At 39.4% G+C, this 72,089-nt stretch overlaps 2 protein-coding genes and 1 long non-coding RNA gene across 3 annotated transcripts; 1 reads left to right on the top strand and 2 right to left on the bottom strand.

Moving 5' to 3' along the window:
* Positions 1-16,933: 16,933 nt before the first annotated feature.
* Positions 16,934-34,221, top strand: LOC114314322 (2-alkenal reductase (NADP(+)-dependent)-like). Its single transcript, XM_082874830.1, has 5 exons — positions 16,934-17,449; positions 30,179-30,356; positions 32,493-32,659; positions 33,076-33,155; positions 33,755-34,221. The coding sequence occupies exons 1-5, from the start codon at positions 17,213-17,215 to the stop codon at positions 34,131-34,133; spliced, it is 1,041 nt and encodes a 346-aa protein (XP_082730956.1). The 5' UTR covers positions 16,934-17,212; the 3' UTR covers positions 34,134-34,221.
* A 3,820-nt stretch (positions 34,222-38,041) lies between these two features.
* On the bottom strand, positions 38,042-38,873 carry LOC145793618 (uncharacterized). The gene is made up of 2 exons (XM_082876481.1): positions 38,504-38,873; positions 38,042-38,283 (listed from the first exon to the last, which is right to left on the bottom strand). Exons 1-2 carry the CDS (start codon positions 38,871-38,873, stop codon positions 38,042-38,044), a joined length of 612 nt encoding a protein of 203 aa, XP_082732607.1.
* A 4,743-nt stretch (positions 38,874-43,616) lies between these two features.
* On the bottom strand, positions 43,617-48,756 carry LOC114314290 (uncharacterized). Its single transcript, XR_003647427.2, has 3 exons — positions 48,328-48,756; positions 46,042-46,113; positions 43,617-43,913 (listed from the first exon to the last, which is right to left on the bottom strand). It is a non-coding gene; the product is annotated as an uncharacterized LOC114314290 (long non-coding RNA).
* Positions 48,757-72,089: the final 23,333 nt, after the last annotated feature.

Below are 72,089 nucleotides of genomic sequence, written 5' to 3'. Positions count from 1 at the left end.
TGACGATGAACCTCCGTAGAGATTAAGCCATTGAGCATAGGTTTCTTTCTCATGCTTTGAAGAACCGTCGATCGGTTGAAGTGACTCTCAAACAAAAGAAGAAAAGAAAATAGGGAGGTTGCATAAAAGATTGCGGGATCAATTATTAGAATGAGACTCTTCAACATGAAAATTAACCAAAGAAAAGTTATCGAAGCATGAGTAACACAGCACAACAAACTAGATATGAGGATTTACGACACAATAAGCTAGATATTCAAATCATACACTAATTAAATAAATTAGGACAGCCCTAAAACAGCCCCTAATATGCTAAAATAGTGGCCAAAAATCATGTTAAAGGGCATAAAAAAAAATAGAAAAGAACAAGGAAATGCAAGGCTAGTGAACAAGAGCAAGAAGAGGTGGCTAACCTCTCCATTTTTTAGACCTCAAACCATGTTTTTTAAGCCTTTTTCAAACTCTGAAAATCAATTTAAAAGGCGAAGAAAATAGTGTAAAACAAGGGTGTGAACTATAAAGTAGAGTGCAAGAAAGTGGGTTAACCCTTTCTACCCTTTGGTAGCTATTCAAACCCAAGTTTCAACACTTAAAATAAGATCAAAACAATACAAAAACACAAGAAATAGCCAGAGGAAGACAAAAATGAAAGCAATACAAAGGTGGTAAGCTTATACCTCTTGAAGAAGGTAAACTCCTGTTTGTGAACCAAACTTGGTCCAAGCATACTCTCAAGCTTGAATTGTGATTCACAAAGCTCAACCAAGGTTGTAAGTTATGGCTCCAAGGTTGTGTATGGTATATAGATATAGTATAAGGATGATCAAATATCTCAAAGTTAGCTTGCACAAGAAGAAGGAGCTCTCAAGGGTTATTTTACTTCTTTGAAATTTTTCCAACCTCTAACACTGAGATATTTGCTCATATTTATAGAATTTGAGCAAAATATGTTGAAAATATCTTCGAAAATGGACAACTAGCTGATTCCTATTCAGAACAGTGTTTCTCGCTAAAGAGAGCCGACCAGCTCCCAATATGCACCCCTGTTCCACTGTTTTAAACTCAGTGTAGGGTGGTAGAATGTTCAAAAATGAATTTCTAGGGTAAAAATAGTATGAATATGAAAGGTTTGGGATTGGTTTTGGAGCGTGAACTTACGTTCCTTTGTTGAGACTTCGAATCACACTCAATGCAACTTTCATCATCGAGTGCGCAAGACAAAGCATCCAAGTCTTGCAGGCAGTCAAAAATGGGGTGTCTACACAGACTCAAGTCATTGAGTTCTTAAAAAAGAATGTGATCCATAGGTTTGGTTTACCCTAATCCATTACTATCGATAAAGGCACAGTGTTCAATAGGAATGAGATTAAGGGGTTTGCCATAGAATATGGCATTCAGATATTGAATTCCTCCCCCTATTATGCCCAAGAAAAAGGGCAAGCTGAGGCAACAAACAAGATTGTCAAGAACACTTTAGAAAAGATAATTGAGAATAATCCTAGGGATTGGCATAATCTCTCGTAAGAAGTGCTTTGGGCTTATAGAAATTCCAAGAGAGATAACACAGGTACAACCCCATATGAATTAGTATATAGGCATGATGTTGTGTTGCCCTTGGAAGTGACAGTTAGGTCTAGTCGATTGGCTAGACATTTAGATATCCCTATGGATGAATATACTAAAGCTATGTTGCTTGAGTGGCAAGACCTTTAGGAAAAAAAGATTATGGCCTTTAATCACTTGATAGCTCAGAAAAGGAAAGTTGAGAGAAGCTATAACAAGAAAGTCAAAAGTAAAGTGTTTTCTGAAGGAGAGTTGGTGTGGAAAACCATTTTACCAATTGGCTCAAAAAGCCCAGAATATGGCAAGTGGTCCCCTAATTGGGAAGGTCCATTTAACATACACAAAGTCCTTAGATGGGGAGCTTATCGTCTTGCCTTTTTGGAAGGTAAGCCACACAGAAGAGTCATTAATGCCAAGTACATAAAGAAATACTATCCAACCATATGGGAGTGCATGAATAACCCTTAAAAGCATGAAGATGAACATAAATGACAAGTCAGGAAAAGCCAGAGTAAATATGATAAATCTTTCATTAATGATTATGTCAAAAATACAATCAAGATAATTACATTTAGCCTAATCTCTTTGAAAGTACATTGAAAGCCTACTCCAGGCTTGAAGGGCAGTTTGGTGCCTTATTTTATTCTGCCTAAGCCTGGTTTGAGCTTGTCTAATGGTATAAGGACCACCCCCTGCTTGAGCAAGAAGGCTTGGAATTTGTTGGATGAGGTTGGCTTGTTCTTGTTCAACAGCAGCTTTTTGAGCTCTCACATGTGCCAATTGAGCCTCCAGTTAAGTCTCTTCTACTGTGAGGTTGGCAAGTTGAGTAGTGAGGGCCTATGATCTGGTAGAGGCCTCAGTTAGAGCATTGACTTCTTTTCTTACTTGATCCACTTGGGTTTCAATGTTTTTTTGGCTTAGCATGGAATTGGTTGATGACCACTAGGTGCTGTGGGAACTCTGAGAGGAAGTCTTGGAAAGCATGCACTTGATCTAAATCGAAGAGTTGAGGCATTAGAGGTGCAATGGCTTCCAAACAATCAGTCAAAGCTATGGTGTGAGAAAAAACCAAATCATCCAGAGGCTGGCCAAGTACTTTGAAAAATTGGTCTATCAATTGTTGCTCTTCAACAGACAGTTGCTTAAATCTTTCTTCGACAGTCAGGTTGGCAACAATTTGTTGAATAACAGAGATGCCCAAAAGTGAGTCTTGGAGAGGAGCAATTGTGGGCTGATGCAATAGAGAGTTTAAGTCAGTAAATATTTAAAGTTGTGAAAAGTGAACAATTTGGGGTTGTGTTACCTCTGTTGAAGGCATGATAGAAGTTCCAGTATTGGGTAAGGTGAAGGTGGCCAATGCCTCTCTTGAGGGACTCTGAGATGGTGTGGTTTGTGTAACGCCCTCAAAATAATAACATTAAACCCATCAAATAAGGCATGCATTTGCATATAAACTAACCACATTCCTTTATTCCTTAGAGTTTCATTACATAAGTATTACATGTTAACATCATAACAAAATGCCCTACAGGCTTACAGCTTTCCAAGTTAACACTTGGTTACAACAAAAGAGTACTAACTCGTTTACACATTAAGCCCTAGGCTTGAAGTTACATGTAATACATCAAAAGTTAAGCGACAAAAGTATGTCCGCCACTAGCCTCCCAGCTATGTCCTTGGAGGTGGCATGCTTCCTGCACCTGAAAATGATATTCCCATATAGGGTGAGCCACAGCCCAGTAGAAATACACTAAACCAACCATGGACAATGACTAAAATATTAGCAATTGATAGATGGTCAACACTGATACATGCACATAAATTACACATTTATGTCATACAACTTATGAGTCTAAGTTACCTTTCATTTTTCCATTTTTCAACAGATAAGCATGCTAGCTCTATCATTATTTCCACAGATATGTATAAAAACTATATCTCACATTCAGATAAGCATAAAAGCTATATCCACATTCTCAACAGATATGTATAACAACAATATCCCACATTCACAGATAAGCATATAAGCTGTATCCACACTTCTCTAGACAAGCATATGAGCTGTGTCTACGGAGTTCATCCCCTATCTTCTCCCAACACTATCCAGTTTAGAGGTACATCTCCTATCTTCCCCTAAACCGCGGAGTACATCCCCTATCTCCTCCTCTACACATAACGTATATAAACACATTGGTTCTATATACAATCACCCAATACATACAATTAATGTATTCTATCAACCGTCAAGTTCCATGACACATTTCATTGATTAGTTTCAGTTTGCCTAATCGTCATGCATTGTCTACAACAATCACGACTATCCTCCACCGATAGCCCAAAGCAGTTATTTTTAAACAGAAAATAAATGCACAAATGGATATTCAATCAACATTTCATTTCCTCATTTCTCCCAATTAATTATCCCAATTAATTAAACAATGTAATTAGGCCATTATCCATAATTACCATTTCAACCCTTGGGTCCCATTTTCATCAATGATTTAACATTCATTCAATTTCTCTATGCCAAACATGCATTCAGGTTTATTATGAATAAAACCTCAACTTTTGTAAAATTACACAAAAGCCCCAAACTTTCACAAAATTACCAAACCAAGCCCAACATCTCAAAATACCAAAATTTAAAGACAAAACCCATAGAGAGGAGTAGGATATCCCTACCTCAAATTCGGAGTCCCAAAGGAGAAGACGACAAAACCCAACGTGCTCCAAAACCCGAGATTTTCAGATTAAAATGAAGCCCTCGACGATCAACAACTTTTTTGTAAAGGCCAAAGGTGAGTAAATCACTCCTACTAGATCAAAACCTAGAGAGAAGGTAGAGTCTAGAGTGAGAGGCTCAACAATGGTGATTTTGGAAAAGTAAGAGAGAGAAGAGAAAGTAAAAAGTGATTTGAAAAGTCACAATTTCGGGACTTAAACCTAGTCTCCCGCTCGAGCGTAAAACACCCCGCTCGAGCGTCACTTACAGACTCCCGCTCGAGCGTCCAAACTTCCGCTCGAGCGCCGGATGCACTCTCCCAGCATTTATACAGAACCAGGCCTCCGCTCGAGCTTCCAACTCTACGCTCGAGCGGCACTCAGACAACCCCGTTCGAGCGGCCAATACCACGCTCGAGCGTACAACGCTGCACAGGAAAATACTGAATGGGTGTAATCCCCGCTCGAGCGCCAAAACCCCCGCTCGAGCGTACAGGCCAAAACCTGGGCAACTAGTTTTGGTTTCTAAACTCAACCAACCTGTAACAAACCTGCCCAACACATCCTATAACTCAATTACGAAGTAAAAAGGATGTAAACAAAATAATAAACAACCACCAACATCCACGGACACATGTCCGGATCACTGTACAACAAGGGTAAACCCGGGATCGCTATAACCTCCCCCCCTTAAAGAATTTCGTCCCCGAAATTAAGCACAAGTTTTCAAAAACAAGTTTTCCTCCATTTTAAACAATGTTACACTTTAACATTCAACAATTCGACCCATTACCGGTCATCTCATCCCTTTAACAAGAGACATATCACAATATGTAAACAACATATGTATTTTCAACATGCATCAACATTATGCACTATCTTTCCAATTTCAACAATACAATCAACATATATAATGTTACATTCAACTTCCATATGAGGCAAGTTCCCAAACATACTCCCAATAACCAAAACATTTTCAATGTTTCACAACTTAAGACATATATAAAAGCTCTTAAGTTCAACAAAATGTAAAATTTAAATACAAGATTACATATTAACAAACAAGTCCGGATATTTCTCTCGGACTTCCAACTCACGTTCCCAAGTGGCTTCCCCCACTCCGTGATGTTTCCACAAGACTTTCACCAAAGGAATGGTCTTGCCACGCAGGACCTGATCCCGCCTATCCAAGACCCGAACCGGTCTCTCCTCATACGAGGCATCCTCATCTACCTCTAAATCAGTCCAATCCAGCACATGTGATGGATCTGGCTCATACTTCCGAAGCATACTCACATGAAACACGTCATGCACTCCGGACAACTGCGACGGTAAGGCTAACCGATAAGCAACCTCACCTATCCTCTCAAGGATCTCAAAAGGACCAATAAACCGAGGGGATAACTTCCCACTCTTCCCAAACCTCATCAGGCCTCGTCTAGGTGATATCTTTAGAAAGACATGATCACCTACCTCAAACGCCAAAGGCCTCCTTCTACGGTCAGCATAAGATTTCTGCCGACTCTGGGCTGTAACAAGCCTCCTACGGATAAGCTCAACTTTCTCCGTCGTCTCCCTAACCAACTCCGGACCCTACAAAGGTGCATCACCCACCTCGGCCCAACACACTGGAGACCTACACGGTCGGCCATACAAGGCCTCAAACGGTGCCATACCGATGCTAGACTGAAAACTGTTGTTGTAGGCAAACTCTACCAAGGGCAAGTGCCTCTCCCACGTCCCGCTAAAGTCAAGGACACAATCCCGAAGCATATCCTCGAGGATCTGAATAGTACGCTCGGACTGCCCATCAGTCTGAGGATGATAAGCCGTACTAAAGGTCAACTTAGTGCCCAAGGCACTCTGCAAACTCTGCCACAACCTAGCCGTAAAACGAGGATCTCTATCTGAGACGATCGTTACTGGGACCCCGTGCAATCTCACTATGTCCCGAATATACAAGTCAGCAAGATGATCTACCGAATCTCTCACGCGCAAAGGAATGAAGTGCACCGACTTAGTCAACCGGTCTAGAACCACCCAAATAGCATCACTACCCCCGTTGAGTCCTCGGAAGACCTACAACGAAGTCCATAGTGACATGCTCCCACTTCCACTCGGCAATAGGCAAGGGTTGCAACAAACCCGCTGGCCTCTGATGCTCGGCCTTCACTTGCTGGCAAGTAAGACACTTCGATACGAAAACAGCCACATCTCTCTTCATACCCCGCCACCAAAACTGGCGACCCAAATCCTGATACATCTTAGTACCTCCCGGATGCACCGCAAGGCGCGAATGATGAAACTCTCGGAGTACTTCCTCACGGCAAGACTCCGGTACAAACAAACGGTCTCGGTATCTCACACTCAGGTCGGGATACACCGTCAAGCCCTTCTCAACTTTCCCATTGGAGATCTTCTCTCGAAGAGATTCTACCTCAAGGTCACCTCTCTGTGCCTCTAACACTCTAATCACAAGTGTAGGCTGCGCAATAACAGAAAACAAGGTCGCAGCCTCAACAGATTCGCCCAGTAGCAAATCAAACTCGCCAAGTGCTCCCAACATCTCCCATTCCCGGATGGCTATACTAGCAACATCACTAATGGATTTCCTACTAAGGGCATCGGCCACAACATTGGCCTTTCCCGGATGATAATGCAACTCAAAATCATAATCCTCGATGAACTCCATCCATCTCCTCTGCCTCAAATTCAAGTCTCTCTGTGTAAATAGATACTTCAAACTCTTATGATCCGAGAATACCTCGAACCTCTCACCATAAAGGTAGTGCCTCCAGATTTTCAAGGCAAAGATCACTGCTGCTAACTCTAGGTCGTGTGTGGGGTAATTCTTCTCGTGTATTTTCAACTGACGTGAGCCATAAGCTACCACTTTCCCCTCTTGCATCAACACACAACCCAAACCCTCTCGTGAGGCATCACAATAAACAGCATAACCCAACCCTCTCTCCGGAATAATCAACACCGGAGCGGTGGTCAATCTAACCTTCAATTCTTGGAACGACTTTTCACAAGTCTCACTCCACACAAACTTGACTCCCTTCCGAGTCAGTCTAGTCAACGGTGACGCTAACCTGGAGAAATCTTTCACAAACCGACGGTAATACCCAGCCAATCCCAGAAAACTGCGGATCTCAAACACACTCTTAGGCTGTGCCCAATCCTGCACTGCCTCAACCTTGGATGTATCAACAGACACCCCTTCCCCGGATACCACGTGGCCTAAGAATTTGACTTCCCTCAACCAGAACTCACACTTCCCAAACTTGGCATACAACCTATGGGCTCTAAGTAACTCAAGCACCACTCTCAAGTGTTCCTCGTGCTCCTCCTCTGAAGGCGAATAGATAAGGATGTCGTCCACGAAGACGACAACAAATCGATCTAAGAACTCCCGGAAAATTCGGTTCATCAAGTCCATAAAGACTGCCGGTGCATTGGTAAGCCCAAATGGCATCACCAGAAACTCATAATGGCCATACCGCGTACGGAATGCCGTTTTCGGAATATCCTCATCCCTGACCCTCAACTGGTCGTAACCCGATCTCAAGTCTACCTTAGAGAAACAACGGGAACCCTTCAACTGGTCAAACAAATCATCTATACGGGGCATAGGATACTTATTCTTAACCGTAGCCTGATTCAACTTCCGGTAGTCAATACACAATCTCAAGGCACCATATTTCTTTTTAACAAAGAGTGCCGGTGCTCCCCACGGTGAAACACTAGGGCGAACAAAGCCCTTATCGAGCAATTCCTGGAGCTGAACTTTCAACTCAACCAACTCTGCTGGAGCAAAACGGTAAGGTGCCATAGAAATCGGTGCCGTACCAGGCACTAAATTAATAGAGAACTCTATCTCTCGGTGAGGTGGCAAACTAACAAGATCTTCGGGAAAAACATCCGAATACTCACAAACCACCCTCGGCAATACATGCTGGGTCTCACCACTCTCACCACTCTCAAAGCTAGCAAGTAGACTACTAAGCTCACTTCGCCCTCGCGAATCATACCCCGATGGCAAAACACTACCAACCCGGTCTCCCAAAAAATGGAACCACTCCCCGCTCAAGGTACATAACGTGACCCTCTGGCGGTAGCAATCAATAACAGCCCGGTATGACGATAGCCAGTCCATACCCAAAATAACATCAAAACCCTTCATGGGCATGACAACAAACGGAAAAGGAAGCCTATAGTCGGCGACCTCTATATCACATCCTCTAACACCCTGTTTCAGGATCAACTCACCACCCAAAGGCGATACCACACAAATAGGAGATGCTAACTGTGCTAACTCCAATTCCAAAACCGATGCAAATGCAGCAGATACAAAAGAATGAGATGCACCCGTGTCTATCAACACACTAGCAACCGAGTTGCAAAACAGAAAAGTACCTCTCACTACTGATGGAGCCGGTACTAAATCCTGCGCGGTAACAGCATACACGCGCCCCGTAGGCCCCTGGTCTTCCTGCTCACCTCTCGGAGCAAAAGACTGCTGCACAGACTGGGATGACGAAGCTCCCGGATTGGCCCTCGAGGCCTGCACAGACTGAGCTGGCTGAAAACCCTGCGTCTGCCTAGAACCAGACGCTCCCGAAGTGACACTCAACTGTGGGCAAAACCTCTTCATGTGCCCAGGTTGTCCACACTGATAACAAGTCAAGGGCTGCCCCCTGCCCAAACTCTGACTCTGCGGTCTAGCTGAAGAAGAAGCAGCTTTCTGACCCCCACCCTTCTGCGGGCAAACTGAAACCTTGTGACCCAGCTGGCCACACTTGTAACAAGTGAATTCCCCCTGACTGCCTCTCCCCGAGCCTACACTCGGCACTGGAAAGGTCGATCTAGAGACTGCACCCTGAGACTGCTGAGGGTTATAACCCTTCTGTCTCCTGCCATCACTCTGACTATCCTGGCTCCTCTTGGAGCCCCTCTGTTCTTCCTCCTCCTCCTGCATCATAATCTCCATATGAGCAGCAGCATCAACTAGGTGTCTATACTCTCGAATGTAAGACCCACCAACTCTCAACTTGAGGCCCCGCCTCAACTTCCGCTCAAACTCATAGCAACGGCGTTCCTCAGACGCCACCAGTTCCGGTGCAAACCTGGACAGACTGGTAAAAGTAGCCTCAAACTCGGCCACTGACAAGCCCTGCTGTTTAAGCCGGCTAAACTGATCCCTCAGCTTCTCCCTAGCTGCTGCAGACAAAAACCTCTCCTGAAAAGCATTTATAAACGCCTCCCAAGTACCACCAACACGAGCCTTCTCGTACTTCCACCATTGACCCGCATCTCCCTTCAGCTGGAAGGATGCCAAGGTCACTTTCAGTGCTCCGTCCTCAATGCCAAGCATCTCGAACGTCTTACTCATCTGTTCGAACCACTCATCAGCCTTCAGTGGCTCCTTCGGATCCCCGATAAACTCATCCGGATTAGACCGGAAGAACTCCCTCTTCAAGAAAGAAGGCCCTGTCTTAGCTGCCTGATTCTCAGCTCTAAGAATACCCAAGGCTCCTGCTATCTCTCTGGCCAAGGCACCCATAGCCTGCTGACCCACTGGCTCGACCACATTGGCCTGACCAACCCCCTCCTGTACTGCCGGAATCTCACCCGGTAACGGTGCTTCCTGCCTCGCAGGTCTACCACACCTAGCACCTCTTCCTCGTCCTGACATCCTAATAAAGGTAACACAGAACATTAGCACATTCATAAATGTGCCGAAACTAAACACTCACGTCCTAATGCATGGACACCTGTAATTCACTCCACATAAGCACATAAACACATAAGCACTTACGAATTTCATTTCCGGATAATGATAGTCCCGAGACGTTACTAGAGTTCCGGTTAGAAACAGCATTGATCAAGTGCTTTTCCAACAAGATTCCCAGAAACTCAAGGATCCAATCAACATCCCAGAAATTAAATCCCATACCCACATAATCACATAAGCATGTTATCAATTAAGCACATAGCATATGATACTACATCTAAGTCTCTACCAAGCGAGACAAACCCATTGTGATACTAATCACTTCCCACGTACCCAAAGTATTCGAACCCGATACGCTCTGATACCAAGTTGTAACGCCCTCAAAATAATAACATTAAACCCATCAAATAAGGCATGCATTTGCATATAAACTAACCACATTCCTTTATTCCTTAGAGTTTCATTACATAAGTATTACATGTTAACATCATAACAAAATGCCCTACAGGCTTACAGCTTTCCAAGTTAACACTTGGTTACAACAAAAGAGTACTAACTCGTTTACACATTAAGCCCTAGGCTTGAAGTTACATGTAATACATCAAAAGTTAAGCGACAAAAGTATGTCTGCCACTAGCCTCCCAGCTATGTCCTTGGAGGTGGCATGCTTCCTGCACCTGAAAATGATATTCCCATATAGGGTGAGCCACAGCCCAGTAGAAATACACTAAACCAACCATGGACAATGACTAAAATATTAGCAATTGATAGATGGTCAACACTGATACATGCACATAAATTACACATTTATGTCATACAACTTATGAGTCTAAGTTATCTTTCATTTTTCCCTTTTTCAACAGATAAGCATGCTAGCTCTATCATTATTTCCACAGATATGTATAAAAACTATATCTCACATTCAGATAAGCATAAAAGCTATATCCACATTCTCAACAGATATGTATAACAACAATATCCCACATTCACAGATAAGCATATAAGCTGTATCCACACTTCTCTAGACAAGCATATGAGCTGTGTCTACGGAGTTCATCCCCTATCTTCTCCCAACACTATCCGGTTTAGAGGTACATCCCCTATCTTCCCCTAAACCGCGGAGTACATCCCCTATCTCCTCCTCTACACATAACGTATATAAACACATTGGTTCTATATACAATCACCCAATACATACAATTAATGTATTCTATCAACCGTCAAGTTCCATGACACATTTCATTGATTAGTTTCAGTTTGCCTAATCATCATGCATTGTCTACAACAATCACGACTATCCTCCACCGATAGCCCAAAGCAGTTATTTCTAAACAGAAAATAAATGCACAAATGGATATTCAATCAACATTTCATTTCCTCATTTCTCCCAATTAATTATCCCAATTAATTAAACAATGTAATTAGGCCATTATCCATAATTACCATTTCAACCCTTAGGTCCCATTTTCATCAATGATTTAACATTCATTCAATTTCTCTATGCCAAACATGCATTCAGGTTTATTATGAATAAAACCCCAACTTTTATAAAATTACACAAAATCTCCAAACTTTCACAAAATTACCAAACCAAGCCCAACATCTCAAAATACCAAAATTTAAAGACAAAACCCATAGAGAGGAGTAGGATATCCCTACCTCAAATTCGGAGTCCCAAAGGAGAAGACGACAAAACCCAACGTGCTCCAAAACCCGAGATTTTCAGATTAAAATGAAGCCCTCGACGATCAACAACTTTTTTGTAAAGGCCAAAGGTGAGTAAATCACTCATACTAGATCAAAACCTAGAGAGAAGGTAGAGTCTAGAGTGAGAGGCTCAACAATGGTGATTTTGGAAAAGTAAGAGAGAGAAGAGAAAGTAAAAAGTGATTTGAAAAGTCACAATTTCGGGACTTAAACCCAGTCTCCCGCTCGAGCGTAAAACACTCCGCTCGAGCGTCACTCACAGACTCCCGCTCGAGCGTCCAAACTTCCGCTCGAGCGCCGGATGCACTCTCCCAGCATTTATACAGAACCAGGCCTCCGCTCGAGCTTCCAACTCTACGCTCGAGCGGCACTCAGACAACCCCGCTCGAGCGGCCAATACCACGCTCGAGCGTACAACGCTGCACAGGAAAATACTGAATGGGTGTAATCTCCGCTCGAGCGCCAAAACCCCCGCTCGAGCGTACAGGCCAAAACCTGGGCAACTAGTTTTGGTTTCTAAACTCAACCAACCTGTAACAAACCTGCCCAACACATCCTATAACTCAATTACGAAGTAAAAAGGATGTAAACAAAATAATAAACAACCACCAACATCCACGGACACATGTCCGGATCACTGTACAACAAGGGTAAACCCGGGATCGCTATAGGTTGTACCTCCATGTAATAGTGACCAATTTGTAAGTGGATATGCAAGTCTTTCAGAGTAATCAAAAGCATGATTAGGCTGTGAAAGGAAATAAAGGGTAAGGTAAACACTTACATAAAGAATATCACCTGTGAAGGAAATGCTTGAACTTCATAAATGGTTGTGGCCAGGGCATTTGTTATTGGCTTTCTAATAGGATTGAGATTACAAGAGGTTTGAACTCCCATGTCCATGGTGATTGACATGGGCAAAATTAAGGTCCTTTGACCCATAAAAGCTTTAGTTTGGATTGATAAGGAAGCATCTATTGTTGGAGGTAGATGGAATGAAGACACTTTCTCCATTGATTGTTATGTAGAGGTAGAAGGAGATCGAGCATGTTTTCTGAAAGGATATGTAATTCCTTTATGAGGAGTCCTCATGTCACTTGAAGATGATTCATTTTCTAGGACCTTAGTATCAGCTTTGTCAGCCTCACCCCTTTGGTTATAGAGTGAAAAATGATCATCTTGATGAATGTCATCATCTTGCTCATGGACAGGTGAACTTCTATCGACAGGAGATGTATGGTTGTCAGGGTTGTCAGCTAAATCAATTGGTGTTTCTCTAGCATGGCCTAGGGCTACTTGAGATTCTTCTAAAGAAGAAGCCACACTAGGAAAGTTGATGACTTCGTTAGTTTCAGGGCGTACCCCTCTAAGAGGAAAAGCCATCAAATCCCCTAATGCTATCCCCTGAGGAATGTCAGACAAAAGCTGAGCAAACTCAGGGGCCAATTCTCTTTTGGCCAGTTTGTGTTTTCTTAAGTAGAGTGAAGATTTTGATGCTCTGAGTTTGTTTGGGAAGGGAGCAGATTGGTCTAATTCTCAAGCAAAGAATAGGGCAGATTGGTCTGATTATCAAGCAAATAAGAGGGTAGATTGGTCTAATTCTCAGTCAAAAAAGAGAGCAGATTGTTCTGATTCTCAAGCAAATAAGAGGGTAGATTGGTCTGGTTTTCAGGCAAATCCTCTTTAGGAGGAGAGTGAGATACAGCTGGAGAGAGAAGTTTTCTCCTCTTGTATGTCTGAAAGAGAAGAAAAATGAATAGTGTCAGTACATTAGAAAACACAATGTATAGTGATTTGCTGTAAAGCAAGGTTTGAGTGAAATATATACCTAATATGACTCCATTACAGGTGGAGAGGAAGAGCTACTAAGAGGAGAAAAGATTAGGGCAGCAGATGTGGATTGAAAAGGAGCTGGTTGTTCTTGCTTTCTTTTGGACCTCCTTTCAAAAACTGCACCCTCCAAGTGTGATTGAGAGGGAAGAATCTCTTGAATCTCTTCTTGTCTTTTCTTAGTCCTTCGTTCAATTTCAACACCTTGGTTGTAAGGTATGAACCCCACACAGCTGGTGGTATTCAAGGGGTTACCTTTGGACTTTTTTGGGAGGGGGGGTTCATTGGGGCCTTGCCTTTGTTTCTAGAGGCTGGAACAACCTGGGTAGGCATCTCTATAGCCAAAGGAATAGTCTTGATAGGAGACTTGGCTACATGGAAGAAACATGGCAAGTTAGTACCAATATACACCCAAAGAAAACAATTTTAAGAATAGCATAAGGAAAAAAGGGGTACAAGTGTTTACCAATGCTCATTTCTACTTCTCTCCTATTGTAAGGGTGCGCATTCCAAAGGTAGACTTGGAGTTCTTTGTCGAATATCAAATCACTCATCAATGACCACCATTCATTAAACCTTGTGGTAGAATAAGGAGTAGTATGGCAGTAATAAAAGCTAAACTGGTCAAATAACCTCTGATTTTTAGCCAGAAGATCTTTTACTTCTTGAGAGATTTTGAATGGAATCTAGGTCTAACTTGTTCATGGATAGTAAGATAAAAGTAAGGGCAAGGGACGGTTTGATATAATCCCATATGCCTAGCCCATTGGCAAGGATTATAGCTTTCAAAACTTCAATTGGAAAGTCTACTAGTAGAGATAGATCCACCCACTAAGATATATCTAGGAGTGAGGACTTGAGCCCAGAAATCCTTTTGCTTTTGCCTCCAAGTATCACTTAAGTTTGGGGTTCAGCATTAATATATGTTATTCCAGAGGAACTGAAGTGAAAGTTAAGGAAATAAATGAAAAGTTGAGGATCTCTGTTGACAGGTAGTTCAAAAGGAATAGTGAACACCTTAGTAAATGAGCCGGATAAGGCTTGTCAAAATGAGAGGAAAAATTCAACATAACTTTCACATGGAGAGAAGTAAGGGGTTTGAGTGGTAGGTCTAATATCAGGGAAATAAGCATAAAGCCAGGCTTGGAAGAGCCAAAAAATATCTCTTTGTCTACTAAAGAAAAAAAAAAACCCCTGTATAGTGTACCCAAAAGAAAATGGGCAAAGGCCAATTGGGTGCCTTCTTGGACATAAGTGGCAAGGGCCAAATATTCTCTGGTGATTTTAAAACTAGGAACACATAGAAAGTGTTGGGAAAGCCACAGTAGGTAAAAGGTTGTTCTCTCCTCTTTGGTAAGTTCTGAGAAAAATTATTGATATTTGGTTTGGAATTTCCCATAACTAAGGTCAGTATCAAGTGAGACTACTGATTGGGGAGTTAAGAGTGCACTAATATGTTGGCTAGAAGTAGGAAGGCCAATCAAGTGTACAACATCAAGAATAGTAGAAGAGATCATACCAAACTTTAATATGAGGGAGTTGCATGACAGAGACTAAAAACAGGCTGCGGCGCTAATAGCCTATTTGTCTATAGCTAAAGCTAGAGTTGATAGTCGAATAGCATCATAGATGCCTAGAGCTCTCCAAAGATCGATGTCATATACCATCATTCGGTGAACTCATAGCCTCCAGTTAGGGTTTGGTTTTTGCCACAAACGTAAGGGGTTAGGGCTTGAATGCCATTGATGCTAAGCTAGCTTTGCTTTTTTGAAAAGCATCACTTCAGTGCCTGCAATAGGGTAGTGATGGGTAAGTTCATCAGGTATTTTGGCAAAGAAAGTAGGACCCGATTCCCCTTGTGCAGAGCTGTTGTTGCGTAGAATAATGCAGCTATCAAAGACATGTTGATGGAGGAGCTATTGGAACTCAGTTGGGAAGCGTTGCACAGGTAGAGATTCTGTTTGTTTTTTCCTTTTGGTTTGAGCTCGTTTGGGCACCATGGAAATGGTGTGAATAGAGGGTTTCAAAGCAGAGAGAGTAAAGAGTCAGAATACAGAGCAAATGAGAGTAATGATGGTTTGAATTCTGGCGTTCAAATAACTTATGGTGGACCCTTCTAATGGGCCTGGACCTGTTGCTAATAATTGGGCTTATAGTATTTTGGACTAACTTTATTAACATATGGGTTTTATAGTGGTGTTTGGACATTGTGCTGGCATTTGGGCTTATTTTATTATCGCCAGGTGGGCCTAGTTGTTCGTTTATAGGTTTGTCCAAAATGAAGAAGTGCCAATATTTAGTTTTTGCAAGGTGATATTCATTCAAAACAAAATATTCTTTTTGTCTTGAATAAGGGGGGCATTGTTGGTACTAAAAATTGCTTTCTCTGTCGATAAGCATAACAAGCATAGAGAGCTGATCCAATGGATGATAAGAGTGAAGGCCACAGTTTTGTAGTGGGATATGGGTCCCAAAATGCAAAACAGATGACAAGGGAAAAGCAGTTAAGGTAACCAAGGTGGCAGAGGTAGTTTTCTTTTATAGATTCGTCTGATAACACAAAGATGTATGGCCAAACGTGGCCCAAGGGTGGAGCCATGAAGTTAGGCATGTAACTGAGGCAGGGCATGTGGTGTGTTTGCATAGACTAAAGAGAAAGAGGGAGCTACAACAGAAAAGGCAGTTACAAGCGATTATGGAAATCATGGGCAGTTGTGCAAGAAATGGAAATAACTTGCTCCGTGGTGGGACATGTGTCAGCAAATAAACAGTAGGGCCAGTGGTATAAAGGCTAGAGGTTCGAAGGAAGGAATGAGAGAAAACCCAACTCTCAACTTGAGAAATCTAGGAGTAGTTCAATATGCTTTGAGAGTAGCACTTCTTGTAGTTAGCAGTAATATTAGCAATAGCAATAGCATTTCAGTAATTGAAAACCTCTGTCGATTGTAATGATTGTTGACTTGTAATTTGATCTTGATGGTGGAAGTGACAAGTTTTATCAATCAAATTTTGTTGCATTCTGCTTTGTTTCTTTAGGAAGTAAACCTTCAAAGAAGTCATTGAATTTGTCTAAGGCATTAAGACACACAACCACATTGCTTGATCTTGTTGTTTGTGGAATTTGATTTGTTTGTTGACCGTCAATTGTGCACCCAAATCAGATTTTTGTTAACAATTAAATTTAAATTTAATAAAAAAAAATACAATTTTGATACTCTAATTATAACATCAAACTAATATCAAATTAAAAATGTCTTAAACTTTTCATTAAATTGAGAATACTTAGAGCGTTTTATCACTTGTTGCGGACATCCTTTCAAACAACCTCTTCCTTGCAAAATTATCTTATATGTTGAGGTCAATTTACACCAAATCAAACTGATTAATCGACCCAACATCTGCTCAGTTGATCACTGCTTTGATAAAAATTTAAAATTTTATATTAAATCATATGATATATCATATAAAATTTTTACTCAAATTTAATTTAAAAAATAAATAAATAAACGGTGCATTTCTCTCAGCCTTTAATGTCACAATCAGCTTCTCGCTTAGGCGTCCTCACGCTTCTATATCTATATCTATATCTATCTCGTCTAATCTCATTGAGAGAGAGAGAGAGAGGGAGAGAGAGAGCGCGCTTGATTTGTTGGTATGGCGGTGGTGGGAGAGGAAGTGAGCAACAAACAGATCATTCTGAAGGAGTACGTGAGTGGTTTCCCCAAAGAGTCGGACATGGTGGTGAAGACTGGTACCATTCGTCTCCAGCTTCCAGAGGACTCGAAGAACGCCATTCTGGTCAAGAATCTCTATTTGTCTTGCGATCCTTACATGCGTGGTCGCATGAGGAAGATGGAAGATAGCTACGTTGAGTCCTTCACTCCTGGTTCTGTAAGTCAATTCTGAAATTATATATGTACATATTATATGGAGAAACATTTGATTGGAAGAGATCTAGATTGTTTGATAACTTTGGGTAATTGGGAGTGTTTTGGCAATACTCTGTAGAAGAGGACTAAGTGGCTATGTTGATTTTTATATTTTAATCTTGGGCAAATTTACCTTTGTACTTGTACATGTAGCTTGGGCCATGTGCAGGTTTTCCCTTAACCTTTCGAAATAATTACTTAATTCAAATGTGGTTTGTAGATTGGGGTGTATCCGCACACATTTCGTCTAATTTAAGAACAAATGTGAAATATGTGGTACATAAAGGTTATATGCTCATTTTTAAAGTTAAGGAGGTAAATTTTATTCCAGAGGTTGAGTGTATTTTACCTGTCAAATAAGTGATGATGAAAATTTAAGAGTATTTTAGTCCTTTTTTTTTTTATTAAATCCTTAATTGGCTTAACGGTGTATTTTAGTTCACAAATCACAATAGATTGTATGATCATTTCCAAACGTTAGCAGGCAAACCGCATAGGGCCCAAAATACAAAATAGATGAGGGTAAAGTGAAGATGGCCCCTTTAATCTTTTTATCATGGTCCCAACTGTTGATGATGTCCTTTTTCTTGTTTTCTATTTGATGGAAAGATCTGGATGATTATTATAGTAGAGGAATAGAAATGGGTATGTCAAAACCTACAGAAGTTGTTGAAAATTTGGGGAATTACGAAACTGTTTTAACAAAACTCGCAAATTGCTCTCCAATTCCACTTACCAGTCTCTTGCCATGTTTAGAATTTACGTTATCATCACAAATATTTTGTATGATTCCCAATTTTTATTTATTTATTTTTTAGAGTTTTAACTATGTTGTAACCTATCCAAAAAACTCCTTTGACCAATTAAGGCGAAAAAAATTACGCATCTCCAATTAAGGCGAAAAAAATAACCCATCTCCAATCTTTCATCCATCAACAATTTCATCAAACTTAAAGTGATAGTTGGAAATTTGGTGAAAGATTTGATTCATACCTAATTTGATACAAATTTGATGAATCTCATTTTCACTAAAATTTTCATCAAATTTGGGTTTGGTGAAGGATTAGAATGCTCATAATTTGTAGAGTTATTTTAGCACTTTGATATGAGTCCACACTTCACAGTTACCCAAAAGACACAAACTCCCCAATGTTGGGATTTTGTTAAGAGTTTTTAAGCTGTTATTTTTCAATAGGCTATTTTTTGTCTGCAATATTGTTGGATGCTGAACCTATGGGATCATGTCTCCTGTGATATGCAATCCAAAACAAGGAACACTTCTATTCCAAAACACGACCTTATTATTTGAAAACTAAAGTTTTTTTTTTAGCATATTTAATAACTCAAAATTAGCAAAATAAAAAGAATCCATTAACAAATTCTCTGAATTTCTAGATAAGGAGACATGATAATGGTTGGTGGAAAATGATTTAATTATAATATTAACATTTAAATTTGAGCCTACAATTTCACCTCAACGCAACAGGCCTTTAGTCCCCTTGGGGTTTAGCTACAAGGGTTTGTGTGAAGCTGAAGCCTTGAAATATGTATTCACTTTAAAGACTCTAATGTTTGAATTATTTTCTTAAAGCTCCTCAGTTACTTGAATTAATTCAAATCTTTTCGGTTAGCATTAATATTTTTATTTTTATCAAAACAGGAATTACCCTAGCCGGATTAGGTTTCTTAACCTAATTTAATTCTACATAAGTTACATATATTTAACTCCAAGCCCTCACTCTTTATTTAAATTCAAAACTTACTCCAAAAACTAGTACTTGTACCTTGTACCTTGAAGTACCATCAATCATGTAAGATATATATATACACACACCTTGAGGAGTGTGCCCTAGGATCAAAATTAATAAAAAAATGGCCCTTCCACCCTTCCCTATGGCCGGCCCTTCTAGGAGAAAGTGAGGAAACCATTTTCAAATATATCATCATGAAATTTTAGAAAAAAAACACAACCTAGTGCCCTAGACCTAGGATGCAAATTCTAAAACTAGTTCCATTTTAACTAAGTGTTGCCTAATCCTTGAGTAAGCCCCCCTCCCCCTCCCCCCCCCCCCCTCCAATCACTTCTATTCCTTTAAACTTCAAACAAATCCTAAACTTTTAATCCATTTCCAACTAATGGGTTTTAGGACATTTTACATCAAAATTGCCTATATATACCAACACCCCCCTAGCTTGGCAAAGCACAAACACCACACTCACACACACACATTCGGCTAGAGTGAGGGAGGAGAGAAAGAGAGAGAAGTCTAGAGGAGAAGAAGGAGGAAGAAGAGAGCCTTCTTGTGCAAAGTAGCAAGTAAGCCACAAACACAACCTTCTCTTTCATTTTCCTTTTTTTCAATGCATGTTTCTAATGGTTCTAAATAATGTTTTCAGATCTGTTATTAATGAGTTCTTATGTTAAAAATGCCAAGGGTTGAGTATTGATTCCATCTCTCTTGTATTTTTCCCATTTTGACACAAAACCATCTTTTTTTATGCCAATCTCTCAACTTTCTAAGGGCACTCTTTCAAGCAAATTTTTTGAGTTAAATATATGTTAGTTAGCATGTTTTCTTCACAAAAGAAACGAAAACTTTCCCTTGGTGGAACCCTTATCTCATAAAACTTCTTGTTTTGGGCATGGTACCTTAGAATTTGTTTTTGCAGCCCACTTCCAAAAATTCTAGAAAAATGTATAAAATTATTCTGGACCTCTATTTCATGTCAAAATCTTCCTTGAGGAGTTGGCTTTCAACTAAAATTGGTTTCATCAAAAAATATTAAGCGGTTTGCAAGAAAATCAAATTTTCGTAACGGTCGACGGATCTGGACCGAATCTGAACAGTGCTGAAATATTTTTTGAATAACTTAGAATCTGGAAAAGCAATCGCGTTTCCAAAAAATGTTCTAGAAACTAGATCAAATTCCCTACGAACCATAGGAAGGCCAAGTCCGGTGAAGGATCTAAAATAGACCTTTCAGTTTAATCTTTATGCGATACTAAATCTGGAAATTTTGTAATGCGTGAATGTTTTATACCCTTGAGTTCATGAGATTGCTTATTAGCTTATGATCATATCTTGGCATGATACTATATGTGTTGTGGTTATGTTATTCACCTTTCTCATCTTAAGAATGCATGTTTATATGAATATTATTGTCATATAAGTTGGATTAACCTTGATGTAAAACATTTAACTTAACGGAAAACTTAATAGGGAAGGTATTCGGTTTTCGAACACTTGAGTAATGAAAAGATGAGAATATGTGATATATGGATTGTAGGGATGCGTTCCATATTCGAAAGATTAAAGTCTTGCGCAAGTGGTTTTTGGAACCCTTGAACGGAGCGGTTGTATTCGGACCCTAGGTGGTTTGGTGTAAGGAGGGATTCGGGCAAGGCCCTATTTTACCGTCTCTTTTGAGGCCCTGCAGTTGGCGCTATGCGGTACATAACCGTTGATAGGCATCCAATGTTAGTTCTGCAACAAAGCAGCAAAAGAGGGGGCATACTGAATAATCCGCGTCCGATTCTTATGGTTGGGAGGACGAAATCTCTTTGGGAGATTTCTAGTTTACTGACATCTAACTTAACTCTTTATTTATTTATTTATTTGAGTATCATACTTTACTACTTGATGTTATATTGGTGTTTGTGTATTGGACTGGGAAAAAGGGACGGGGTGTGTGTGTGTGTTTACTAGGCATTCAAAGCTCACGACGTATCATGTCAGGTGACGATGAGGAACTCATAGCTGGAGACGACGAGCCTGAAACCTTTGAAGACTTTTGGCTATCCTAGAAAAATTAGAAGTTTCTTTTTGGATATTTGTAAGACCCATGTGAAAATTTAAGCTTTCTTTTGGGATGTAACGTAATGGAACCATCTTTTGGATTTAGTATATTTGTGGTTGTTATGTAATTATATTCTATATATGAATCTTATTGTTGCTTATGAGACATTGTGTCAATACCTTTTAAGATCTGTCAAAAGGGTAGTGCGCTGCCTAAGAAAGCTGGACTTAGAAGGGTGGCTAATTTGACTCCTCCGGCGATCTGGGATCTTACTTGGTTATTGACCATAGGACTCATTAGTGACTCTCCCTTGACTGCAACCAATAGTGTAGAATCGGGGCGTCACAACTTGGTATCAGAGCCTAGGTTCAACCCTTAACCCTCGCAACCCTATATGCGACTCTAGAAGCCCTTACCCCTTATCTTATTTATTTTATCACGCTATTATAAGAAGATTAACTAATGAAAGTCTTTTCCACCTTAGGATGTCATCGGGAGACTATCTAGGACGCGCCGTCAGTCTCGACTCGTAGGGTACCTTCCGCATGCAAGGAGGGAGGGCCATGTCTGTTAGCCCCTGCTTTAGCCGCCAACGCTGTATAAGTGCCGCCGAGGAAATGATCAGAACTGAGATACGTAAGGTGGATACGGAGTACTCTCGCTATACGAGGGAGTAGAAGAGGTCCCTGGTGCGACGCCACCTACAATTCTTGAGCTGGGCAGTGAAAAAGGTGATCCGAATGGAGCAAGATGATTAGAGGATGGACTTCTTGATGCACCAAGCTTTGACCACCAGAGCATACCGCCAACCACCAACTCCGGCTGAAAGTCACACATCTTCTTACCAAGAGCCAGGCAACAATCAACCAATGAATATGGAGCAGTCACCAGAACAGCAAGGAGCAAACCCAGCCTACCCTATAGAGGTGTTATCTGAACATAATCCTCCCTCACCAATGTACAACCCCCGCTCTCCGGACCAAGCCACTAACTCCGCTGATGAAGACCCAGAAGAAGACTTTGATTGGTCGGGAAACGAGAACTAGTTTGAGGAGTAGTAAAACTAGACTTTTGTAAGACCCGCTGATGGGGATCCTTAGAATAAGATAGCCTGAACTTTGTAATGCGTAGATGCTCTTTGAATGTAACTCCGACATAAGAGCCCTTTTGTAACGATGCCTATTATAATATATGAATGATGTATTGATCTATGTTATTGACTGTTACTTGCTTTAGTGCACCCTAAGGAAACTGAACCTTTATTTCAAATCTAAGTAGTAAGTTTTTCTAAGACTGGAAACCAACTCATCACGTGCCATGAACAGAATGGTGGACACGCGAGCTAATGGCTATACCGAAACCAACAACAATGTACGAAACCGTCCCAAAAATCAACACGGACCCATCCCCGCAGGGGCTGACATCCCCAATAACCTAGGTCATCAAATTTTGGAGGAACTAGGGCAAATAAGGAACAATCGGTAGAATGAGAGGACTCGACTCTTTTTTGAGTTTCTGAAGCAGAGGCCCCCAAAGTTCACAGGCGTACCGGACCCGAAGATAGCTGAAAATTGGCTCCGACAGATAGAGAAAATGCTAGACACCATGGGCATAACCGAGGTCGTTGATAGAATAGCTTTGGCAGTATTCGAGCTTGATGATAAGGCTGACCATTGGTGGGAGTTAATCAAAAATACTCGTGACGTAGAGAGCCTATCATGGAACTAGTTCAGGGAACTATTCCTAAATAAATATTTCCCAAGTACTATCCGTCGAGAATGAGTCAAGGAATTCCAAAACCTGGAACAAGGAAATATGACCGTGACCCAGTATGCTGCAAAATTTGAAGAGCTAGCACGTTACGCAACCAGATACGTAGCAAATGATGAAGAGAAAGCAAGGATGTTCGAGTGGGGACTGGACCTTACAATCAGGGGAAGAGTTCTTCCGCAACGACTCCCCTCATATGCTGAGGTGTTGGAGACGGCATTAGAATCTGAAAGGGAAGTAACCGACGCCAGAAAAGCTTGGAACAAGAGAAAAGGGAGTCAGGTGTCTATTGGACCTCAGAGGAACTAGAAGGGAAGCATGACCTCAAAGCCCTACTCCAGACCACAACCACAACAGCAACGACAGCAACCGCAGCAACAGATCCAGAGAGGAGGCTATCAACAAAGGCCGATGAGACAAATCTAGTGCTTTCATTGTCAACAATTAGGGCACAAAAAGAGCGAATGCCCCTAACTCCCTCCATCTGGATACCAATGAGGAGGTTCCGGAGCAAATGCCTAGGCATTAGGTGGGTAGAAGCCTTGGACAAATAAGACAGGATCTACCGGGCAGCAGCACCAGAAGAGTGGAGGAACTCAGAATGCCAAGACCAGTGGCAACCAGAAGGCAACCGGTAGAATCTTTGCCCTGCAAGAGGAAGAAGCGGACCCGTCTGTAATTGAGGGTAATTTAGTACTATACAATTCTTGGGTGCATGTTTTATTTGATACCGGTGCATCGCATTCTTTTATATCCTCTGCTTGTGCTAAGTCATTAGAACTTGTATGTGAACCTTTAGAAACTGCCTTAAGTGTAATGTCACCTATGGGGGGATGTGTTCGGATAGGATCGATCTGTAAGGACTGTAAGATAGGGATGTCGAACCTACGCTTAACTTGCGACCTTCGTATCATGGAAATGTCGGACTTCAATATCATCTTGGGCATGGATTGGTTGTCCGCCCACCGAGTGGTGATCGACTGTCGTCAGAAGAAGGTGGTAGCTCACACGCAAGATGGAACACGTTTCCAGTTTAAGGGGGATAGACAAGACCCCATGGCTTCAACAAAACGTCGGACGCAGTGGCACGATCAACTTGTAGGTAGGATAGCAAGTCTGATTCTAAATGAGGAGGGCCACGGAGAATTAGAACTTCCGCGCGTAGTATGCGAATATGCAGATGTATTTCCTACGGAATTACCAAGATTGCCACCAACCCGGGAAATAGACTTTAGCATCGAGCTACAACTTGGAACTACCCCAATATCCATGGCTCCGTATCGCATGGCACCGGCAGAACTATGAGAACTGAAGACACAATTATAGGAATTGCTCGAGAGAGGATTCATTAGGCCAAGTACTTCACCATGGGGAGCACCCGTGTTGTTTGCTAAAAAGAATGATGGATCGTTGAGACTATGCATCGATTATCGTCAACTCGATCAAGTCACGATTAAGAACCGATACCCACTCCCAAGGATTGATGACCTTTTTGACCACCTTAGAGGCTCAAGGTGCTATTCAAAGATCGATCTCAGGTCAGGTTACCATCAACTACGAGTCAAGGAGGAGGATATACCAAGGACTGCCTTTCGTACTAGATATGGCCACTATGAGTTTGTAGTAATGCCCTTCGGACTAACCAATGCACTGGCAGTATTCATGAGCCTAATGAATAAGATCTTTAGACCATACCTTGACCAGTTTGTAGTAGTGTTCATTGATGTCATCTTGGTATACTCAAGGTCTGAAGAAGAGCATGAGCAATATTTACGAACTGTCCTTCAAGTTCTTAGGGATAACCGGTTATATGCCAAAGCGAGTAAATGTGAATTCTGGTTGAATGAAGTAAAATTCTTAGGACATGTGGTATCAGAGAATGGGATTGCGGTGGATCCAACCAAGGTGGAGGCAGTATTAGATTGGAAACAACCAAAAATCGTGTCAGAAATCCGCAGCTTCTTAGGATTAGCCGGTTATTACCGGAGGTTCATCCAAGATTTTTCCAAACTAGCTAAACCAATGACTCGTTTGACGCAAAAGGGAGTAAAGTATGAGTGGGACGAAGCTTGCGAAAAATCCTTCCAAGAGCTAAAGAAGAGGTTAACTAGTGCGCCAATTTTGACCATCCCAGAACGAGAATAGGGGTACACTATGTATTGTGATGCGTCTAAAGAAGGGTTAGGTTGCGTGCTCATGCAAAATGGAAAGGTAGTCACATATGGGTCCAGGCAGTTGAAACCTCATGAGCGCAACTACCCCACACATGACTTGGAGTTAGCAGCCGTAGTTTTTGCCCTAAAGCAATAGCGACATTACCTATATGGGGAACAATTTGAGATTTTCACAGATCACAAGAGTTTGAAGTATCTATTCATACAGAAGGACCTTAACTTGAGACAGAGACGATGGATGGAGTATCTTGAGGATTTCCAATTCGCTCTCTTATATCACCCCGATAAAGCCAATGTAGTAGCAGATGCTCTAAGTCGTAAAAGCAGAGAGATGATGGCTAAGATCTTCGTCAAAGAATGGGATATGGTTAAGACACTCAATGAGTTCAGGATCCAAGTGGAATCTGGAGATACGAAAGCATATCTTAGTGCGTAGAAGGTGATGCCTAAGTTGATGAACGAGGTCATGGAGGCCCGGAAACACGATCAAGAGGTAGCCTACATCAAGTGACGTCTGGAATCAAGAGAGCCCATGCCCGATTGGGTAATTCACCCCGATGGGAGTTTAAGATACCAAGGTAGATTGTTTGTACCAAGTAACAAGTTACTTAAAGAAAAGGTACTGAAGGAATGTCATCATTCTGCATTTGCGGTGCATCTAGGAGGGACCAAAATGTACCAAGATTTGAAGAGGCAGTATTGGTGGAATGGAATGAAGAAAGAAGTGGCTAGGTTTGTAGCAAAATGTCTGACATGCCAACAAGTGAAGGCAAAACATCAGAAACCAGGGGGAATGTTGCAACCTCTACCAATAGCCGAATGGAAGTGGGAGTATGTGACGATGGATTTTGTGACAGGGTTGCCTAAGTCACCCAGAGGGCGCGATGCTATATGGGTAATAGTGGATCGCCTCACCAAATCAACACACTTTTTACCCTATAAGATGACCGACACTTTAGAGTCTATGTGTAGGCTCTACATTGGGGAGATCATTCGACTACATGGAATTCCGATATCTATTGTGTCAGACCGTGATCCACTGTTCACCTCTCGATTTTGGGGGTGCTTGCAGGAAGCTCTTGGTACTGAGTTATGTTTTAGCACCGCCTTTCACCAGCAGATAGATGGACAATCTGAACGCACTATCCAGACACTCGAAGATATGTTGAGAGCTTGCGCAATGGATTTTCAAGGAAGTTGGGAACGACACCTACCCCTAATTGAATTCGCCTACAACAACAGCTTTCAAGCTAGCATTGGTATGGCACCCTTTGAAGCATTATATGGACGACCTTGTAGATCTCCGATTTGTTGGACGGAAGTGGGTGATGCAAATTTGATAGGACCCGAACTTGTTCTAGAGACTACTGAGAATGTCAAATTGATCCGACAACGGTTAAAGACTGTCCAAGACCGTCAAAAGAATTATGCAGACAGGAGGAGAAGACCATTGATGTTTGAAGTAGGCAGCCACGTGTTCCTAAAGGTGCAACCTAGGCGTGGAGTCGTACGTTTTGGGAGAAAGGGGAAGCTGTCACCACGATATATTGGACCTTTTGAGGTATTGGAAAAAGTGGGCGAAGTAGCATATAGACTAGCTCTACCCCCGCAGTTAGCAGGAATACACAACGTCTTCCATGTATCTTTGTTGAGAAAATACATCGCTGACCCGTCACACGTCCTCAAGTGGGAAGAGATCAGTCTTGACAAGGATGTTACGTTTAAAGAAGGACCGGTAGCAATACAAGATCGTCGAGAAAAGAACCTTAGAGGCAAGACGGTTCACTTGGTGAAATTGCTATGGCGTCATCGGGGAATTGAGGAATCTACTTGGGAACGCCAGGATAGGGTGAAGGCAAACTACCCCGAGCTTTTCGAAGGCAGTATGTAGTTGAATTTTGGGGACAAAATTGTTTTAAGGGGATAGGTTGTGAAGCCCCTGAAATATGTATTCACTTTAAAGACCCTAATGTTTGAATTATTTTCTTAAAGCCCCTCGGTTACTTGAATTAATTCGAATCTTGTCGGTTAGCATTACTATTTTTATTTTTATCAAAACAGGAATTACCCTAGCCGGATTAGGTTCCCTAACCTAATTTAATTCTACAAAAGTTACATGTATTTAACTCCAAACCCTCACTCTTTATTTAAATTCAAAACTTACCCCAAAAACTAGTACTTGTACCTTGAAGTACCATCAATCATGGAAGATATATATATACACCTTGAGGAGTGTGCCCTAGGACCAAAATTAATAAAAAAAAATGGCCCTTCCACCCTTCCCTATGGCCGGCCCTTCTAGGAGAAAGTGAGGAAACCATTTTCAAATATATCATCATGAAATTCTAGAAAAAAAACACAACCTAGTGTCGTAGACCTAGGATGCAAATTCCAAAACTAGTTCCATTTTAACTAAGTGTTACCTAATCCTTGAGTAACCCCTCCCCCCCCCCTCCCCTCAATCACTTCTATTCCTTTAAACTTCAAACAAATCCTAAACTTTCGATCCATTTCCAACTAATGGGTTTTTAGGACATTTTACATCAAAATTGCCTATATATACCAACACCGCCCTAGCTTGGCAAAGCACAAACACCACACCCACACACACACATTCGGCTAGAGAGAGAGAGGAGAGTAAGAGAGAGAAGTCTAGAGGAGAAGAAGGAGAAAGAAGAGAGCCTTCTTGTGCAAAGTAGCAAGTAAGCCACAAACACAACCTTCTCTTTCATTTTCCTTTTTTTCAATACATGTTTCTAAGGGTTCTAAATAATGTTTTCAGATCTGTTATTAATGAGTTCTTATGTTAAAAATGCCAAGGGTTGAGTATTGATTCCATCTCTCTTGTATTTTTCTCATTTTGGCACAAAACCATATTTTTTTATGCCAATCTCTCAACTTTCCAAGGGCACTCTTTCAAGCAAATTTTCTGAGTTAAATATGTGTTAGTTAGCATGTTTTCTTCACAAAAGAAACGAAAACTTTCCCTTGGTGGAACCCTTATCTCATAAAACTTCTTGTTTTGGGCATGGTACCTTAGAATTTGTTTTTGTAGCCCATTTCTAGAAATTCTAGAAAAATGTATAAAATTATTCTGGACCTCTATTTCAAGCCAAAATCTTCCTTGAGGAGTTAGCTTTCAACTAAAATTGGTTCTTTCAACTAAAATTGGTTTCATCGAAAAACATTAAGTGGTTTGCAAGAAAATCAAATTTTCGTAACGGTCGAAGGATCTGGACAGAATCTGGATAGCGCTGAAATATTTTTTGAATAACTTAGAATCTGGAAAAGCAATCCCGTTTTCGAAAAATGTTCTAGAAACTAGACCAAATTCCCTACGAACCATAGGAAGGCCAAGTTCGGTAAAGGATCTAAAATAGACCTTTCATTTTAATCTTTATGCGATACTAAATCTGGAAATTTTGTAATGTGTGGATGTTTTATACCCTTGAGTCCATGAGATTGCTTATTAGCTTATGATCATATCTTGGCATGATATTATATGTGTTGTGGTTATATTATTCACCTTTCTCATCTTAAGAATGCATGCTTATATGGATATTATTGTCTTATAAGTTGGACTAACCTTGATGTAAAACATTTAACTCAACGGGAAACCTAATAGGGAGAGTATTGGGTTTTCGAACACTTGAGTAATGAAAAGATGAAAATATGTGATATATGGATTGTGGGGATGCGTTCCCTATTCGAAAGATTAAAGTCTTGCGCAAGTGGTTTTTGGAACCCTTGAACGGAGCGGTTGTATTCGGACCCTAGGTGGTTTGGTGTAAGGAGGGATTCGGGCAAGGCCCTATTTTACCGTCTCTTTTGTGGCCCTGCGGTTGGCGCTATGCTTTACATAACCGTTGATAGGCATCCGATGTTAGTTCTGCAACAAAGCAGCAAAAGAGGGGGCATACTGAATAATCCGCGTCCGATTCTTATGGTTGGGAGGACGAAATCTCATTGGGAGATTTCTAGTTTACTGACATCTAACTTAACTCTTTATTTATTTATGTATTTGAGTGTCATGCTTTACTACTTGATGTTATATTGGTGTTTGTGTATTGGACTGGGAAAAAGGGACGGGGTGTGTGTGCGTGTTTACTGGGCATTCAAAGCTCACGGCGTATCATGTCAGGTGACGATGAGGAACTCATAGCTGGAGACGACGAGCCTGAAACCTTTGAAGACTTTTGGCTATCCTAGAAAAATTAGAAGTTTCTTTTTGGATATTTGTAAGGCCCATGTGAAAATTTAAGCTTTCTTTTGGGATGTAACGTAATGGAACCATCTTTTGGATTAAGTATATTTGTGGTTGTTATGTAATTATATTCTATGTATGAACTTTATTGTTGCTTATGAGACCTTGTGTCAATACCTTTTAAGATCTGTCAAAAGGGCAGTGCGCTGCCTAAGAAAGCTGGACTTAGAAGGGAGACTAATTTGACTTCTCCGGCGATCTGGGATCTTACTTGGTTATTGACCATAGGACTCATTAGTGACTCTCCCTTGACTGCAACCAATAGTGTAGAATCGGGGCGTTACAGTTTGTCTTCACCAATTAGGTCTGTCCAATGTTGTATCCTGGTTAAATCCAAGGCACAATTATGTTCTTTTTCATTGCCTCAACTTGTATGCTTGGCCTTCCTCTTATCCTTTTAGTTAGTGCACATTGCATTGCACATGCATATGACCCTTAAATTCCAATTAAATAAACCCATCTACTCATATTTTCCTGTACTATTCATTTTGTTCCATCAAACATCTCCAGAATTTAGGAAATCAAAAGGTCGATTTTATTTCTTTCCATAGAGTGATTGTTTATGTTTTGTTAGCTACAATATTTTGGATTTTTTGTGGTCTTTTGAGAAATCATAAGTTTGCATGAGTGACTTTTCTTTTTCTTTTTTTTATTGCTAGTGACTTTTCCTGTTGATGTTTTGCAGCCTATAACTGGATATGGAGTGGCTAGAGTTTTGGATTCTGGACATCCAAACTTTAAGAAAGGTGACTTGGTTTGGGGAATAACTGGATGGGAAGAGTATAGTGTCATTAAAGCACAAGAGAGCGTATTTAAAATTCAAAATACAAATGTGGCTCTTTCTTATTATACAGGAATCCTTGGTAAGTTTGTTTAATTTGTTTGCTTCAACTATTGCAAGTGCAATAAGTTATGTTACATAGACTCGGGTATGTGTGTTGGGTGCGGGTATGTCTCTACAGGTCGGACTCATTAAACCATAAATTTAAAGGTACGCGGACTTGGCAAAAAAATGTCACATTTTTATATTTTTAATCAAGTATGTGAGATAAAATGATGCTATATGTAACTTACAGCGTCAAAAGACATTTCTAGCAATTATATAACAATATGTATATATAATAATAGTCTTATATACGATTATATAAGAGTGTCAATTGAAAAGTATTCGATACATATCCCATACTCTTGTCCAAGTAGTGTCCGACACAGGCATTTGATTTATTTTAAAGTGTCCTTGTAACACATGCAATAAGTAGTTCTCTTATATTTTTTTTTAGTTACAAGAATCATTTTATCTTTGCGTAACGTCACTCCTTGAGGAGGTTAGCAGGACATGAAGCTGAAAGAAGTTTTCTCTGTTTCACTTATTTTTGTCTAACTTTAAGGTCAACAATTATACTCAATGAGATCATCAAGGGGATCATTTGGGTTGGGCATTAATATTATGAGAACATTCATTCTGAGAACTGACTGCTTGACATTTGAACAGAATGAGCTCCCAGTATCTTTTACTAGCATTAGTTTGGAATTATGAAGTGATAATATGTGCTCTCTCTCATATTCGTTGAAATTTCCACTCTGTCATTTTGCATCTCTATAATGACATCATGGGTCATTAATTGCACTAGCCTTTGTTCCTATATATGGGGTCTTTGGGAAGCTTCTTTAGGTCCAATATTGAATATTAGGTAACTAGACATGCTAAATTTATAGATCATGTTGGTGTCTAAAGAATGAAATTGGAGATGTAGCATTGGAAGACTCTCTCTCTCTCTCTCTCTCTCTCTCACACACACACACACACACACACACAAGATTATAGATGTTTGCACGAAACTCTATTTTCTTTTACTATTTTTTTTTGATAAGTACATTTTCTTTTACTAGTTTCCACTAATTAGACTAAATATACCAACTCAATCTATTTATTAATATTATTATGCAATGTGATTGATAGATATAGCAGTTTTTTCATGCATACTAGCATTAGTTTACAACTAATTTCTATCCGAAACTTTCTTTTTTTATTTTTTCCTTCACTATGCTAAACTTGCAAACGGACTAAGTAAGTTTAATCCTTTTGACCACATGTGGACAATATGTTGGTTTGGTGAAGTAGAATCACATCACTTGTTCAAAGTCTTGTGCAATGTTACCTGGAACGTGGATCGTTCCGGTATAGGGAACAGGAATGGGAACGTGGTACACCACATGCTCCAAAATATGGTACGATAGGAGTAGACTTGTATATATTATACTTGCAAATTTAAGGTACTTTTAAAGTAATTTTCTTTTGCCTATTAAGCATCCAATAAAATTTATTTTTTCTTCTTCATGTAGCAAAACATTTTTATGTGTACTATGACTCATTTTTTATGTTTTGTTTTGTTTTGTCAAAACCTAACTTACCTTAGATTTTAATTCATTATATTTGATTTTTTCCTCCTAAGAAAACATTTAAGGAAATTTATTGGAAAAACCTTTTGAGATTGTTTCAGATCGCTAAATTTACCGTTTTGGAACGCAAGTGTACCATATTTTGGAACGTATGTACCAATACGTAATTTGTTAGGGTATTAGCATTTTTTGGTAACATAGGTCCTGTGCACCACCTTTCATTTGACATTTTCAGGTAGTTGTTGTAAGGTAGATAATTTTTTACTTGATTTTATGATAAGGTGAATTCAGCATGTGACATTTTTCATTGTCCCTTCTAGATCTATGGCTTTGTATTCTCACTTTGACAATTGATGAAGTTTATTGCCAAAATTTCATAGAAGGCAAGCATTTTGTTATAGTTCAGTCAGTAATTCAATCCATCAAAGGGCATATATTGTTTGGAATTTTCAAAGCCTTAGTTATCATGCTTCCCTCTATAAGATGTGCAGAACTCGTGTTTTATCAAATTCTCTGTTTGTTTGTTTGTTTGTTTGTTTGTTTTTTTTTTTTTTTTTTTTTGGGATTCTCAATTGTTGCTTTGAATTTGCATTTTGTAGGCATGCCTGGTATGACGGCCTATGTTGGTTTTTATGAGCTGTGCTCACCTAAGCAAGGAGAGTATGTTTTTGTTTCAGCTGCCTCTGGAGCTGTTGGTCAGCTTGTTGGGCAGTTTGCAAAGTTATTAGGCTGTTATGTTGTTGGAAGTGCCGGAACCAAAGAAAAGGTGAGTGCCCCTCCACATTCCATTATGCTATTCATCCTAAAGTAACCAGTAAGTGGCTGGCCCAATCAGAACTATATTGATTGCTCAATCAATGTATGTGGTTTGGCACCTTTTCCTTAACTAGCATGTTTGCAGAATTGTCACAAATTTGGAAATTTTTGCCAAACACATCATGAAAAATTTCATGAAACTAATCTAAGGGTGATTGCATAGCATACAACAAAACACAACAAACACTATAAACTAATCCAAGGGTGGAGAATCTTCATGAAGACTTTTCATGACATTTATTTCATGACACCTAGCATTATTGATATTTTATGTTGGGTCAGAGCGGGCATGGTCACTGACTCTTCTTTTTTTCTTTTTTTCTTTTTTGTTCTTTTGTTTCTTTCTTTTACTATTTTTCAACCAAGGTTGATTTGTTGAAGAACAAATTTGGGTTTGATGAAGCTTTTAACTATAAAGAGGAGGACTTGGAAGCAACTCTGAAAAGGTGAGCATTTCATGTTCTAGTATAGAAATACATAACAACACTAAAAGATTTAGAGCCTAAGTACATTGTTGGATAGAATGACTGCTAATATGGACAACCTTGTTCAAGGAATGCCCGTTCATGAATAAAGCATGAAATTCTACAAGCCACCTTTTGACTTACCTTGTATAAAATAGATGGTGTCCAAAACTCAACTCCTTGGGGTTGTTTGTTGAAGATTGCATTTCTGTGTTTTTTTTTTTTTTTTTTTTTTTTTTTTTTTTGAAAACTAGAAACTAAAACTTGCTTGGTTTATTGTTTTCATTTACAAAAAAAAAAATGGAATTGATTTTAAAATTTTCACTTTTTTTGGAAATGAAAAAATGGTGTTCACTTATTTTCAAATCAAGTTTTCACTCTCTCCTCCTCCTCCACGTCTGGCCACCATCCATGCTGCCACCGCCCACCTATCAGAAAACAAGGAATTGGCAACGTTAACAATCGATATATTTCTTCAGAAAAGTGTTGGTCTTTTTCTTTTCTCTTTCTTTTTTTTAAATCTCAATTTTTCCAAATTCAATATCTTCATTAGCTACCCCTCTGATCAAACTTTTTCCCAGGTACTTTCCAAATGGCATCGATATTTACTTTGAAAATGTTGGAGGAAAGATGCTTGATGCAGTACTTCTCAACATGAGACTCCGCGGTCGCATTGCTATGTGTGGTATGATCTCACAGTACAACCTTGAACAACCCGAAGGTATTCACAACTTGTTTTGTCTTATCACAAAACGAGTCCGTATGGAAGGATTTGTAGTTCCCGATTACTATCACATGTATCCAAAGTTTCTAGACATGATCTTGCCCCACATAAAAGAAGGAAAAATCACATACGTGGAAGACATAGCTGAAGGCCTAGAGAGTGCCCCAGCAGCTCTTATTGGGCTTTTTGTCGGTCACAATGTCGGCAAACAGGTAGTGGTTGTTGCTCGTGAATGATGATGTTATTGATATCCTAGTAAACCCTAATGTAAATTCTTAGTATGTGTTGGTAAAAATATCAGAAGAATTATATTTTATTGATAAATAATGCAAAGAAAATGAGATATAAATAGATCAGGTTGAGGCACGGATATCTTGTTTTCTTTAAGGAGATCAAGCCTACTACGGTAGAAAGAACCCAAATATCGATGTAGTAGTCACTAAACTATGATTGGTCCCCTCTAAGATACAATAGCCTGACCACTTGTTGTAAGGTTCAGGCCAACTTTGTACAAGATGGTGAATCCAAAGCTCCACCAAGAAAAATACCCTTTTTTGGTTAGTAATCTCTCAAGTGTAAAAAAATAGTTGGTCTAAAAAAGAGTAGATGAGATAAACAATTTATAGGCCACTAGGAGCTTACAAATTACACCAAAAAATAATGACCATTAAACTAGAGAAAATGGAGAGTCTCAAAACCTCCAAATATTAACTCACTACCAAGCCCATAACCTTCCAATTAATCTCCATTTATGAACAAAACAAAAGGTCACCAAATAAAATAATATTCATGCATAAGATAAAAAGTCACAAAAAAATAAAAATAAAAATAAATAAATAAATAAAAGATATTAAAATGGTCTATCAATCCTCCACTAATTTAATATCAACAAGGACAAGAGAGATTACCAAATAAAGATAGGCTAGTATGCATCATGAAGGTGTGCTCTACATTGAACCTTCATTAGTAAAATAACAACTTCTACTCCAGAGTCAGTAGTAGTCTCAGACTTAAACTATGACTACTTAGGGAAAATAAAGTATTACTCTCACACATAATGATCTAGGTGTTCACATGAGCTTTTAATAGCCAGCACATTACGGCCTTGTGCTTATCCCAATTTTCATAAACATATTTGAGAATTAGCTTTGTTCTCATAGAAAGCGGCTCCACTTTCATGCTCACATAAGTAAAATCTATTAAGGATGTTCCTGTAATTTACACACTTCACTTAACAAGAGCTACAGAATTTCAGTAAGAGTATAAAAACTTAACCCTCCAACATTACATAACATATGTACTTACATCATAAGGATGGACAACAAAATATTAAGGAGTGCATTTTTTTACAACCACCATATGATTCATTTTTCCCATTAAACCTAGTTACAAGGTCTCTGGTCTCCAGGTTGGGTGTCCTCATACATAGTTTATGATTTTATAGGTTTCAAACCCATCTCCCTCGATGTATTACAAACCCTATATCTCGTCAAGGCCCTGGTTAACGGATCTGCAAGATTATTACAAGATTTTACATAATTCATAGTTATGATGTCATTACTCAAATAGGATCTCACATTACTGTGTTTTCTTCGAATAGTTCTGGATTTATCATTATAAAAATGGTTGTTCACTCTACCAATAGTAGCAGTGCTATCACGACAAATTAATATAGGAGGAATTGATTTTTTTCCAAAAAGGGATTTCATATAACAAATCTCTCAACCAATTCACTTCCTCGCATACTAAAGCTAACGCTACAAGCTCAGCTTCCATTGTAGAATTAGCAATTATAGTCTGTGTTTTAGACTTCCAACATATAGCACCACCACCCAAGGTAAAAATAAAATTTGAGATAAAGAGAGAATCACCTGACGAAGTGTTCCAATCAGCATCACTATATCCCTCAAGTACTGCATGATACTTGTTATAAAACAAACGATAATTTTTGGTACTAGATAAATATCTCATAATTCTTCCCATAGCTAACCAATGATCTCGACTTGGCTTGCTAGTAAATCTGCTAAGTACTTCAACAGCATATGCAATGTCAAGTACAGTCAGTAGTATATCTCAAACTATCAATCGTGCTAGCATATTCCTTTTGGTTAATAACTTTTTTTTCATTTGTTACAACATATAAATGTATGCTTGTATGAGAAGGAGTAGCAACATGTTTACAATCTAGAAAGTTATATTTCTTTAAAATTTTCCCAATGTAATGCAACTGATCAAGAAAAATGTCATCATTAGTCTTGGTAATTTTAATTTCCAAAATAAAATTGGCTTCACTAAGATCTTTCATATCAAAGTGGCTATTAAACATATTTTTAGTGTCATTTATAATATGCAAATTAGAGCCAAAGATAAGTAGATCATTTACATATAGGTTAATAATCACATGTGCATTTTCACAAGTTTTATAATATATGTACTTATCACATTCATTGGTCTTATAGCCATTCTCAAGCATGTAGAAATCAAATTTATCATACCACTGTTTAGGAGCTTGCTTTAAACTATAAAGGGATTTAGTTAGCTTCCACACCTTACTTTCTTGGCCAGGCTCCACAAAGCCCTCGGGTTGGTCCATGTAAATCTCCTAATTTAGATCTCCATTTAAAAATGTTGTTTTCACATTCATTTGATGAAATTTTAAATCATGAATTGCAGCTACTGCTATCAACAGTCTAATGGATGTAACTCTAGTAACCGGAAAAAAAGTATCAAAGAAATCAAGATCAACTTGTTGCTTAAAACCTTTAGTGACAAGCCTTGCTTTATATTTATCTATAGTTCCATCCGGTTTAAGTTTTTTACGAAGGACCCATTTACACACAATAGTTGTACAACCTGAAGGTAAATCCACTAGCTTCCATATTTTATTTGAATGTAGTGAATCTATCTCATCATTTACAACATCTCTCTAGAAAATAGCATCAGGTGATGATAAAGTTTCTTGCATCGTAAGAGGAATTTCTTCCACATTGTAAAGATAATAGTAAAGGCCAAAACATTTTTCAACTCTAGCTCGTTTACTCCTTTGTTAGATTTGACAATTTTCCTGTTCTTGAAAAACTTGAAATGGAGTAGAAGAGCTAGGCATGAATAAAATATTTTCAGAAATTATTTGACCCCCACTATTTCTAGATTTGAAAGGAAATTTATTTTCATAAAAAAAATAGCATCACCTGTTTCAAAAATAATATTATTTTCTATATCAAAAAATTTATAAGTTGTACTATGCAACGCATACCCAAGAAAAGCACAAGTAGTAGCTCGTTCACCTAATTTAGGTCATTCAAGATCTGCAAGCGTCACAAAAGTTAAACAACCCCAAACTCTCAAATAACTTAGATTTGGCTTATGTCCCTGCCACAACTCATAAGGTATAATTTTAGTTTTTTTGTGTGGCACTCTATTTATCACATGGCAAGCTGTCAAAATAGCCTTACTCTAAAGATTTGAAGGAGCACATGAATCAATAAGTATAACATTCGTCAAGTCAATAAACGTTCTTATTTCAACTACGCCATTAGATGAAGGTGAATATGGTAGAATAGTCTCATGAATAATTCCCAATGACTGAACGAAAGAGTTGAATCCAAGAGATTCATACTCCCGGCTTCTATCACTTCAAATTCTCTTAATCTTTTTACCGAATTGATTTTCCACTTCAAGAAGGAATTCTTTAAATTTTTCAAAAGCATCACTTTTATTTTTTTAATAAATATATGTTTGTGTATTTTAAAAAATTATTAATAAAAGTGATAAAATATCAGTTACCACCATGAGTTAAAATTTCTTCAAACTCACACAAATCAGTATGAAAGAATTTTAGCAATTCGGTATTTTTCTCAACACTTTTATGAGGCATCTTGGTAATTTTTGCTTTACTGCAAACTTCACATTTCTCAAAATTTTGTCACTTCAGGAATTAATCCTAAACTACTCATGATTTTCATATATTTACTGTTAATATGATACAAGCGAGCATGCCAAAAATTAATAGAAGACAACATATAAATCAAATTGGTAAATGGTTTATTAATCTCAACATTCAGTTTGAACATCCCATCACAAGCATAACACTTACCCACAAAAATACCCTTCTTGGTAATCACATATTGATCAGATTTCTAGTTTACTTAAAGCCAACATTATTCAACAAATAACTTGACATCAAATTGTTCTTCATGGATGGTGTATAAAGAACATCTTTTAAAGTAAGCATACGTCTAAAGGTGAAGTTAAGGTCAACCTCACCACTCCCAAGTATCTTGGTTTGACTAGAGTCACCAAGCATAATTGTTTTCTCATCATTAAAGGAAGTGTATACCATGAACCAAGTTTTAGCATAACAAACATGTCTATTAGTACCAAAATCTGCCCACCAACCGTCCACATAATTAACCATGCAAATGTTTGTAATCATCACCACAAATGGCTCATCGATAACGTTAGCCTTTGGGACAGGTGCACGTTTTCAGAATTTTGCAAGTTCAAGCAATATGTCCACGTTTACCACAAACAAAGCATGTAAAATTTTGTGGAGGTGGTGGACCTTGGTTCTTATTTAGATTAATCCATTTATAGTGAGGCTTACCATAGTTCTTTATATTCTTTTTATAAGGCTTCAAATGAGCATTCTTGGAATTATGACCTTTGGATAAGTTATTAGTTGCTGAAACAAAGTTTACCTTTATAGTGGAATTGTCATTACCCTCTTGTGTTATTAATGCATCTTGGCCTCTAGTCTCCTCTTCGACTCGGATGCGAGTGATCAATGCCTCTAAAGAAGTCTCCTTTTGTTTGTGGTGCATGCTCTTTTGGAATTCTCTCCAAGATGGCGATAACTTGTCAACAAGTCCTACAACTACCAAGTTGTCACCAATCTTGATGTTTTCAGATCTTACTTCTGTAACTATCATTTGGAAATCTTGTGCTTGCTCCACAACAGATTTTCCATCCACCATTTGGAAGCGAAAAATCGGCTAGCTACATATTTTTTTGCTCCTACCTCTTTAATATCATACTTAGACTGTAAAGCTTTCCAAATTTTCTTTGCAGAAGTGTAAGTGGTGTCATAGTAATCATAAAATTGATCAGCAATGCAATTTAAAAGATAAAAACGACATTTATACTCATCTGTATTGCATGAAGTCACTTTTGCTTTATATGTCTCATAATCTTCATCATTCATCTCCTCGATTAGGATTTTGTTTGGGTTCTTCTCGATAAGAACATAAGCAACTTTCAAAAGGCTGAGGTAAAAATTAATTTTTCCTTTCCACCTCTTAAAATGAACTCCCTTGAACTTGAAAGGCTTGTTGAGATCTCCAATTCCCTCGTTGATTTTTTCTGGTATTTGTTACATTTTGATCTCTTTAAAATTGTTGGTGAAAATATCAAAAGAATTATATTTTATTGATAAATAATGTAAAGAAAATGAGATACAAATAGATGAGGCTGAGGCACGGATATCTCGTTTTCTTTAAGAAGATCAAGTCCACTGCGGTAGGAAAAATCCAAATACCGATACAATAATCACTAAACTATGACTTGCCCCTCCAAAATACAACAATTCGACCATTTGTCGTACGGTTCAGGCCAACTCTGCCCAAGATGGTAAACCCAAAGCTCCACCAAGAAAACACCATTCTTTAGCTAGTAATATCTCAAGTGTAAAAATATAGTCGGTCTAGAAAAGAGTAGATGAGATAAACAATTTATAAGCCACTAGAATCTTACAAATTATACCAAAAAATAATAAACTATTAAACTAGAGAAAAATGAGAGTCCCAAAACCGCCAATTATTAACTCATTACCAAATTCATGACTTTCTAATTAATCTCCATTCATGAACAAAATAAAAGTTTATTAAAAAAAAAAAATCATAAACAAAATAAAAGATCACAAAAATAAATAAAAAAAATAAATAATATTAAAATAGTCCAACAATATGCTAACTTATTACAGAAATAGTTTCATACTGCGATGATGTTGCTAGAAACAGTTTTTTCAAGTTTTAATCAACCTATGTATGAGTGTCAAGGAAGTGTGAGTGTGAGTGTGACGGGCTGTATATGCTTTGCCCTATTTGTTTCCAAGTTTGTGAACTCTGGTAAGTTTCTTCATTACTATGTACTCTCGATTTAATAAATACAACTGGTAATTTGTGTTATGCACGGTACGTAAAAAAATTAATAATATATTTTTATATAAATTAATATAAATAGTTAAATTTTTATATATAAATTACGAAAATAAAAAAAAATTGAAATTTATAATTGTCACAATTTTATCATAATTTATTTATTATTTTTTAATATGTCACAAATTTAATCATGTAACTTTAACTCCCCTTACTAAAATTACAAATTTAGGTGGGTTCAACCCAAACAACTTGAATCGAGTTTAAATTTTTTTAAAGATTGAACAACATAGTTTTAAATTAAGTGAGTACCTATGCAGAAATTCAAAAATTCAAATTAAATTTGAATGAACTTCGGCAAAAATACCAAATAATCTGAGTAACCAAAACAAAATTATATATATAAATATATAAATTATTTGCTAATTTATTTTTTTAGATAATAAATAAAATTAATTAAAATTTTAATATTAACGAACAAAAGAAAAAGCAATATACTTAAGATTTCCAATAGAATATTTATTGAAAATATTTTAAAAAATACACCTTTTAAAAAGGGATCATTGAATAAAAAGTTTTTTGGGAAGCGTCATATTAGCTCACTTTTTTTTTTTTTATCTTTTTATCTTTTTTAAGTCACATCACATCTCTATTTTTTTGTACATATTTTCGTAAAAAATAAAAAAGTATACTTATTTAACACTTCCCAAACTACCACTAAGTTGATATTAAAAAAATTTACTTTTTATAATGGCATAAGTAATTTAAATATGATCTTTTAGAAATTCTTTTTAATTTAAAAATTACAATAAAATATTAAATAGAATAAAAATAAATTTCTTACAAAATAAAAGTATTCGAATAAAAAAATGTAAGAGGAAAATTTAATATGGTATTTTCATTTAATCAATTCTAGATGAATAACAAATTATCATCTATAACTCTTTTTTTAAAATAAAAAAAGTTTAACGAACTATCACTTTTAAAAATTAAAAAAAAAAATAATGTTTCTTTCTAATTTATTTTAGCAAAGGCAACTTTTTAACAATTTGTGCCAAAAATATTTTCATTCTTTATTTTAATTTTTTAATTGACAATTGAGATTAAAAAAAATAATAATAATCTAACAAAATCCACCATATTTGGTAAGTATTAAAAAAGTTATGTTTTGTTCTTTTGTTAAAAAAAAAATTATATTAAAAAATATTATTATTCAGATCCTTATAGTTTAGAAGTATATAATTTTTTTTATATAAAATTTAAAACAAAAAAAAAAAGAAAAAGAAAATAATAGCGATTAATAATTTGAACACATGTATTTAAAACAAATTATGTTTAGACCAATAATATTATGACACATATGAATATTGATCTCATTCTAATTGTAGCAATATAATTTGAAGAAAAATTTAAATTTGAAATTTTATTTTATAATTTTATAAAGGATGCAAAATTTAAGGGATGAATATTGATCTCATTTCAATTATAGTAACATAATTTAATTAAGAATCCAAATTTGAAATTTTATTTTAAGAATATAAAATTAATTTATAGACCAATCATATTGTAACACGTATTAACAAAAAATTAAACAAAATAAAAAAAAATGAGAAAAAAAATTACAACTTTCAATCTTAATGAAATGAAAATATTTTGCAATTATAATAGTATATAGATATATAGATAAATTTTGGAATAGATCATTATTTAAAACTTATATATTATGGGATAATTATTAGAATTTTTAATTAAAATTGATGGAATGCTTTCCATATTTAGTGTCCTTCAAATTTGATATTACAACTCCCACAAAACTTATGGTTAGAAACCCCCTTTTACTTATATAATATAAAGATAGATAGATAGACAGATAGATAGATAGATTTAATAAGAATTTATATTTATTTTAGATTTTTTTAATATACAAATTATTATTTTTAAATTTTTTATAAAGAATAATGTAACAATTTCATCACTAACCATAGTGTATCAAAAAAGTTGAAAAGGGTGTAGTGGTAGGTATGGAAGAAGTCAAAAAGGCTTTTGGGATGAGAGAAGTCAATAAATGCTAAGATTTTTTTATTTAAAATAAAAAAATTAGAAAATTAAGATTGAAATATTAAAATTCCCACAAGACTTGTGAGTTAGAAACTTCATTTTCCTTATATAATATATAGATAGATGAGTGTGATGTTTATTTATTATGCTTTTAATTTCTGATATACTGAAATTAATAATAATTTGTAATATATATGATTTAGAAGAAGAATTTGATCGTCTAAGAGTACTATTATCAATCGTTTCCAATCAATCTATCATTAATTATAGTCAAAGAATTTTTACAATTAAAAGATGAATCAAGACTGAATAAATTTTTGTATAACGTGTCTAAAAATAATTACAATATTTAATCTTGATTTAATTTTTATCACTAGGATCAGCACCATGGGCCTTATTTGCTACTCTGAACAGGAAGTATTTTTATTTCTTAGTTTTGTTTGGATATTTATATTTCTTCCAATTGTCAACCCTTAAAAACTTTCTTTGTTTAAGCGACAGAATGAAATGGGATTAACATCCCTAAGGTTGTGAGTCTTAGAATATTGTATCCTATTCCATATTTGAATTGGTCTCCTATACCAAATTTCGATTGGTTTAGTGGAATTGACAGAATTTTATTCAATTCACAACATACTTTTATACTACTTTTGAAAATGTTTTCCTATAGTTTCAATTAACACATGTTTATTTGCGCAAAAAAAAAAAAAAAAAAAAAATTACAATCACTCTAGGATTGTATTTTATGACTAAACTATAAGTGTTTTCTTTTTTATATTATAAATTTTATTACATATATAAAATTCTTATTCTTTATTGCAAAATAAATAAATAAAAAATGAATATGCATAATTGCTCTTTAAATTGAATATTTAGAGAGCATTGTTAAGAAATTAATTGGTGACATAAAATAGATGAAATATCACATCAGTAAAAAGATTTAAAAAAATAATAATAATTACAAATTAATGAAAATATTTATAAATATTAATAATTAAAATTGTTAATTTTTTTCATAAATATATAGAAAAAATCAAAATTACTCTAGTGTAATACCCCTATAAAATAATAATAAAAATCAAGTACTATATAGCAATTCTCATATAATATTGGCACATTAGGTTTGTCTCTATGAATATGATGATATGATAGGACCTTAAACTAAAAGTATTAAGGAGTCACTACAAAAATTTTAATACTCCTAATGCCGTCTTAAAAAACTTTTAGCAACGGCAATTGTTGCCTTTTACAATGACATTTTACTATTGCCTATAATATGTAAAAAATTGAGACCTTTTGCAACGGCACTGTTTTACCGTTGCTAAAAGTTTTATTGAAGACGGCAAAAAATGCTGTCACGAATTTTTTTTTTTTTTTTGCAACAGCCATGGCCACTGTCACCAATGGTTCTAATGTTTTTTGCAACGATGTGGTGCCGTCGGAAAAAAAAAAACTGCAAGAAAATTATTAAAAATATTAAAATTACCTATATCAAATGAAAAATAATTGAAAAAGAAATCAATAATTGTATAATAATATAAAAATTCCTGTACAGAAATAACAATTTCTCCATAATAAAAATATTATTGCATTCATAACTACACATCAACAAAATTACCTCACTACATAATGTTCCATAATACATATCTAATGTTTAAATACATAATGTTGTTCATAATTCAAAATAACATAAACCAAAATTAAAAATTTTCCTCATAATTTTCCGTGGCTAACAAAAATAAAAGTTAGTCGCATTCTTCATAGGCATGCATTCCACAAGCAAACTCCTACTCGGGGAAATATCTGAAAACAAAAAATACAAATAATTAATGACAGTATAATTATGTGTTAATATGTTAATTACAAAAAAATATAAAAATTTAACTACTATACAATTACAAATATAATTAAGTAAATAATTTTGCCTAGACAGAAATCCAGCTCTAACTCCTAAACCGGGAACCCGATTCGAGTCCCGTTTTCTTTCACAAGTCTCTCGTGCCTAGGCGGTCATATGTGCCAAGTTTCGTGCTAATCCGACACCATTTGGTGATTTTGGGGCGTCAACACCTCAAATTCTAAGTTTCTTAAGGAACTAATTTGCCTAAAGTGAAATTCGGCTCTAACTCCCAAACTGAGAACCTGATTCAAGTCCCGGTTTCTCCCACAAGTCTCTCTTTCCTAGGCGGTCGTGTGTGCCAAGTTTCGCCCTAATCGGATGCCGTTTGGTGATTTTGGGGCGTCAACACCTCGAATTCTAAGTTTCTTAAGGAACTAGTTTGCTTAGATTGAAATCTGGCTCTAACTCCCAAACCGGGAACCCGATTCAAGTCCTGTCTTCTCCCACAAGTCTCTCGTGCCTAGGTGGTCGTGTGTGCCAAGTTTCGTGCTACTCCGATGCCGTTTGGTGATTTTGGGGCGTCAACTCCTCGAATTCTAAGTTTCTTAAGGAACTAGTTTGCTTAGAGTGAAATCTGGCTCTAACTCTCACACCGGGAACCTGATTCAAGTCTCGTCTTCTCCCACAAGTCTCTCGTGCCTAGGCGGTCATGTGTGCCAAGTTTCGTGCTAATCCGACGCTGTTTGGTGATTTTGTGGCGTCAACACCTCGAATTCTAAGTTTCTTAAGGAACTAGTTTGCTTGGAGTGAAATCCGGCTCTAACTCTCAAACCGGGAACCTAATTCGAGTCCCGTCTTCTCCCACAAGTCTCTCGTGCCTAGGCGGTCGTGTGTGTCAAGTTTCGTGCTAATCCGACACTGTTTGGTGATTTTGGGGCGTTAACACCTCAAATTCTAAGTTTCTTAAGGAACTAGTTTGCTTAGAGTGAAATCTGGCTCTAACTCCCAAATTGGGAACCCGATTCGAGTCTCGTCTTCTCCCACAAGTCTCTCGTGCCTAGGCGGCCGTGTGTACCAAGTTTCGTGCTAATCCGACGCCGTTTGGTGATTTTGGGCCGTCAACACCTCAAATTCTAAGTTTCTTAAGGAACTAGTTTGCCTTGAGTGAAATCCGACTCTAACTCCCAAATCGAGAACCCGATTGTGTGCCAGATTTAGTGCTATTCCGACTCCGTTTGGTGATTTTGGGGCATCAACACCTCGAATTCTAAGTTTCTTAAGGAACTAGTTTGCCTATAGTGAAATCCGGCTCTAACTCCCAAACCGAGAACCCGATTCGTGTCCCGCCTTCTTCCATAAGTCTCTCGTGCCTAGGTGGTCGTGTGTGCCAAGTTTCGTGCTAATCCAACGCCATTTGGTGATTTTGAGGGGTCAACACCTTGAATTCACGAGGCTAAAAAAGAATGACAAAAATGTTACTTGAAACCCTTTCACGAGGCTGAATTCAATGTTAATGGTAGACATGACCTTTTACACCTTGTGTTTTGCTACTTTGTGTGGTTAAATTCCAGCCCATATAAATAAATAAGCAAAAGCAAACCTAAAACGCACTTCCATATCTATGATGCCATGAACACATCAAAATGCTTGTATTTTTTAACCACTCAAAATCTCATATTAATAGCTAAGAGAGCAATCAAGATTCAACTACCTACTATGTTTGCATCCATTAACAGTTCAGACACTAGATTCAATTAAATTAATATAGTAAACCATCAATATGCATAGAACATAATTTGCTAGAAATCACATTAATATCAACAGTAAATGGAAAGCTACATCAAAGCATGCACACATGCAACTCTAGATGTGGTAGCAAGAAAATAATAATCATGATCATATTCAGAGCCATCTAGATGTGGTAGCAAGCAACTTTAAATCATTTATTTGAAGCATTTGTTCAACATGAAGTTATTTTAGGATATTAAAAAGATAAAACAATGAAAAGAAAATAAGAAAAGAAAATACAAAATGCACAAATGCATTTGTAGGAAAATTTGTAGTAGAAAAACCAAGATAATTGAAACTCACTTTTTTTCCCAGCAGTGTTTCACCAACTGGCTCTCCAAGCAGCTTCTGCTTTACAACAATGTGTATCTCATTCTGCAGTAATAACAAAATAACAAAAAACCAATTCGCGTAAACATGACTTAAATTTCATACAAAAGTATGTGTTATATATGATATAACCACATATACAAAGAACAGTGTCTTGCAAAAGAAAAGGTGTAATGCCTGTCCATATAATTCTAAAATCCCAAACATCCAGTATTTCACAAGAGTCCCAAAAAATAAAAATAATAAAAATAAAATGCATATTGAATGCGCACTACCACAAAAAGTTCTAAACCTAAAAGTAAAGTTGAAATATTGTCAATAAACAACGAAAGTCAGGAGATATGAAGAAAACCAAGCCACGTGTATGAATTCTTAAGATATCTCAGCAATAATGACAAATAAAAGACAAAAGTGCTTAGAATAAATAGCTTAATAACAAAATGTGCTCCAAATGATCAAATGCTCAAGCAATAGTGGATTTCCTCATGCGACCAATTCATATTTAAATAAGAGAAATACCCTATGAAAAACACAGAGTGTGAGCACATCATTTACATACTTCTAACACTAAATAGTGGGAATTTGTGTAGAGTGGGAAAGGCTATCAAGAGGGAATAGAAAGATAGAAAATAAAGTAAATAAAATAGAAGGGTTATGTGGCAAAATGACCAACACTGCAACAAATTTGAACCCCTCAAAAACAATGTCATGAACCTTTGGGGATTAATGAATTTAAGCTTTGTAGTGAAGACGAGGTAGAAAGAATAAAGTAATTACAAGGCACACTGCTATCGATGAAAATAATATATAGTAATAGATAAGAGAGTAAATCTAATCAACAGTTTTATAAGTTAAAAGACTAGTGATATATCACTCACCTATATTGTGATATTGATCAAATACATCACTTTCTATTTGCAAGGTTATTACAAAAATGATCGTGCGAGGTAATGAAAATTAATAAATAATTAACTAAACTCTCAAGAAGGAGCTAAATCATAATTCTGGTTAAGCTCTTATCAACACAATGAAATTTATCATGGTTTGAGAAAATTATGGAAGAAAAAAGTAACAAACAAAAGACTTTCCAATATAGGGGTATTGGGTTAAAATTTTCACCAATTGAACTTCAACACATAAATTTCACTTTGGAAAAAGGAGAAAATCAGCAACATATCATGAAGAGATAGCACAACATAAATTTATCATTTTTGTCAATTGTACGCATTCCAATAAAATGAAATCACATTCATTCAACATAAAATGTTACATACTATAATGTAATTCAAATGAAGTACAGCAAATGCTAAAGGCATCTAAATCCAATTATCCTACAGTCTAGAACTACTGCCACAACACAAGTGATAAAAAATATGTGAGCACAAGGCTAACGTCTACGGATGCCCTTCAGCACCTCCAATGTTGTTTTTTTCTCGGTTAGTGGAGTTTGTTTCTTTTGGGAAGAGGTATTGGGTGCTGAAGGGGATGGTTTGGGCTTGTTCAAAGGGTTTTGTGTTTTGGGGGTCTTTTGAAACACAATCAGTAAAGGGCAACACCAGAATCCTTCTCGGGTCACTGCAATTGGAACTTTTTTTACCTTGGTTTGACCCTGGTCTAACCTTGTAACTCTAATTTCAGCCATTTCAACAAGAATTCAAAACATAATTTACTCAAAGTGCGCCATTTACTATTGAAATAGCAATATGGACCCAAAAGGATTACAAGTGCCTAAACTTTCCTTATGACAGAAAATCCATTTCTCTCAAAAATGACAGAAGAACTTGAAATTTCAAGAAATTTGTTTCACTTCAGAAATCCACAAAAGAAAAGGTTTCAAAGTTAAAACCCAAAATGTTGAACTGAAGATATATATCTATCAACAACATGAATTGTAATAGTCACTGGATTGCATGAAGTTCAATTTAGAAGAAATGGAAGTTGCTTCAATATCAGATTCTAGATTTAAAGTTCCCTCTAAAATGCCTAAAAAGGATAAATGTTTCTTTGGTTTCCAAAAATACAAGAAAACCACAAGTTCAAAGAGAAATTTTTGAATTTTTTTCGTACAAATAGAGAATTAAAGAGAAAAAAACATGGTAAATGATAGGTTCCTTACTTTCCCCTCTTTATATCTAACTACAAATACTAGCCCTAGACAAAACCCATCAAAGAAATGACTTCACAAATCACAAACAAGCTCGAAATGAGAGACGTAAAGAGTAGAGAAAAAAATGAGAAAGAAGAATCACAATCACCAACCAAACACTAGACCACCATCGTTTGTCGCTGCTCGCTGTCTCACGCTGCTCGCTGCTCGCCGTTGCTTGACGCTGTCGTCTGCCATTGATCGATGCCGTCTCACGCTGCCGCTGCCATCGCTCGACGCCGTTGTCTGCCATGCTTATAGTCGAAAGAGAGAGAGAGAGAGAGAGAGAGAGAGAGAGAGAGAGAGAGAGATTGGGGATATTTGGTTCAAAAGATTAGGGATTTGAGATTTGGGGATTTTTGGTTGAGGGAAAAAAACGAGCGCGAATAAGAGAAAGCTAGGGAAGAGATGAAACAGAAAAACCCGGTGTCCATTTTGCTGCACAATGAAAGCTAGGAAGAGAGAGAAATAGAAAAAGAGAGAAACAGGAAATGATCAGCGAGAGAGAGAGATAGAGAAAGAAAGAGATGAACGAAAGAGATATAGAGAGAGACAAAAAAAAAGAAAAGATAGATGAGCAAAAGCGACAGAGAGAGTCAGAGAGATAAGAGAAATAGATAAGAGAGATGAGTGAGAGATATAGAGAAGAGAGATGAGTTAAAGAGAGAAAGAAGAGAGATGAGCGAGAGACATAGAGAAAAAGAGACACACACATACATAGAGAGAGAGAGAGAGACCCATTTCATTTTTTGAGTTTTTTCTCTTTCAACAATAATGGGCTCAGAGAAAGAGATGAGTGTGATTGAGAGAAATGAACGATTGAGAGAGAAGAGAGATGAGTGAGAGAGAGAGAAAAAAAAAGAGAGAAACAAGATGAGCGAGAGATAGACAAAGAGAGAGAGAGAGAGAGAAAAAAAAATAGCAAAAAGAGATGAACAAGAGATATATATTTATATATATATAGAGAGAGAGAGAGAGAAGAAAGATGAGTGTAGACACCCCATTTCTGACCATTCTCAAGACTTGGATGTTCTTGCAGGTATATCCAGTGATGAGTTTGATTGCTCGTCGAGCGCTCGAAATTCGCAACGGAACGCCACAGGTTTGAGCTTTCCCAAACCCTGCATCAATTTTGTCTCATTTTTGGACCATGTTTAGGTCCTTTCCATTTGTTGTTTTTGATGCACTGCCGGCCATGTTTGGGCACTACCGGCCATGGATTTTGTCCTATCGGCCATTGATGTGTCATGTCGGCCATCAATGAGCCCCTGCTGGCCATCACTGATGGCCGGCCAGCCACCAATGTATCAGTAGATATATTCTGATATTTTGTGCCAGCTGTTTGCACAGATTGAGCCATCTTCTTGCATGTGTATAGTTGGATCTCTTTGAGGGGCTTTTGTATCTTCTATATATAGAGGCCCCCTCCTGCATGTGAGGGGGTTGGAAAATTTGAAGACAAAAAAATTCTCTCTCTCTCTCTATCTCTAGAATCCTCTCTCTAAATATTTTGTGCCTTATAGCCTAAATTCTCTACACTCTTGCATATAAGCCATTGATCAAACTTGATCACCATTGAGTTGAGGTTGCTTGAGGTCCTATTTGAGCTCTAGAAGAGGATATTGGCTTGGTTTGGCTTGATTTTGGTGTTTAAAGTGTATCTTGTCTTTAAGAGGTAGAACACTTGTGTTTTAAGCTTATTTTAAACACTTGTTTTGCTATCTTTGCATACTATTTTGAGGCTGGTTTTGACCTCTGAAATCTCTGTTTTTATGGTCTAAAATGGTGGTTTGAGGTTTGGTTGGAGTTAGGGGTAGTCCACTCTTCTTGTTGCTTGATTATTAAGTTGTTGTGCCATCTTTCAAAGCTTTCTAAAACAACTTTTATGGCTCTTTTAACCACTGAATTTCAGGGGATTTTCAGTGGTAAAAACTATGTTTTGAGGTCCAAAATGGGAGGGGGTAGCCTCCCCCCTTGTGTCTTGTTTGTAAGCCTAGATAGCCTAACATGTGAACATGATTTTCTAGCATTTTGTACCTTGATATCAGCATGTTTTTGCTACCTTTTTGGCTAGCTTTAGCTCTGTTTTGAGCTGGTTTGGTCACTCGAGGTTTTCTTTGTATGCTTGTTGTACAATTGTGCTTAATAGTCTAGTTTGTGCTATGTGTTGGCCTCCTATTCTAGCTATTTTTGGCTTACTTCAAGCATGTTTTAGGACTCCTCTTAGACTGTTTTAGGACTATTTTGGAGTGTTTGTACCTTTAGAGCTTTGTATTGCATGCTCATAGTGTTGTGATCTTCATTAGTTTGGTGCTTTTGGCTTTTAAACATGGTTTGCATGAGTTGCTAGCATGTTGTAGTGTCATTTTGCATGTAATTTCAACACATATAATATCTGCAACCTCCCTTATTTCTTCACTTTTTCATTTGCTTTGAGGGTTGGTTAACCTTTGGGTTGTGTTTAAGCTTGAGATTGAGGTTTGTGCTTAATGATTTTAATCCTCTTTTGAGGGTTTCTACTAACCAACGGCATGATCTCTCTCATGCCTTAAATCATCCTTTGGTTGACCCCTCTCTCATTAGAGGACACTCACCTTAGACAAATTGACTAAAGAATGGTTTGGTAACTTAACATGTGTAAACAAAAGTGGACAAGTAAAACTTGAGCAAGTAAAACATGTTGTGTTTGCATTGCATGTGTTCAATCGGACGTTATATTGAACACAAGGAAGATTGAAGCATTTCATACTTAAAGTGATGAAATGAGCCAATCTCCTTGGTCTTCATTGCCTTTGATCACACATGATAAGGTGGTAGTCATTTGAGTCTTGTTTTGTGCATTTATTGAAATTATACTCCTTGGATCTGTGGCCATCATGCATTGAAAATGCTTGATTGGTGGTTTTGGATCCAAGAATGCCACTCCTTTGATGTTTTGAGATGATAAGGAGGGGTATAGTACAAACATATCCTTGGAAAACCCCTCCATTTTTCTCTGTTTGTGCTCTGTTGCAGTGTGGTGACCCAGAGCACCAGTGGTCGGCAATGGCTCATTGATGACCGGCAGTGCCTTATTCTTGGCCGGCATGGCACACTTTTGGCCGGTAGGTGGCCGGCAGCAAGCATTCATGGTTGGAAGGCCACTGGTGCAATCCTCCGCATTGATTTGGTAAGGTGGAGCAGAAAGTTTCTAGATTATGGTCAACCTTGCAAATAGAGCCTCTCAAGAGCAAATCGGAGGGCTTTTCGGGGCGAAAACCGAGCGCATGCATCCTCCATTTCCTAAGGCAGAGCTGAAGCAGTGTAGTTTAAATATCTTGCATGATTAGTTAGTATACATTTTCTTTAATTAACTAGTTTGCTACTTAGTTAAGTGTTGTAATAATTAGTAGTTTGCTAGTTATGCATGGGTTTGTAATAATTAGTCTAATTAGTTTAATTAGATTAGTTGAATAGCTTAGCCTAATTTGTGTAACTAGTTAGCTTATTCATTCGGACTCTCCTTCGTGAGGGCACAATGTTGTAATAAGTGTGCGTGATTGTGTGTATGTCTTCCAACCTCGTGTCATTCTCCCTTTTATTTAATCGCTTTCGATGGTTAGATTAGGGACATTTTCAATTAGCATATCTTATGCTTGCATGTTTGCATCCATTCATTTGTATTGTATGCACCGAGGCTCGGCGCATCATTCAAACTACATCGTTATTTCAATACTTTTTTAATACGTGTTTAAAAGCATGTTGTTCAAATTGTATCATACGCCATATTAGTAGTCGAGCCTATTAATTGCATTATTGCATGTGTTGCATTAGTCATTTAACATAGTTAGGATCATACATTTTTCTAACTAGTTTTTATTTTGACTTGGAGTACTTGGTAAGCTTTTACGCTTTAGCATACTTACATGAGTGTGATTGCCCCGTTGCCATGTTTCGCATGCTTACCATGAGGCTATGTGCTTAAATGTTTACCTGCATGAATACCTGTGGATGAAGGCTTGGTTGCTTGAATTGGAACAATTCAATGAATGTGAGGTTTAAAGCCCACTTTGCGAAGTGGTAAATCATGTTTTAAGCCCATCATGTTTGATGGCAAATCCGCGTTTTAGCCCCACTTGAGGATGGCAATTTCAAACCATTTTTGAATGCAAACATGAGTTGAATTCGTTCCAAGTCTTGCGACTTAGTCTTGCTTGTGTGCATCACAAAGTAAAGTTAGCTAATAATTGGAATAAGAACATATGAGGTTTATAAAATAACATATCATGATTAGTAGAGGCCGATCTTTGATCGGGCGAGCGGGGGTGGTCATTTCAGGACCTTCCCCTCTCGTACCCAAGTTCCTGAGCCGAGACAACTTTGGTGATGACAGACATGTGGCCTTTGGCACGAGTTAGGGTTTCCTATATTTCCCTAAAATAAAATATTTAGGTGGCAGCTCTGTAATCTGGCAAAGTAGTCCAGTTTTAGCATTATTTGATTCAAAATCGATTTTCTAAAATGATTTGTCGGATTGGTCTCTTTAGTGTTTATCAGTTTCACATTACACTTGTGAGACTAGATTCAGAACCGTGATAGGAGTCCGAACTGTAGGACCAATTCGAGCTCTCCGAAAAGGGACGCGAAAAAGTCGAGCTACAATTTCTGGCAACTCTACTAGGGATTTAGAGAACTTGACTTGAACTCATGGTATGTTGTTTTATTTACACTTATGTGTTTCTTTGCATTTGCATTTGCATTAGTGTACCTAAGTCACAGTGTTTGCCATCTGCTATTCCTGAACGGTTTGCCGGAGGCTTGCTTAGAAAAGCTTTCCAAAAGGCTAACCGGTTGCGGGCTTTGCCATGATGGGAACACAAGCCTTGTTGTGCTCTTCTCTTTACATTCAACAGAGATGTAGAGTGGCTTGTTGTGCTCAGAGCCCTCAGGCGGCAATTCCTTATCTGTGAAAGTCAAAGTCAGCGATGCCTCTCTCGGGAAGACCAGTCCCACTAACTGCTCAGGGGTTGTGTCAATTGAGAGCTTAGCCTTATCCATTACTGATAAGACAGCTTGTCTGTGCACCCGTGAAGCCATGAACAATCCCCAAATGGATATATCCGCCTGAATCTTCTTCAGCTACTTCAGTACAGCTTCTTCTTCTAGCAGTTTATCTTTCTGTTTCTCTGCCTCCTTATCCTTCCATGATGCTTCTAGTTAGTCCAGGTGTGGGGGCTTAAAGTACTGCCGGCTCCTGGTCATGTGATCGACTTCCTCGGCATACCATGTATCATCTGGCAAATTCTATCCCCAATCCTCATCCGTGTGGGCAAGATGTAAAACACCATCTTCCCACCACATTCCTCCGGCAACCAATAAGCACATGTCCGGTTTCGCTATAATTATTCTTGTGTCCACAACACAGTCAGTCCCTGCAAGGCCTTTGGCTTTTCTAACCTTCTGATCATTCTCAATTCTTTCATGCTCGAACCGCTTCAACGCGGCCTCCTATTTTGTATCGGTTGTACAAGTACTACCCAATTCTTGAGCAAAATTCTTAGTACCGGTGCTCTCCGGCAACTTCCCCTTGTCGTCGACCGTTCCGACCATTGCAGAAATTCCCGTTTCCAGCTGTCCCTGCTTTAGTTGAGACCCCTCATCAACATCTGGTTCATCACTGAGCCATTCCGTATTATCCGTTGACCCATTCATATCAAACCAGCCAATCTGTACATTCCCCAGATCCTATTCATTGAAGAACTGCAGGTTACTGATGTCCTCCTCAAGCTCACCTAAGTCATCTAGTCCCTGGCTTGGCCCGTTTTCCCGGACAACATTAACCTCCATCCCCGTCGGCAATTCCACCCCTGGCCTGGCCTGGCCTGGCTAGTTGGCACAATGTAACGGCAGGGGTTGTACTCCTCTTCAGTTAAGCTCACGGAGCCCTCAGGCATGCCTTCTTCTTCCACAACCACCACCACGGGTTCAGATTGGGATATGGACGTGCTTATCATGCACAGGTCTGTGCTTTTTGGGATGAATAGCGCCGGCTTAGGTAGGTGGACAGGGGTGATGTATATACTAGGGTCGTAAGGGACGGCCAGTGTATGGATGAGGTTTACTTGTCGAGGTGGAGGGACCTGGTTATGTGGTGGAATGGGATTTGTAGTGACATTAGGCTTTTCAGGAGGCACTATCACTTTGTTGTCGATGAGATCCTGAATCTCATGACGGAGTCTACAGCATAGGTCGGTATCATGACCATGCTGCTAATTAAAGGCGCAATACATGGCCGGGTTGTGTGTAGGAGGGAGGGGATTAGGCAATGGGCGCGACTCTAGGGGTTTTAGATGTCCCTTTCTTATCAGGACCCTCAAAGCCCCAGATAGAGACATGTAGAGTGGGGTGAAAACCCTCTGGCCTCGGGGTTGGTGTTTTGCAGGTTGTGAGGTGGTTCCGGATGCACTGGTAAAGGGGGTGGCTGTTTTCGGTGTGGTGGTGACCATACCAACATCAAAGGTCCTTACAACTGCGTTACTACTCGTAACCGCATTTGAACTGCGTGTAAAAGCCCTATTGGGCTGCTCTTTTTCATGGTCTATCAAACCTTGTTTCATTGTATCCTCTGTCTGCACCCCTATCTCATGAAGGTCAGCAAATGTAGGTAGGGGTAAGACAATCATCTTTTGTAGCAGCCTCGGTTGCAGATTACGAACGACCATTCTTATCTGGTCCTTTTCAGCTGGCCAGGTGGTCATCACGGAGGCCTTAGCCCTCCACCGAGTGACGAAATCGGAGAAGCCCTCCTTCGGCTCTTGACGAGTTACCTCGAGATCACGAGTTGTGACCTCGATTTGAGTGTTATAGGAATATTGGGCGACAAAGGCCTCAGTCATCTCTTCCCAGCTCCTCTTCACAAAATCTTTCAACTAAGCATACCAAATAACCGCGATACCCGACAAGGTCCGGCCGAAGAGGGATAACTTCAGCAGTCTAGACAGGCCCATTGGCCGCAAAATATCTGAAAATAGCTGCAAATGGACCATGGGATCACCCGAACCGTCAAAGCGGTCTATATATGGCATTTTAAACCTATCTGGAAAAGTCACCGTTGCATTGGTATAGTCATCCTCTATATCTGGGATGGAATTGACACCCTGAGCTCGTTTGAAAAGCCTCTCAAGCTTGCTCACATTTAGCACCGTAGAGTCGACCTCAAACTCAAAGGGTGCCTCTGTTGGGTAGGCTGGTGCTTTGGAAGTCTAGAGTGGGACTGGCTCTGTCAGAATGTCCGCATTCTCCTGGACATTAGTTGTATCCCCAGGTATTGAAACCCTGACATGGGGTGGATGTGAAGCAGAAGCTGCTGCTTGTTGTGGTTGTTGTTGCTGTTAAAGTCTAGCAATCAGTTTAACCTGTTGGGCTGCAATCTCCGTTTGGCGAGCGGTAACTTCTTCTTGGCGAGCAACGTCCAACTGCATGGCCTCAATGGTTTGTTGAAGTCGGCGCATCATATCCTCCATATTGTCTGCGGGGTGCTGTAGACGTCCCCGAACGTCCCAGGAGAATTCCCGTTTTGTCCATTGGGCTCACTACAGTTCGGACTCAAATGTCACGATTCTAAATCTAATCTCGCAAAGTGCAATACGAGATTAATAAATCACCAAAGAGCCCAAACCCGGCAAATTGTTTTGAAAAATTGATTTTTAGAAAGAAGTGTCAAACATAGACTGCTTTGCCAGATACAGAGTCGCCACCTAAATATTTTATTTTAGGGGAATTTAAGAAACCCTGACTCGTGCCTAAGGCCACGTGTCCGTCATCACCAAAGTTGTCACGGCTCGGGAACTTGGGTACGATTGGGGAAGGTCATGCAATGAGCACCCCTGCTCGCCCGATCAAAGATCAGCCATTACTAAACATGATATCTTATTTTTGAAAACATATGTGCTCTTATTCTGGTTAATTAGCTAGAATTTACTATGTGATGCGCACAACACACAAGTATAGACTAGATCGCCTAATTTGGAACAAAGCATCGCATAACCGTTTGTTTGGAAGGCGGTTTGAAGTTTGCTACTCGCAAGTAGGATAAAACACGGTTTTGATGAATTATTCCAATTCAAGCAACCCAACCTTCACCCACAGGCATTCAAGCAGTTATATCACATAAGCACATAGCCTCATGGTAAGCATGCTATCATGCCAACACTCACACTCATGTAAGATGCTAAAACATAAAAGCTTACCTAGTACTCCGAGCCAAAATAAGAAACTAGTTAGGAATCGTGCATGATCCTAGTTCATGTTAAGATGGCTAATGCAACACATGCAAAATGCAACTAAAATAGGCTCGGCTATTCTAAGAATGGCATATGAAATGCGGCAACTTGATACATGTGTCAAGTTGGAATTGAAATACTATGCAATTAGTATGATGCACCGAGCCCGGTGCATGCAAGACAAATGAATGGATGCAAACATGCGAGCAAAAGGATGCTAATTAAAACATGCCCTAAAACTAACCATCATAAGCTGGAAAATAAAAGGGAGAAAGACGTGGGGTTGGAAGACATACATCACACATACGCACACTTATTACAACATTGCCCTCTCTCGGAGGGTTCGAATAAATAATACAAAACCGACTAGCTAATCTAAGCTAATTAAACTAGTTATTACACAATCGAAATGAATAACGAATTACAGCTAAATATTACACAACATTAATTAACAAATTAAACTAAGGAAGCAAATAAATTAGCATGCAAGCTACATGAAATGGACTGCCTCAGCTCTGTTCCGAATGATAAAGGATGCATGCATGCTCGAGTCACCTTGTCGGGAAATCCATCGCGATGCCCCGGCTCGCCTTTGTTTGCAATTGATTTCAGAAAGTTGCACGAGGCTCTAGAGAGATGAAACTCCACCCCAGGAAGTTGTGGGAAGGCTGCTGACCAAGCTATGGACAAGGGAGACCACTTGCCGACCACCCTTGGTGGTGAAGACCAGAAAAGGTGGTCGGCCTGCCAGAAAACCTGGACGGCCGACCAGTTCATTCTCCTGGTTTTTGCTTTTTCTGCAACAAAGGCAAGAGAGAGAGAAGGCAAGATATTTTCAACATATGTGTGCCCGACCATTCTCTCCATCATTGTATAAGCTCTAGGGAGTGTAGTCCTCGATCCTCGGGCCACCAATCACGCATCCCGATGCATGATGGCCGAGGAATCGAATTGCACGACTCAATGTGAAATGAATGCACATGTAAACACCTAAAGCCAACAACTCTATCATGGATAGTCAAGAGTGTCGGTGACCAAGAATCGAGGCACGTTTCGTCACTTTGAGTACGAAACGTCCCTCGTTTCCTGTGTTTGGACTAAACCCTACTCCAGACACAATGCAACAAACAATGTATGGACAAATGCAACTCTAGCATGCGATCTAAATGCAATGCAACTAAGTGATGCGAAGATGCACGGAATGATGTGCAAGCATGCAAATGGCATACACAATGCTATGAACTAATCAATGGCATACTCAATGCACATGGATTATATGGAATGCATACGCAATGCACTAACATACGCAATGTTATAAATGAGGCATACGCGATGCAATGATCAAACATGCGATAACATGGACTATAGGGCATACACAATGCAAGATGGACTTAAACCAAGATGGATGGGCCTCGGCCACACCCAAATCAGTGGCCAAACATAATGAAAACGAGGCAATGACACACACACAAGCATGCACAATGCAAGGGATCAAAGCCTAAGGTACAAAATGCAACTCTACCAAAGCATGACAAGGATGAAATATGGCATACAATGACACATGTTCCAGCTCTGAAATGACATACAAGATGGTTCTGAATCATGCAAACAACTCACCCGATGCATGTTGGATGGCACAATTACCGAAACTAGTGAAGTGCATTACACTAGAGGTATGCAAAGCGATGCCCAAATGACCAAACCAACCCCAAACAGTCCCTATGCAGACCCACAATAGTGGCAAAATGGACTAAGATGATGGCTTGAAGTGCACAAAAATGAAGTTCATGCAATAGCCCAAAAATGAGGCATACAAGCCCAACTCTCAAACGCATTTAAAGAGTGGAAAACATGGGAATATGGCACAAGTATAAGCTCTGAAATAACATGTTCAATGATGCCAAAACATGAAAACAACTCAAGTTAAGCATGCTAGAGGCTTCAAAACTCAAAGCTAGGCATAGGTATTACACTACAAGCATGCATGGGAAGCATCATTCGACCATGGGACCTCAAAACAGAGCTAAGGCAGCCCAAATAATGAATAAAACCAGTTCAGAATATGGCCAAAATATGCTAGAATCAAAGGCCAAAACAACATGCAATGTGAGCTAGTGAACATGGATTACACTACAAGCATATGAAGCATTCAAGAGGCCACTAAACCAGCAAAATTCAGAGACATGACATGCCAAATAAAGCCTAAAAACCCACTGAAACATGATCAATGCATGCGAGAATGTCATTCTCCTTTGATAGGCTATAAGAGGGGTTATTCTACACATGCAAGAGACACACCCAAGGTGACAAAACCAACTCTAGACAGAGCCTAGGCAGGCCCTAAAAGTCACTAAAAAGGGCCTGAAACAAAGCTTGGAGGTGTGCAAATGAAGGCTCCTTTGTAAGGCCAAAAATGCTAGTAAACATGACAACAAGAGAGAGGGTCACCCCTCTCTGGTTTTGGCCCTCAAAACCACATCCCAACCACTGAAAATCTACTAGATTTTAGTGGCTAAAGGGCCAAGCAAAGCTCAATACAAAAGCCTTACGGCATGGCTCAAAACAAGAAAAAATAAAGCATGCAAAGGGGTAGATGACCCCCAACAACAAAATGACCTTAAAAAACATCAAAAGGACCTCAAAAAAAGATTTTTTTCAGTTGACAACAAAGCTCAAATATGCATGTAAATAAGGCTAAGAGATGGATCAAAATAAAGCTTAAAAGAGGGAAAAGTGTGTTACCCTTGAAGCTCAGCAAGACAGCCAACTATGTGACCAAAAACCAAACCTTTAACCTCTGAAAATGACCTCCAAGGACCTCAAAGAAATGGTGGAAGTGTATGGCTATGAGGTGTAGTGTAAAAGGGTCAAGAACCAAGCACTTTTGATGCCAAAATGGAGAGATACAGAGGGAGATATATGTTTTGCCTCCCAAGAAGTTTTGAACCTTTTGCAAGGAAAAGGAGGGCCTCTCTTATAGAGATACAAGGCCAAAGCTTCTCAAAGAAGCTACAAACCAAGGCCAAAGATCCTCCATACACGTGTATGGAGGATGTAATCTGTGCCTTCCAGCTGGCATAGCTGGCAACAACTCACAGAGACAGAACTGGAGGGAGTAGGCCGACCAATTCAGGTGGTCGGCCAGCCACTTTAGGTTGTTGACCGACCAGTTCAAAAGGGTCAACTCCAAGAAAGGTGGTCGGCAGCCCCATTTGATGGTCTCCACATTGAATGAAAGCTAGTGGTATGGTGGGAGACCAGTAAATGTGGCTCAAAGACCAAGGAGACCTGCTTCCTGACAAGAAAACAGGTTGGCGGGACAAAAGTGGTCTCCAAGGAGAAAAGGTGGTCTCCCACCCTTGTACCACCTCCCAAACAATGAAAACAAGGTCCATGTCAAAAATCAACCAAGACGGATGTAAAACAAGGGTTCGGGGGTCAAAACGCGCAGCCGGGTGCCCCGAAAACAGGCCGTTAAACATCGAAAGTGGCATGCGACCACAAAGGAGATAGAGGAAACAAGGTGTGTGCCAAAAACCGTGCCAAACGTAAAATGTTAAGCGGTCCCGAACCGAGGCGCGCGGCTAACGGCTTCAAAAATCGGAAACTGGTCTCCAAATAGGAGCAGTGGCCTGCGACCACGAAAAGTAGCCTACGACCACTGAGAGATGGTCTACGAGACCTCTCCCTCCTTCGGGAAGAGAAAACAAGACCTGATTCACAAACCGAAGTAAAGCACAAAAGGGTCCCGAGGTTCGGGGGTAAGGCTTTCAGCTGAAACTCCGAAACCTCAGAACGAGCACAACATGCACCATCATCGAGCGCTCAATCGATGACGTTTGAGTCTTAAGGTCGATCAAAAATGGGGTGTCTACAATTGCCCCTCTTTGACAGAACTCGAAAGTCATACATGACGGGAGTGAATGTCAAAGCCTAGAGACGACCCATTTTTGACAAGGCCGAAGACTTAGACAAACATGCGGGATAAGCAAGAGATGTGCCCGCAGGCAGGGGCAAAATGCAAAACGATATGCACAAAGCCGAACATAACTCATGATTTATGCAAAGCGAGCTGTAATGAAGCAAATATTCACAATAAATGCAACAGTTTAAGCCGGCGAATGAAATCAAACCAAACTAGATTACATGCAGAAAGGATGTAAGAGAATTATCAATTCTCACTACGTCTCACACGGAGAATACAATACTGTCCGGTTCGTCTGGTTGCACCAGCTTCAAATGAACCATACATACAATATCATGCCTGTAAAAGAAAGAAACTCAACAGGTACAATATTCGTTAGAGATATGCATGGCAATGCAAATGAAAAGTGCGTGACGACGCAAGCAAAGTGTGGGTGCATGATAATGCAACCTAAGTGTAACGCATAACAATGCGGTAGAGATACAAAACAATGCAATGCACTAACAAGTGTAGATGAGGCGCGCAAGATAGCGCGATAAAATGCATGCACAATATAACAAAACAGTGTAAATGATATACAATGTAACAAAACAATACAAATGATATGGAATGCATGTGAGATGATCAAACCACAAGCAATACAAAACCACACAAATATCATAAATGGATGGAGATGCTAAATCAAACTACTTTTAACACAGAAAAGGCAGTGGGCATGAGCCGAACGACACCTAACACATGCTAAGTGCCTACATCTTAGTATTGGCCACAACTCAGCATGGATGCTTACACATAACAGAACCGTGTTTCAACGTGAAAGGGGTGCGAGCACATGCAAAACTATGTGTTTCGCAGAGAGACCACAAAGTACAAGTAATTGGGTGGCATGATATAAGTGGGGAATGATCTGCTGAGGAAAGATCGTGATCCTAAATGCTGAATGTAACAAACTAAAATACGATGAAATGGATGTAATGGATGAATTGAATAAAGCACGCGGCCAAACCACATTTTTCCTAGAAAAGGCATGGACACAAACAAACCACGTCTATCACAGAAATGGTGCCGTCACCCTCAAACCACAATTTTCTCAGTGGAATAGGCGCGTACACATAATCACATAACCATGCTTTAACGCGAAAAGTATGGGCACATGCCAGACTAAGCTTAACATGGAAAGGAGCAAGTGATACAATGGATATGCAGTAAATGCATGCAATATATTCTATGTACAATGCAATGGACATACTAGATGATGTAGTAGTTAGGAAGTGAAGGTACCTTACAGGGACAATTGGCAACGACCTACCGCATGCTGCTGGGGACCTTCCCCTTCTTCTCGGTTGAACCGCAGGTACTACTTTTCTCCCTGACTATGGTCACAGCTTTCCCTATTCTCCAACAGGGTGACAGACTAGGTTGGTTCAGTATCCAGAATTGAGGTGCATACACATGCTATCTCAATCTATGGGGCTGCCATACAGATTTCAAGCAGAGGATATTCCCCTGGGTATTTAAACCAGACTTTAGTCTCGAAAATTCCGAACCTTTGTGTTCTAGGCATAAGCCATTCGAACTCTAGTTTCCACCATCTCAGTTGGTCTCCTAGGAACTTACCGCAAACACATGCAGGTGGTTATACCAGACCACCAGAAGTCGTTCGGGTACGACAAACACCAAAGAAATTGCACCTTTAGAGGATTTAAGGTCTCCAAGAGTGCACAAGACAGTGCGAATGAAGATGCAGGATTTAAAGTCTCCTAGACTAGAGGATTTAAGGTCTCCTAGACCAGGGAGTGCACAAGACAGTGCGAATGATACAAAAATACAACGTGCACAAGACAGTGCGATGCAGGTAAGGTGTGGTGCGCAAGGTAACGCGAGTATAAACTGCACAAAACAGTGCGATGCGCAGGAAAGCGCGAGTGTAAACTGCACAAAACAGTGCGATGTGCGAAATAGCGCGATAAAATGCATGCACAATGCAAGTCTTGGCATACGGCTTACGACATAATATTATGTTCATTTGGCACGCAGCTCGAAACACAACACTCTATTTATCTAGGCACACAGCTCTTTTTGGGCACACAGCTCATTCGGGCACACAGCTCACTTTTTGGGCACAGGGCTCATTTTGGGGGCACACAGCAGATCTCAGGCACACAGCTTGTTTGGGGGCACACAGCTCAATTTTTGGCACACAGCTCATTTTCGGGCACACAGCTCATAACATAGCACACTATTCAATCTGAACACGCAGTTCATAATACAGTATTTGGTCTTATTGGCACACAGCACATAACGTAGCACACTATTCAATTCTGAACACGCAGTTCATAACACGGTATTCTGCTAATTTGCACACGGCTCACAACACTGCTCAATCTGATCACACGGTCCATAACACAACATTCTTTTAATTTGCACACGGCTTACAACACTGGTCAATCATAACACAACATTCTTTCAATTTGCACACGACTTATAACACTGCTCATTCTAAACACACAGCTCAAAAGACAGCATTCTTTTAATTTGCACACGGCTTACAACACTGCTCCATCTGAACACACGGTCCATAACACTGCATTCTGTTTCGATCAGCACACAGCTCATAACACAGTACACTTTTGCATTTTGAACACACAGCTCAACCTTTTGAATTTCTGAACACGCAGCTCATATTTTTGTCGTGAACAAGCAGCTCACATTTTTGAAATTTGAACACACAGCTCAAACTTTGGTGGTGAACACTCAGCTCACATCTTTTTGAAATTTTAAACACGCAGCTCAAACTTTGTTGGTGAACACGCAGCTCACATCATTTTGAAATTTTGAACACGCAGCTCAAATGTTTTGGTGAACACGTAGCCCACATCTTTTTGAAATTTTGAACATGCAGCTCAAAAGTTTTGGTGAACACGCAGCCCACATATTTTTGAAATTTTGAACACGCAGCTCAAAAATTTGAAGTGAACACGCAGCTCACGAATTTTTGAAATTTTGAACACGCAACTCAAAAATTTTGAAGTGAACACGCAGCTCACGAATTTTGAAATTTTGAACACGCAGCTCAAAAATTTGAAGTGAACACGCAGCTCACGAATTTTTGAAATTTTGAACACGCAGCTCAAAAATTTTGAAGTGAACAAGCAGCTCACGCATTTTGTAATTTTTGAACACGCAGCTCAAACTGTTGACTTTGAACACACAGCTCATTCATTTCACTTTGAACATACTGCCCATACATTTTATCTGCACGCAGCTCATTCATTTCACTTTGAACATACTGCCCATACATTTTATCTGCACGCAGCTCATTCATTTCCCTTTGAACACACGGCTCAAACATTTTATCTGCACACGGCTCAAACATTTTATCTGCACGCAGCTCAGTCATTTCATTTCGAACACATGGCTCAAACATTTTATCTGCACGCAGCTCATTCATTTGAATCTGAACTGAATATATCTATTCATTCTGAATGCAGGTGTCCTCCCGTTTCACACGGGGTTATGGATCTATCCTTGCGAGGGAGTGATACACGGAGCTCCCAGATACTGTCTGACACATTGTGGGCGAGGTAGGATTTGGCCCATTCTATTCGGGATTGTCACGTCATCCAGCAAGCAGGACCCTCTTGGGCGCACTTGTAGAGAGATGGTGGGACACCACCAACTCTTTCCATTTTTCGACTACGGGGGACATGACGATGACCCCATTTGATTTCTCTATACTGACGGGCCTTGACGTAGGAGGCCGGTCGATTCCATACGACGCAGATATGGGCGAGTGGAAGGCTGCGTGGATTTATCTGCTTGGAGATCGTCTGCCGATCGACAGATCATCAGGCAAGGTCAGGTACACCTGGTTCTCAGAGTAGTACCGGAGGACTATGCCCCGAACCATTGAGGCCATATATCAGTATGCCCAGGGATTTTTGATATTCCTCTTCGGGACCACACTGTTCTCCGACAGGGGGAACACAGTTGGGCTTTATCTACTTAGTGCTCTGGTGGACCTATCATGGGTCCAGCTTTTTCATTGGGGTGGCGCTGCCCTCGCTACCCTTTACTGCTACACGAGGGCGACCTCCCGTAAACGGGGGACCATAGTTGGGGGCTGCTGGCGAGCCTAGGAGGTACATTCTACCCTCTTGATTTACAATTCTGCTTTCGATTGTCTGTACACTGCACATGGCACACATTACATTCTGTATTTTACGTTCTGCACTCAGCATCCTGCATTTTCTGTATATTCTGCACTCAGCTCTCTGCACCCAGTATTCTGTATTCTGATTCTGTACTCAGCATTCTGTATTCTCTGTACATTCTGTATACTGCACACAACTTATTTTGAACATACAGCCCATTCTGAACATTGTTCCCTCTGAACACATAGCCCACAACACGGTACTTGATTTATTCTGTTCACAGCTTATTCTGAATATACAGCCCATTCTGAACACTGCTCACTCTGAACACACAGCTCATAACACAGCATTCTTTTAATTTTTAACACACGGGATATAAAGAGGGAACTTGCAGAAGTTGAAACACACTCAGATGCTCCGAATTTTCCTTAATTTCCTTTGCTTCGCAATCAGGAACCCATACCTTCAGATAGGTCCTAGTTTCATTGTTTTGACATGACCTGGGTTGGACCCGGTGGTTTATGAAAGAACGAATTCTTGTTTTGCACAAATGTGGAGAATGGCACAACACTCTGAGCACAAAACGATTTATTTTTGAAATTGAAATGAGAAAGGGGTTCTCAATCGGGTATTGAGCCTACGACTGAACACAGCGCACTACGACTCAACAAAGAAAAACAAAAGGTAAACAACCTAAACACAAACACAGACACTTAAAATGGCTCAAAACAAGAATCGAGACAAACAAAAACAAGAGACACGACACTCAAACGTGTTCCAATGGCGAGAGACCTCTTAGTTCCTGAGGAGCCAGTTTCTTCGGGTATTGTTCCCCACCCTTTCTCATTTGTGATTCTCACATCACTTGGCCCTCAGGCTTTGTTTTTCTGAAAAAGCCTTTTACTCACTTTTCCTCTCAGCGCACATCTCTCTATTATTCAATCTCTCATTTTTTTATCCCTTCCTTGGGTGGTTGATGGATATGAAGGAAGTTGTGGGCTCTTGCCCCTAGTATTCTACTAGATTCCTATTCTTGTTCACAACAATGAGTTTCTCCCACAGAGGAGCTGCGCTACATCTGGGTGTGTAGCAAATCTGCAGTTGATATCGGTTGACGATGCTCTGCTGGGGAGTTTGGACGTGATCAGGTCTGTTCGAATGAGGGAGTGGAATACCTTGCTCCATTCCAGTTCGTGCTTCGCACTTGGCTTGATACCTCGTTGCTTGGAGGATGTGAGAGCTTTCTGTCTTTTTGCGGTTAGCTTCAGTGGTGCCCTTTTCCGGCAGGTATGATGCCCTTTCTGGCAAGTGCATTGATAAAGGGGAAAAGACAGAAAACCTGACTCAACTGTGCCCCTAGTCCATCACTTTGACCATTTTTTATTTTTTGCTTCTACTAAAACAATTTTAACCAAAATAAGAGTTAGATTAACACACTTGTTCGATTTTCTGATTTGAAATCATGCAAGTCAGGTTATGAGCACTGAAAATTTTCCTTTTTTGGGTCTAAGAAATGGTCCAATTTTAGAAAAATAGAATAATTTTTTAGAGAATTAGTCAACCTCATTAAAAATTCTCAAAAATTATTTTTGCAAATGGCCACGGCTCGACCAACGCAGAATTTACTCTTGAGATGCACAACCTCAAATCCAAAACAAATGGAAAATTGCCTCTTGTCTGAACGACATTACATGGCAACTGAAAGTTGCCTCTAGTCTGAATAGCACCGCAGCACTACACGACAACGGAGAGTTGCTCCTAGTCTGAATAGCGTCGCAGCACTTGGCAACCAGTCCTCACAGTGACAATTACGACCAAATTCTCGGATACAGAGAAGACAAAGATGACCAGAACTATCACATGGACACAGTCGAATTTGAAATGTTTTACGGCTGGACTTCAGAATGAAGTTGCCTACGTATCCCAAAGATGGGAATCAAGCCTTACGTAGTTCGGGATTAAGGTACACTCGGGTATTAACCTCTCCTTTAGCGCTCTAACTTTTGCTAAGGCCGCCCTTCCGGGTTTTCAACTGTGCGAGCTATGTTCTTCTTTTCTTTTCAATTCTTTTCATTTCTTTTCTACTTTTTTCTTTTTCATCTTTTCCTTTCATTTTCTTCATTTTTCTTCTTTTTCTTTTTTTTTTTCATTCTTTGCATTTTTCTTTTTTTTGTTCTTTTTGTTCTTTTTCTTGCTCTAACTTTTGCCTGGGTCGCCCTTCCGGGTTTTCGGCCCTGCGAGCCTCTCAAGGGTAAAAGTGTAGCTTTGTCCATGTCAAATGGTTTTGAGATCCTGAAGTCATCTAAAACCGGGAGAATGGCTGCTGTTCGCTAACGATGCAGGAGTCCATCCATTGGGGGGCTGAATTTGCCCCTAGTGTTGTGGATACGAACTCGATTATCCTTTAGCAATACTTTCTTCTTTCCCCCTTCTGGGATTTGGCATTCTTGCCAATCTTCCTTGGTTTGCAGAATAGACTCATCTTTGACTCTTCGAGCGCATCTGACATTTTTACCCCTAGTTCAAGCGCTGCTTTTGATCTAGCTTCGTAAGCTTCCTATGATCACATCTGATATTCTCACCCCTAGTTCATAGGCTGCTTCTGATCTACCCACACGGGCCTTACATTGTGATTGACCGTTGAACATTCTGAATTAAGGTTCAAGGTTTGGAAGCAAAGGGGTTGAGTCTCGAGGCTGAGAGCGATTCTAAGTTGTACAATCTCAAGAGTGATTCCACACAGGTCTTCGTAGAACCACGCAAAACATTTTTTTGAAATCTTTTAAGAAAGTGACTAATCGCTCGCATCGAAGACAATGCAGAACCAATCTGGATCAAGCCAGGATCCTTCTTAGTACTCACATTAACGAACATGATCTCATTTATTAAGGGCTTAGCATGCCTCTCTTTCTCTCAATTGATCAATTTTTTTACAAATCCTGAGGAATTCCTTCCTCTTTGTTTTCATCACAATGTTCAAAAAGTTTTGAAAAACTCAGGTCTATGTAATGATTTCAAAGCACAGAAAAGACACAGTTTTTTAATCAAATACTGCCATCTGATTCAGAACTTCTGGCACAAGTAGCACAAGGCAGAAGCAAACACAAGAGTGCGAAAATCACTGCTGTTTCATTCAGATCTTCTAGTGTAACTAGCTCCACGGCAGAAACAAACTCAAAAGAAAGTGAAAAGACAAACACTAAACAAAATAGTGATATCTGAGGTAACACCCCCAGAATTACTCGACTCCTATACAACAAGACTGACTCAATATCACAAGACAGACCCAACGGACTTAGTACAAAAAAACTGACTACAGATAACACAACAAGACTGTCCCCTAATACCCGAGTCAGAAAGTACAAAACTAGCATTCGCAAATGCTCAAAACAGGGCGTGCCATACGCCACATCTGGAGTAACCTGAGCGCCGCCCGCAGGTGGTTCATCCCCCGATCACATACTTATACTATCCTCCAAGTTCATTGATCCAGTGACGATAGACTTCGCTGAACTTGGTGGGAGGACGACCCCGTTGTCAAACAAATCCTGTACTTCGTGGCGAAGACGGAAGCAATTGTCGGTGCTATGACCGGTTTGTTGATGGTACGCACAGCACTGGGTAGTATCATGGCCGGGTGGAAGACGAGCAGGGAGAGGCTGAGGCCCGATTGGTTTAAGATGCCCCTTTTCAGCAAGGATTTGAAGAGCCTTGGACAAAGGCATATAGAGGGCATGGAGAACCCTGCGACCTCGGGGTAGATACTTCGAGGTTTGTGGATTTTTGCTGCATGCACTAGCAAAGGGATCGGCAGGTATAGGCTTGGCTTGCTGATTTTTCCTGGGTGCAGAATTAGGGTTGGAGGGAACGGTTCTGGTATGATGACCCTCCTCTCGATTTGTCCCTTGGCTTGAACTGCCCTCAGTCTGAGTGGGGAAAGTATCATCCACAGTCTTAGCCACAACTGTGAGTACTTGCTGCTTATTCAACCCTCCGGCTTTCAGAGCCTCCACAGCCTGCTGGAGTTGTTTATAGGGATCAGTGTCCACCTTCACCTTGTTCTTTCCACTAGCCTCAGCTTGGTGGACGGTTTGGGTTGCTACTTCAGTGCGAAGCCCTGTTGTCGTCGACATGTCATTGCTAGAGCTTGAGACAGCTTCAGGTTGGTTGAACTCAATTACAATTCGCCCCAGTAACGGGGGCTCCTGCGGCATAAAATTCCCAGCATACGATGCAGTTGGTGGCGGGGCCGACATTTTATAGGCTAGATCAGCCACAGATCTTTGAAGATCGCCAATCATTCCCATCAGCTCAAAGGTGGTGGGCTCACGGGTTTGAAATAACTGGGGTTCCCAGATGGGATGTGCGGCCGGCGATCTGGGCGGGTGTGGTACCTTAACATCGGTCTCATCCTGTAAAATGATTCCTTGGTTTAGTGCGGCTGCCATAACCATAATTTCCTCTGAATTGTGGGTCGTCATAAGTCCACTGAACTGGACAGAGGTGGTATAACTGGTGACTGATGGATCTGATGAATCGGTGAGTCTTTTCTTGCTCTGCCTCAGTAGGGGAGAACACTGGTTGCTCTGAACTGAGTCTTTAAACTGAAAGAGAAAACAGGCAGCGTCTCAGCCCAATCAATACAAATATGGACATAGCTGAAGAACTGTATTCGACCACTGATCACTATTCCCCAAATTACTGCCCCAAACTGAATCTGATACCCGCGGATATAACTGATTCCCAAATAATGATACTGATGCCCGCAGGCCTGATGCCCAGACTTACAAACTGATACATGCATGCCTGTAGAGACGCACTCTAAAAGCACATAGCAAGTGAGAGCCAAAACATCCCTATGTTGGGGTAGGGTTTCCCTGTCCTATTTTGTCAGGAGCTAGGGTTTCACTACGTACGCAGCGGTTTCAAACAACCTACAATCGGGTAAGCAACCTGTCCTAGTTTGGAATGGTCACTATGGATTCCGAATATGCACTAGGTTGAATGGTCAAAAAGGGTGCCCCAGTAAAAATCGGGGTTTATGTTCCCATCATGGCAGAGCCCGTAACCGGTCAACCTTATGGCACGCTTCTCAAAGCGAGCCTCCGGCAAACCGTTCAGGAATAGCAGATGGCAAACATGGTGTCCTAGGCGCACCAATGCAAATGCAATGCAAAGAAACACATAAGTGTAATCAAAACAAGATATCATGAGTTCGAGTCAAGTTCTCTAAATCTCCAGCAGAGTCGCTAGAAACTGTAGACGTCCCCAAACGTCCCGGGAGAATTCCCGTTTTGTCCATTGGGCTCACTACAGTTCGGACGCAAAGGTCACGGTTCTGAATCTAATCTCGCAAAGTGCAATACGAGATTGATAAATCACCAAAGAGCCCAAATCCAGCAAATTGTTTTGCAAAACTAATTTTTAGAAAGAAGTGCCAAACATGGACTGCTTTGCCAAATACAGAGTCGCCACCTAAATATTTTATTTTAGGAGAATTTAGGAAACCCTGACTCGTGCCTAAGGCCACGTGTCCGTCATCACCAAAGTTGCCTCGGCTCGGGAACTTGGGTACGATTGGGGAAGGTCATGCAATGAGCACCCCTGCTCGCCCAATCAAAGATCGACCACTACTAAACATGATATCTTGTTTTTAAAAATATATGTGCTCTTATTCCAGTTAATTAGCTATAATTTACTATGTGATGCGCACAACACACAAGTATAAACTAGATCGCCTAATTTGGAACAAAGCATCGCATATCCGTTTGTTTGGAAGGCGGTTTGAAGTTTGCTACTCACAAGTAGGCAAAAACACGATTTTGATGAATTATTCTAATTCAAGCAACCCAACCTTCACCCACACGCATTCAGGCAGTTATATCACATAAGCACATAGCCTCATGGTAAGCATGTTATCATGGCAACACTCACACTCATGTAAGATGCTAAAGCATAAAAGCTTACCTAGTACTCCGAGCCAAAACAAGAAACTAGTTAGGAATCGTGCATGATCCTAGTTCATGTTAAGATGGCTAACGTAATACATACAAAATGCAACTAAAATAGGCTCGGCTATTCTAAGAATGGCATGTGAAATGCGGCAACTTGATACACGTGTTCAAGTTGGAATTGAAATGCTATGCAATTAGTATGATGCGCCGAGCCCGGTGCATGCAAGACAAATGAATGGATGCAAACATGCGAGCATAAGGATGCTAATTAAAACATGCCCTAAAACTAACCATCATAAGCAGGTAAATAAAAGGGAGTAAGACGTGGGGTTAGAAGACATACATCACACACACGCACACTTATTACAACATTGCCCTCTCTCGGAGGGTCCAAATGAATAATACAGAACCGACTAGCTAATCTAAGCTAATTAAACTAGTTATTACACAATCGAAATGAATAACGAATTACAGTTAAATATTACACAACATTAATTAACAAATTAAACTAAGGAAGCAAATAAATTAGCAAGCAAGCTACATGAAATGGACTGCCTCAGCTCTGTTCCGAATGATAAAGGATGCATGCATGCTCGAGTCGCCTTGTTGGGAAATCCATCGCGATGCACCGGCTCGCCTTTGTTTGCAATTGATTTCAGAAAGTTGCACGAGGCTCCAGAGAGATGAAACTCCACCCCAGGAAGCTATGGGAAAGCTGCTGACCAAGCTATGGACAAGGGAGACCACCTGCCGACCACCCTTGGTGGTGAAGACCAGAAAAGGTGGTCGGCCTGCCAAAAAACCTGGTCGGCCGACCAGTTCATTCTCCTGGTTTCTGCTTTTTCTGCAACAAAGGCAAGGGAGAGAGAAGGCAAGGTATTTTCAACATATGTGTGCCCGACCATTCTCTCCATCATTGCATAAGCTCTAGAGAGTGTAGTCCTCGATCCTCGGGCCACCAATCACGCATCCCGATGCATGATGGCCGAGGAATCGAATTGCACGACTCAATGTGAAATGAATGCACATGTAAACACCTAAAGCCAACAACTCTATCATGGATAGTCAAGAGTGTCGGTGACCAAGAATCGAGGCACATTTCGTCACTTTGAGTATGAAACGTCCCTCATTTCCCGTGTTTGGACTAAACCCTACTCCAGACACAATGCAACAAACAATGTATGGACAAATGCAACTCTAGCATGCGATCTAAATGCAATGTAACTAACTGATGCGAAGATGCACGGAATGACATGCAAGCATGCAAATGGCATACACAATGCTATGAACTAATCAATGACATACTCAATGCACATGGATTATATGGCATGCATATACAATGCACTAACATATGCAATGTTATGAACGAGGCATACGCGATGCAATGATCAAACATGCGATAACATGGACTATAGGGCATACACAATGCAAGATGGACTTAAACCAAGATGGATGGGCCTCGGCCACACCCAAATCAGTGGCCAAACATGATGAAAACGAGGCAATGACACACACACACAAGCATGCACAATGCAAGGGATCAAAGCCTAAGGTACAAAATGCAACTCTACCAAAGCATGA

Source organism: Camellia sinensis, chromosome 6 (assembly GCF_055761805.1).
Source record: "Camellia sinensis isolate YWXY chromosome 6, ASM5576180v1, whole genome shotgun sequence".
NCBI lineage: Eukaryota > Viridiplantae > Streptophyta > Magnoliopsida > Ericales > Theaceae > Camellia > Camellia sinensis.
Note: the sequence above shows the minus strand (reverse complement) of the source record. Positions and strands in the feature narration are given on the sequence as shown.

Bases quoted from the DNA above. Each gene is read 5' to 3' on its own strand.
- LOC145793618 (XM_082876481.1), bottom strand. From the start codon at position 38,873: ATGGTGGATGGAAAATCTGTTGTGGAGCAAGCACAAGATTTCCAAATG. The intron at 38,284-38,503 runs GTAAGCCTCACT...GTTGGTGGGCAG, and splicing joins AAAGAATATAAAGAACTATG to ATTTTGGTACTAATAGACAT.
- LOC114314322 (XM_082874830.1), top strand. From the start codon at position 17,213: ATGGCGGTGGTGGGAGAGGAAGTGAGCAACAAACAGATCATTCTGAAG. The intron at 17,450-30,178 runs GTAAGTCAATTC...GATGTTTTGCAG, and splicing joins AGTCCTTCACTCCTGGTTCT to CCTATAACTGGATATGGAGT. The intron at 32,660-33,075 runs GTGAGTGCCCCT...TTTTCAACCAAG, and splicing joins GTGCCGGAACCAAAGAAAAG to GTTGATTTGTTGAAGAACAA.